The sequence below is a fragment of the Perca flavescens genome, chromosome 3 (genome assembly GCF_004354835.1).
Source record: "Perca flavescens isolate YP-PL-M2 chromosome 3, PFLA_1.0, whole genome shotgun sequence".
Taxonomy (NCBI): Eukaryota; Metazoa; Chordata; class Actinopteri; order Perciformes; family Percidae; genus Perca; species Perca flavescens.
The window spans coordinates 41,343,890-41,415,978 of NC_041333.1; the positions used below are offsets into that span (position 1 = coordinate 41,343,890).

The following is a 72,089-nucleotide window of genomic DNA, read 5'->3' on the forward strand; positions in this document are numbered from 1 at the left end:
GGGTAACTACCCTTTTCAAAAAGGGTAACTACCCTTCTGAAAAAGGGTAACTACCCTTCTGAAAAAGGGTAACTACCCTTCTGAAAAAGGGTAACTAACCATTCGTTACCCTTCTGAAAAAGGGTAACTACCCTTTTGAAAAAGGGTAACTACCCTTCTGAAAAAGGGTAACTACCCTTTTGAAAAAGGGTAACTACCCTTTGAAAAGGGTAACTACCCTTCTGAAAAAGAGTAACTACCCTTCTGAAAAAGGTAACTACCCTTCTAAAAAAGGGTTACCCTTCTGAAAAAGGGTACCCTTCTGAAAAAGGGTAACCCTTTTGAAAAAGGGTAACTAACCCGAAAAGGGTAACTACCCTTCTGAAAAGGGTAACTACCCTTCTGAAAAAGGGTAACTACCCTTCTGAAAAAGGGTAAATTACCCTTCTGAAAAAGGGTAACCACCCTTCTGAAAAAGGGTAACTACCCTTCTGAAATAGAGTAACTACCCTTCTGAAAAAAGGTAACTACCCTTCTGAAAAAGGGTAACTAACCATTCGTTACATTTCTGAAAAAGGGTAACTACCCTTTTCAAAAAGGGTAACTACCCTTCTGAAAAAGGGTAACTACCCTTCTGAAAAAGGGTAACTAACCATTCGTTACCCTTCTGAAAAAGGGTAACTACCCTTTTCGAAAAGGGTAACTACCCTTCTGAAAAAGGGTAACTACCCTTTTGAAAAAAGGGTAACTACCCTTTTGAAAAAGGGTAATTACCCTTCTTAAAAAGGGTAACTAACCATTCGTTACCCTTCTGAAAAAGGGTAACCACCCTTTTCAAAAAGGGTAACTACCCTTCTGAAATAGAGTAACTACCCTTCTGAAAAAAGGTAACTACCCTTCTGAAAAAGGGTAACTAACCAAAAGGGTAACTACCCTTCTGAAAAGGGTAACTACCCTTCTGAAAAAAGGGTAACTACCCTTCTGAAAAAGGGTAACTACCCTTTGAAAAGGGGGTAAGGGTAACTACCCTTCTGAAAAAGGGTAACTACCCTTTCTGAAAAGGGTAACTACCCTTCTGAAAAAAGGGTAACTACCCTTCTGAAAAAGGGTAACTACCCTTCTGAAAAAGGGGAACTACCCTTCTGAAAAGGGTAACTACCCTTCTGAAAAAGGGTAACTAACCTTTGAAAAAAGGGTTACGTTACCCTTCTTGAAAAAGGGTAACTACCCCTTCTGAAAAAGGGGAACTACCCTTCTGTAAAAGGGGAACTACCCTTTTCGAAAAGGGTAACTACCCTTCTGAAAAAGAGTAACTACCCTTCTGAAAAAGGGATACTACCCTTTTGAAAAAGGGTAACTACCCTTCTGAAAAAGGGTAACTAACCATTCGTTACCCTTCTGAAAAAGGGTAACCACCCTTTTCAAAAAGGGTAACTACCCTTCTGAAAAAGGGTAACTACCCTTTGAAAAAGGGTAACTACCCTTCTGAAAAAGGGTAACTACCCTTTTGAAAAAGGGTAACTACCCTTCTGAAAAAGGGGAACTACCCTTTTCGAAAAGGGTAACTACCCTTCTGAAATAGAGTAACTACCCTTCTGAAAAAAGGTAACTATCCTTCTGAAAAAGGGTAACTAACCATTCGTTACCCTTCTGAAAAAGGGTAACTACCCTTCTGAAAAAGGGGAACTACCCTTCTGTAAAAGGGGAACTACCCTTTTCGAAAAGGGGAACTACCCTTCTGAAAAAGAGTAACTACCCTTCTGAAAAAGGGTAACTACCCTTTTGAAAAAGGGTAACTACCATTCTGGAAAAGGGTAACTAACCATTCGTTACCCTTTTGAAAAAGGGATAACTACCCTTTTCGAAAAGGGTATCTACCCTTCTGAAAAAGAGTAACTACCCTTCTGAAAAAGGCTAACTACCCTTCTGAAAAAGGGTAACTACCCTTTTGAAAAAGGGTAATTACCCTTCTGAAAAAGGGTAACTAACCATTCGTTACCCTTCTGAAAAAGGGTAACCACCCTTTCAAAAAAGGGTAACTACCCTTCTGAAAAAGGGTAACTAACCATTCGTTACCCTTCTGAAAAAGGGTAACTACCCTTTTCAAAAAGGGTAACTACCCTTCTGAAAAAGGGTAACTACCCTTTTGAAAAAGGGTAACTACCCTTCTGAAAAAGGGAACTACCCTTTTGAAAAAAGGGAACTACCCTTCTGAAATAGAGTAACTACCCTTCTGAAAAAGGTAACTACCCTTTGAAAAAGGGGAACTAACCATTCGTTACCCTTCTGAAAAGGGTAACTACCCTTCTGAAAAGGGATAACTACCCTTTTCAAAAGGGTAACTACCCTTTGAAAAAGGGTAACTAACGTTTTCAAAAAGGGTTACCCTTCTGAAAAAGGGGAACTACCCTTTTCGAAAAGTACCCTTCTGAAATAGAGTAACTACCCTTCTGAAAAAAGGTAACTACCCTTTTGAAAAAGGGTAACTAACCATTCGTTACCCTTCTGAAAAAGGAGGGTAACTAACCATTCGTTACCCTTCTGAAAAAGGGTAACCACCCTTTTCAAAAAGGGTAACTACCCTTCTGAAAAAGGGTAACTAACCATTCGTTACCCTTCTGAAAAAGGGTAACTACCCTTTTCAAAAAGGGTAACTACCCTTCTGAAAAAGGGTAACTACCCTTTTGAAAAAGGGTAACTACCCTTCTGAAAAAGGGGAACTACCCTTTTTCGAAAAGTACCCTTCTGAAATAGAGTAACTACCCTTCTGAAAAAAGGTAACTACCCTTTTGAAAAAGGGTAACTAACCATTCGTTACCCTTCTGAAAAAGGGTAACTACCCTTCTGAAAAAGTGGAACTACCCTTCTGAAAAAGGGGAACTACCCTTTTCGAAAAGGGTAACTACGCTTTTTAAAAAGGGTAACTACCCTTCTGAAAAAGGGTAACTAACCATTCGTTACCCTTCTGACAAAGGGTAACTACCCTTTTCAAAAAAGGTAAGTACCCTTCTGAAAAAAGGTAACTAACCATTCGTTACATTTCTGAAAAAGGGTAACTACCCTTCTGAAAAAGGGTAACTAAGCATTCGTTAGCCTTCTGAAAAAGGTTAACTAACCTTCTGAAAAAGGGATAAATACCCTTTTCAGAAACCGGATACAAACGTTGCTACCATATCCACAACAAACAGCGTTTGCTCTAATCAGCAGGGGCAGAACCGAACAGAGCCTACTGTTTCACTCCCCACCAGGAAGACAGCGGACACCAGGAGATGGCTAAACAGACTTTGTGGGCCCTATTTTAATGATTTAAGTAAACGGTGTGAAGCGCATGGCGCTGGTGTGTTTAGCCTGTGTCCAAATACTCTTTTGCTAGTTTGATGGCGGAAAATAGGGGCGCATGGTTCAAAAGGGTTGTACTTAGTGTCTTCATTAATTCATGTGTGGTGTGCTTCACACTCGGCTGCGAACCAATCCAGTGAGTGCTGAAGGTCCCACGCGGATGATGCCATCAGGACCACATCATCTGCAAAGAGCAGCGATGAGATCCCCAGCCCACCGAACTACAACCCCTCCCCACCCCGACTACGCCTTGATATCCTGTGCATAAATATTACAAACAGGATTGGTGACAAAGCGCAGCCATGGCAGAGGCCAACCCTCATCTGAAAAGACTCCGACTTACTGCAGAGAATCCGGACACAGCTCTCACTTTGGTCGTACAGAGATTGGATGGCCCTGGGAAGAGACCCCCTCACCCCATACTCCCGCAGCACCTCCCACAGTATCTCCCGGGGGACCCGGTCATACGCCTTCTCCAAATCCACGAAACACACGTAGACCAGATGGGCATACTCCCAGGCTCCCTCCAGGATCCTTGCGAGAGTGAAGAGCTGGTCCGTTGTTCCACGACCAGGATCCACATTGTTCCTCTTCAATCTGAGGTTCGACTATCGGCCGAGCCCTCCTTTCCTGCACCTTGGAGTAGACTTTACCAGGGAGGCTGATAAGTGTGATACCCCTGTAATTGGCACACAAACTCTGGTCGCCCTTTTAGAAAAGGGGAACCACCACCCCGGTCTGCCACTCCTTTGGCACCGTCCCAGACTTCCACGCAATGTTGAAGAGGCGTGTCAACCAAAACAGCCCCTCCACACCCAGAGCCTTGAGCATTTCTGGACGGATCTCATCAATCCCCGGGGCTTTGCCACCGTGGAGTTGTTTGACTACATCAGTGACTTCCGCCTGGGAAATTGACAATGATCCCCCATCATCCTCCAGCTCTGCCTCTAACATAGAGGGCGTATTAGTCGGAGTCAGGAGTTCCTCAAAGTGCTCCTTTCACCGCCCTGTTACCTCCTCAGTTGAGGTCAACAGTGTCCCATCCCTTCTGTACACAGCTTGGATGGTTCCCCGCTTGCCCCTCCTGAGGTGGCAAACTTCCCTGACCACCGGTGTCCACCACGGTGTTCGTGGGTTACTGCCCCTTGAGGCACCTAAGACCCTAAGACCACAGCTCCTCGTCACAGCTTCAGCAATGGAAACTTTGAACATTGTCCACTCGGGTTCAATGCCCCCAGCCTCCACAGGGATGCACGAAAAGCTCCGCCGGAGGTGTGAGTTGAAAGTCTGTCGGACAGGGGCTTCCTCCAGACGTTCCCAATTTACCCGCACTACCCGTTTGAGCTTACCAGGTCTGTCCAGAGTCTTCCCCCACCCCGTGACCCAACTCACCACCAGTTGGTGATCGGTTGACAGCTCCGCCCCTCTCTTCAGACAAGTGTCCAAAACATACAGCCTATATATGTACATCACATTGTACATCACAAAACACAATATTGCTATAAACTTAACTAGGTAGTTTTCGTGCCTAAACCTAAGTAAATTACAACCAATAATGAGGTGTTTAAAGGATGGAAAATACTCCTGTGGGTCGTATTTCCTGCCACTGCTAATGGCGTTAATTTATGAAACACTACTGTGGTTGTTTTAAAGAGTAGGAGCAAACGACGTATGTGGTTGTATATTTTGGATGAGTTGTTAAAACCACAGAAGAAGGGAGATAGGTAGGGTTGTGGTGGCAGCAGGCTGAACAAGGTAGTCCAGATGTAGCGTTATTGTTGACAAGACCCCAAGAAATTTTTTGGGGGGCTTTTCCCTTTATTAGATAGTGGATAGACAGTAAAGTGGGGAGAGAGAGAGAGAGAGAGAGGATGACACGCAGCAAAGGGCCGCAGGTTGGATTCGAACCCGGGCCGCTGCAAAGGACTCAGCCTACATGGAGCGCACACTCTTACTGGGTGAGCTAGAGGCCGCCCCAAGACCCCAACATATTTTAACTCCTTCACTTGGGGCAGGTGTTGGTCGGGTTTAGGAAATCCTAAAGGGTTCTTCCATTACCTCCCCAAACTCCTCCCATACCTCGGTTTTGGCTGCAGCAACTACCAAGGCTCCATCCTCTCTGGCCTTCTGGTACCTGTCTGCTGTTTCCCTTTTCTTCACTTTCCTTCACATCACTTTACTTTGGACCCCCAGGCAAACTCTGACTCCATTAAGATGCCTACTTCTCTTTACTTTACTTTGGACCTCCAGGTACACTTTGACTTTTACTTGACTATATTGTGATTCACCAGGTAAACTGGCTTTTACTTGACTATATTGTGAATCACCAGGTAAACTGACCCTTAAATATGCCCATTTCACCTTACTTTAACTTACTTTGGACCAAGGTAAACCCTGACTCCTAAAGGTGCTCACTTGACATTAATTTAACTTATTTTAAACCCCTGGGTACCCTCGAACTCCTAAAGATGCTCACTTTACTTTACTTTGGACCACCAGGTAAACTGACTCCTAAAGATGGCCAATTTAATTTACTGTACTTTGACCTGGGTAAATGCTGACTCCTCAATTTAATTTACTAAAATTTACATGACTTCATTTGACTTTGGTATAATGTGAAATACCAGGTAAACTAACCCTTAAAGGTGCCCTGCCACACAGAATCGTTTTTCCTTTTATTTTTTGAAATATTTTAGGTCCATATGTGTTTGTGTTATGTGGTGAATGTGAAAATGAACTGCTACCTCCACTGAAAAGAAATAAGCAGAGCAATCAGGCCAATTACAAAAGCTGGTCAGTCTGACAACATTGGCTAGCTGTTAGCCAATCAGATTCAAACAGCTTAGCCTTTTGAATATTAATAATTAATATGAATAGAATAGAACTGGCAGAACTCGTGTTCCTGCAGGCTTTCCATACAAAACTAGAATAGCTTGAAACAAGGTAACCAAGGCATTTTCTCCACAAAAAATGTTACAGAGTCCATGGTAGAACTTAAGACATTACCACAAAGTAATGAAATACGTGTGGCAGGGCACATTTAATGATGCTAACTTTAGTTTTCTTATGTAATTTATACTTTTTTTTAATTTGCAGCCATGTGTAAAAGGTGTTTTTTGGTGCATACATACACATATTAAACATTAATATGTAATAAACAATAAATACAAAAACAAATATTTACAATGTAACTGTTTAACGTTTTTTTATTGCAGCTGAGGAAATACACTACATGGCTTTTAAAATTTGTATCTTACACTTTACCAAAGATGAGACTTTTACATATGATGCGGATTTTTGTCAAATTTAGTCCATACATTAAAGGGTTGAAGAGCGGCTGACAGGTGAGGAAGTATGAAGATAAAAAAATGCGCAACATAATGGGTGCATTGCTCATATTAAACCTGCTCTGTAATATTTCAAAAAAACAACCAAAAGAAAAGTTGAGCAGGGAAGCTAGGTGAGGTGTGCAAGTACTGACAGCTTTCTGTCTGGTATGTTTAGAACCTGAACAACTAACTTTAAGAATCCTTATATAGGTGTAAAAGATTAGTATTGCAAGACCAAATACAACAATGAAAGTGTTAATGAGTCCATAGATGTTATTGACTGTGGTGTCAGAGCAGGCCAGTTTCACAATAGAGTAGTTGTCGCAGACCAATCTGTCAATACGGTTACCACACAGCTGTAAAGAGGAACTCAATGATATCATGACAACAATTGCAAGAAGAGGGAATAACCATGATAGAAGAATAAGCACGGCAACCTTGTTAGATGTCATACGTGTGTTATATTGCAGAGGATAACAGATAGCAAGATATCTGTCATAAGACATGACAGCTAGATTATAAAACTGTACATTTACATATGTATACAAACAGAAATCCTGCAGGAAACAAAGAGAAGCAGAAATAGTGTGAATGTGAGAGAGGATCTGAACCAGAAGAAATGGGAACATCGTTGTACTTCCAAACAGTTCATTCACAAATAGGCTGCACAGAAAAAGGTACATAGGTTCATGTAAGCTTCTGTTCACACAGATAACCACAATCAGCAAAAGATTGGCACAAACAATCACAGTATAAAAACACATAATAATCGTGAAAAGCAAGTATTTAAAGAGCCCGATATCAAAGTATGCACCAAAAGTGAAATATGAAACCTGTGTAGAGTTTACCATGATCATCCGTTTTGTTCACAACACAACCTTTTATAAGTTTGAACGGGACGAACAGTTGACAATGTTACATTTTGTAGGAGATATGTAAAAGTCGATCTAGTTTAAATGTCAAATGTACGTTCATCCTGGACTCACTGCATTAACACACAAGCAGTATTCAGCCTGCAAACAGTAAAGACATCAATTCTTACAAAAGCAAACATATTCTTCAAACTTACCATCTTTCTTATTTAAAGTCAATATGTTTAGGTCAGAAATGACAGAACAGAATTGATGACATTCAGTAAATTCATCTGCTGCTCTGCTTAGTCAGAATGAGTCCGTCTTAACTGAGGTGAATCTCTGCTCCTGCTTCTTTTAACCTTTTCAAGACCATCGATGCCCACAGCAGCAGACTTACGTCATTATTACAGAACACTCTGATTGTTACTGATTTTTGATTATCAAGAAAAGAAAAACTCATAGACGAACGAACATCTCAAAATCTCAAAAAATAAAACCTTAATTAAATGTCGAGATGCCATTAAAACAAAGTAGTGGTACTAGATTCAGCGACCCTTTCTGATTTGGTTAGTTTTGTGAAGAAGTAGACTTTCCTAGGAACTTTGATATTTATTTACATATAGTACCTACACAGGGCCAGGTAATAATAATACCAAGATGTCAGTACACATGGATGCAACGGTCACTCCGGGTCAAGTAAACATAGTATTAAATGATACTTTAATGTTAGTCCCAGTAGGGCTGGCTATCGCCAATGATTTCCCATTATGATTCCGATTAACAAGGTCGTGAATCAATTACATTTCCGATTCAATATCAATTAGGTTTGCTTGGATATAAGAGATTCTTAGAGAATTTTTGCTGTTAATCGTACAAGCAAAAAGCAAAGCATCCATCCATCCATCTTCCTCTTCTTATCCAGGGTCAGATCGTGGGGGCAGTAGCTCCAGCTGGGGACCCCAAACTTCCCTTTCCCGAGCCACATTAACCAGCTCTAACTGGGGGATGGCGAGGCATTCCAGAACCTTCTTTGAAGTTCCTCACAGACGACTGAGCTTCTTACCCTATCTCTAAGTGAGACGCCAGCCACCATATTTAGAAAAAACATTTTGGCCACTTGTTCCCTGAGATCTAGTTCTTTCGGTTATGACCATAGACTGTATAAAATTAATGGACAAAGGATCCGGTTGGGCAAAGTGCTGCAAATGTGGAAGTACCTTAAACCTGCATTCTATCTGAATTCCAGCAGAGGGCGACACGTGTGGTTGTAAAAGGAGGTCGGTTTCTGTAAAAGTCTATGAGAAAGTGACCCACTTCTCACTTGATTTAGTACCTCAATAAACATTTGAGTTTATGGTCTCAATCGCTAGTTTTAAGTCTTCTGCAACACAGAATGATGTTCATTTTTTGAATTATGGTCTTGTTGATTTTAAAACGGGGTGGTTTAGGGCGTGGCTATGATGTGATTGCCAGTGAAAGTGTGTAACGTAATGTAGAATGTAAGGGGTCCTCCCTCACTCGTCCCTCTGGTCTAAAATCGTCACATCAGCAACCAGGATGGCTGCGCCCATAACGGCCATCTCAACGACTCATAGCAGATCACAACAAACCAATGGGTGACGTCACACATGCTCTGTCCCTTAATATTATACGGTCTATGGTTATGACCCAGCCTTCATGACCATAGGTGAGGCAGGATTCATCACACAGCAGGTTGATTATTGGATGAGCTTCAGGTGTGAGATGCTGCCAGGGATCAGGGGACGGGAGCGAGTGAAGCTTGAAAGTCACAGCCCGAAACACACACAGACTAGACAGAACATGACAAACAAAGACAGACAGAAACAGCAGTCAGGGGAACCAGAGGAAACAAGAGGGATGAGAGAGAAACACAGCCAGACCATGACACAAACATGATTGGTGATAAAGCGCAGCCCTGGAGGAGGCCAACCCTCACCTGAAACGAGTCTGACTCACTACTGAAAACCCAAACACAGCTCTCACTTTGGGTTTACAGTCCAAGAGATGGGACAGCTTTACCCCCATTCTCCCACAGAACCTCCTACATTAACTCCCGGGAGATCCAGAGCCATACAAAACACCCCCCAGAAGCCTATTTCCAGACAGTTATAAGAACCACAACCAGGATTCTATTTTCTTTAATCAAGGTGCGGGGCACAAAGTGAACTAAAGTGTGCCATGCCAAAGCATTACTCGAATAAACATCTAGAAAATAGAAGGCATGAGCAGTTTTGATTCATAAATTAGTTTTGTTAACGTTTGATCATTGTTGAATTGTGAGAGCAAAAAGTATTATAGTTAGACACATGCACAGAAATGCTGCAAGGTAGACTGGTTGGGTCGAATGCTGTGTTCACACCAAACGCAGAGCCAATTTTTCGGACACCAGGCACACCGCTTTTCTTATCGAGTCGACTGAACTGGTTCTTTGCTGCCTTTGGAGAGAAACCATTTTTTTCCCGTGAATCACTGACGAGTGAGACGTATCCGTTTTGTTTACCGTTGAGCATCTATGGGACCAAACAAACGGGAACACACGCAGTAAGGAGGCTAAAGTTTCTGGGCAGAGAAATATAGGTGTGTGTTATTAATGTCAGTAACCGCTATTGCTGCAACTTATTACAACATTGAATGTGATTAATTAGTAAGTGCTACTGTTGCATATCTTGCTATTAATATGATTGTGACCACAGAGTCCAATTTATTGCTCTGAAAGTACTGGATCACGGTACTTGTTGATATATGTTGTGTTTGATACTGCAGCTTATTGAAACTGTAATGCTACACTGCTATCTCCCACCGCGGAGAAGTTAGTTACTGTACAAGCGAGACAATAAACCTTCCGTTTGTCACTTAAACCACAGCCGTGATTTGCCTTAGACAGAGTCCAAGCCAACCATGATGAGATCTTCCGGCTTACTTCAGCGTGCTCAGCAAAGAATAGTTCTACTCTCCTCCCCCTCAGAGGAGAGACCACTCCCTTTCTCTTTCTCCTCGGCCTCCTCCCAGTCAGAGAGACTGTCTCTTCTCCGCCACCTCGGTGGAGAAACCACTCTTCTTCACTTTCCCAGAGGAGAGACTTGCTTCCTGAAGCAACTGGATCTCCACCCTATAAAGAGGAAGATTACTTCCAAACCCTGTGCAGTAAAAGTGGATCTAAACTTTCATCCACCACGATGGATAGATTTTGTCACTCAAAGCCACATTTTGCCGGAACTCCGCCCCCACCAAAGGGGGAAGGAGGCCTACCTCATTGACCTGAGCGACCATGGAGCTTCCGATGACTCAGACAGCACATGTCCATCCCAAGAACAAGGTCTGTATCCACCAGAACTGTCAGACTCCTCAAAGGGACCTGACACGGATTCCTCATCAGCAGAACTAGACCAGGGAAGGGAACTAGAGGAGCCCAGAGTGTTCCCTGATACGACCACGCTTAGCGTCTCACAAACCCCTCCCCTGATGTCCTTGGAATATTCTGTCCACAAGGGCAACGCCCAAAGTACAGATACCTCAGGTGTGGCAAAAGGGGGTGTTAGCACCCTAGCCCTGTTGGACTGTGTGTCCAAGATAACTCAGACACATTCTAACACTTCTGCAGTCGTTAGAGCGATGCTCCTCCTCAGTACACCAGTACTAGCTGTAGCCTGCAGTGTTGGCATCCCCAGTTACCTGCAAGAAAAGTCACCAATCACAAAACCTGTTTTGGTCAATATCTCACCCAAGAGTATGACTCTTGTGCATCCTATTCACATCTGTGTCAGTGACATAGAAGACATGGATACCGATCACAACCACCTGAGACCAGGCCCACTCACTGACTACCACCGTGGACACAGTCAGGCTCAGGTCAACACCCTGAAGCCACTTGATTCTGCAGGTTGTCTGCCAGCCCCAGATGGACAAGTCACAGTCATTCATGAGCCTAGGGGACTTCCTCCAATGGCCATAATTTTACCAGAGCCTGAACTCTTCCTTGCCGCCAGCGAACCCACAACCGCCGCACGCTGGCAGCTTTGACACTTCCAACACTCACAGGTCTTTCCTTTGCTCGCTGAACACAAGCGATGCACTGCACAGCACCTGTATGGTTGAAGGTGCATCCCTTTATGGCGTCACGCCCACAGACATGCCCATACCACTTTGACCAAAGAATCCTGCCGTCAGGCCAGACTTGCACCATGACTTGTGCCCACCTGACCCGTCTCCAGCTTTTGCACAGCAACACACTGCCTTCCTTCAGAGTCCCCACAGACTCTCCTCAAGGTGGCTGGAGCAGGCGCCTTCTCTGTACTCCAGGGAAAGGGGGTCACACTCTTGTGGCCCCAACTCCAGGTAAACTGGATCGGACAAGTTACCAGAACTGTGCAAGGTAACCAGGACCTCCTCATCGTCACCTGCACTCTCACCATGTGGGTTGAATGCCTCTCAGTACCCAACTGCACAGCCGTGACAATTGCGGTTCTGCTTCTGAACCACACGTTCAGCCAGACCAACTCAACATGTTGTCCTCCCTCCCAGGAAGAGGAGCTGCCTCTTCACCTGAAAAGGGGCAGGGAGTCTAATCCCGCAAGAGGATGAAGACGCAAACAAGTTGAGCCCTAGGAATAGCTGTGTGTCTCACTTCACTCTGTTGGTATGCACTTCCATCCTAAACCTTTTTCTCAAACAATAATCAGCACTACCTCAAGCTTCGGTAGTAAAATCTTTTTTGGATACCATATTTACTGTTTCTATTCTGCTCCTCAAAAACACCTTGCATGCCTTAGACTGTCAGGTGTCACAGAAGACATAACCCATGTGCGAGTAACCATCGATTTAATGTGAAACAGCGGTAGAGAAGGAAGCTCTTCGGTCAACAAACTCAAGCCTTGAAAGGATTCCAGCCGACTTGGCTTCCTTGGACCTCGTGTGTAGACCCTTAAATCTTCTACTACCACTTTTGTGCAATCTTCACAGGTACATCTGGCGTATAGTCTTGGCAGTTTATTTCCAATTTCTGTAGTTCATAAGAATGAGAGATAGGACTCATTTTAATCTAAGAAGACAGAATGGATACAGACTAGAGTCTGTATTGAATGTTTGTTTTGACAGTAAAACATACATGCACACCAGTCTACATGTACGTGCACACAAATCACATGTACACTGGCTAACTCCAAATTCTTTTTGGGAGTGAACCTGTTAACCCCTAACTACTTTTTACATTTCTTTCCTATTTTCCTTCAGTTTTGTTTCACTATATTTTGTGTTGGTATTTTATTTACAGCAGTAATGATTGTACAAGGGTTAATGTATTGCTTAACGATTACTTGAATGATCCAGTTTTGTTTAAACATTTCAAACAAAGATTATTGTAAAAGCCTAAAAGTCAGGATCGCACGAGACATTTATTTTTTTCTTTCCCGACAACTGACAGATTTGTACCAGAGTTTACACACACTTCAGGGACAAGAGCGTAAAGCAAAACTCTGACGTCAAAAGTTCCTGTACTGTCGTGTAACATCCAAGTCACACCAAAAGGAGTAAACTGTAACATTAAACACACAAAACATTTATTTATGATTGTTATGGAAGAATTCATTTAAAAGGAGAACAAGATTTTAATTTTTTATTTTTATTTCATTACATAGAATAGTAGATGGTCCAGAAAGGGGGAGAGAGAGAGAGAGAGAGAAGGAATGAGATGCAGCAAAGGGCAGTAGGTCTGATTCGACACCAGGACCCTGTAGACCCACACTCCACTTGGTGAACTAGAGATCGCCCCCATAAGAAAAAATATTAAGAACTTTGTGAACAAAATTTGGAGCCATTTTATGCTTTTATTGCATAGGAAAGCTGAAGACAGTAAAGGGGGGAATAGAGGGGGAAATGGCATGCAGCAAAAGGCTGCAGATCAGAACTGAACCCGCAGCTGCTGCTGCAAGGACTGAGCCTCTGTACATGGGATGCACGCTCAACCAGGCAAGCTACTCAGGTGCCCCTAGAATAATAATTGTAATAGTTTTTTAATAGTTTCAATCAATACAGACAATCAGGGTGTGATTTGATGATGACATCGTACTGCTCTCTGAATAAAAGAAGTAGAATAAGTGTCTCCGCTCAGTTGGGAGGGGGTCACAGTGAGACTATAGCAGGTGAGCGAATCAACGCTAGATTTATCCAATCCATGTCTCAACCTGTGTTACACTGAGGTGTATTTTATATTATTGATATCTTTTTATTATTATTTGATGTTTTGTCTATCCACTAAACACTGTTAACAATCGCTTCAACAACCAAAAGAATAATCATGATCAACTCTACACAGGTTTCATATTTCAAACTTGGTGCCTACTTTGACATCGGGGTTTTCAAATATTTATATTTCATGATTGTTATGTCTTTATATATGTTAATAGTTTGTGCTAATGTTTTGCTTATTGTGGTTATATGTATGAACAGAAGCTTACATGAACCTATGTACCTTTTTCTGTGCAGCCTGTTTGTAAATGAACTGCTTGGTAGTACAGGGTTGTTTCCATTCCTTCTGGTTCAGATCCTCTCTGACATTCACACTGTTTCTGCTTCTCTTTGTTTCCTGCAGATTTTTTCTGTGCATTTCTATGGACATGTAGAATTCTTTACCTTAGGAGTCATGTCTTATGACAGATACCTTGCTATCTGTTATCCCCTGCAATATCACACACGTATGACATCTAACAAGGTTGCCGTGCTTATTGCGTCCGTATGGTTATACAGTGTACTTCATATTGTTGTCATGATGTCTCTGAGTGTCCCCTTACAGCTGTGTGGGAACATGATTCAAAAAGTGTACTGTGACAACTACTCAATCGTTAAACTGGCATGCTTCGACACAACCGTCAATAACATACATGGACTTGTATACATGTTTACAGTAATATTTGCTCTTATAATTCTCATTATTTACTCCTACATGAGGATTCTTAAAGTGTGTTATTCTGGTTCCAAACAGACCAGACAGAAAGCTGTCAGTACCTGCACACCTCACCTTCTTTCCCTGCTCAACTTTTCTTTCGGGGCTTTCTTTGAAATAGTACAAGGCAGATTTAATATGAACAGTTTACCCATCATGTTACGCATTTTTCTGTCATTGTACTGGCTTACGTGCCAGCCGCTCTTCAATCCTGTAATGTACGGACTGAATATGTCCAAAATCCGTAACGTATGTAGAAATCTTGCTTTTGGTAAAAGAATGTAGAACAGGCCTATAGAGCTGGACGATGTTACCTAAAATCACGATTAATTGAACATTTGACCCTGATGATGATTAATGAAAGATTTTTGATTTTTCTTTATTTTTTTCACGGACGAGGTTTGTACTGTAAACATGCTCAACTATTAGAGGAATGATTTTATTTCTAATGAAAGAGTGCATATCTTAACTTTGTGATGTCAAAATACTTAAAGGCAACACAGATGACATGTTATTGGCTATTTACTGAATATTTCCAACAATTGCAATCACAGCACACGTTGTTTGAAAAGAAAGTTAAGAAAAAGTCACATTTTAGTTTTAATGTAAGAAGCAAGTTTCCCTAAAAGGTAGATAATAAATCACTTGCATTTTCTTTGCAAACAAAACAAATGATTTGAAATATTGGCATGTTAAAAGTAAAACACAGGGCTCTTGATTGGGGGAGCAGAGTTCATGTCAAGGAAAGGTTGATAAGACTTTCATCCAGGAAACGAATGTTCGAATACTTCCTTGTTGTTTTGGCATCTAAACTCAACTGTTGTCACCGACGGTTGTGCTTTGTTATGGTTTTTCTGCTTAACTCATCTATAACGGCTGCTTTTGGTTATTCAGGACCACCTCCACCCTGGACATCACTGGCTCAGTCTGCTTCCCTCTGGAAGAACAAACTGATTGAAAAGCAGTTTCTTTCCATGGGCCATCAGAACACTCAACAAACATACAAACCATTAACTTACCTTTATTATCCAAAGTGCAATAATATTACAATAATCATACATCATGTGCAATATTTTACCCGTCCCGTCCTGTTAAGCCCGCTACCCGTAGGTAGATTCTCTCCTCTCTCCCTCCCTCTGTCTGTCATAATTGCAGGAGTGGAGTCTGGTATGTGGTAGTCAGGCTTCCAGCTGCTTCTCACCCATCACAATCAACCTCTGCTTCATATACCGGGTCATTCCTTCACTCTGCGTCAGATCATAGACAATACTACAGGTAGTCTCGCTCCAGATAAACCTTTGCCTATCTGTTTAGTCTACTTGTATGTTTTCCTGTCCTGATCCCTTCTCTTGTGCCTCAGCTACTATTGGAACCTGACTCCTGCTACCAGAACAACCACCACTGGACCCCCCGCTAGCCAGCCTACTGTCTCTCTCTGATGGACCCACTCTTTCCCGGAATTCACCTGACCTGTTCTCCACCCTGGAAACCTGGACTTGACACTTGAGTACTTTGAATAAAACCTTTTAAATTCACACTCTTGGCTCTGCATCTCTCTGAATTTGGGTTATGTTTAGCATTCAAACCTAACAGTATCTGACCTCAAAATGAACCCAACAGACCCAGCCCACCCCTGAAATCACGATACACTATTCAAGACTATCTCCGATAACAGTCAGATGTTGCTCAATCAGGTCCAACTCCTCACGAATCAAGTATCTCCCCTAACCATTCAAGTCATGGCATGCAAGCCACCTCTCCCTCTGGTCCGTCTGCTTTGCTTGCTCCGCCAGCGCAAATTATAGAGCCTTTTGTTCCTACTCCTGAGCGTTACGGTGGTAACATGGGAACCTGTGGCGATTTCCTTACACAGTGTTCTTTAGTTTTTTTAGCAACAGCCACTACCCTATGCCACTGATAGATCCTGTATCACTTACTTAATTAACTCTACTATCGTTTCTGCCCTTTCCTGGGGATCTGCAATATGGGAGAGTCAGTTAGCTGTGTGCGATTCCTATTTGGCATTCACCACAGAGATGAGGAAGGTTTTCGATCACCCAGTATTGGGTAAGGAGGCTGCTAAGTGTTTGTTGTCTATTTGGCAGGGATCACACAACATTGCAGAGATGGCGGTGGAGTTCTGGACTCTGCCAGCGGTGAGTGCCTGGAATGATGAGGTGTTGCAAGGAGTGTTTATTAATGCTTTATTTGAGACTTTGAAGGATGAACTTGTGTCACATGATGAAACTTCTACGCTGGTTAAACTGACTTCTCCAGCCATCAGGTTGGATAATCGCATTCAGGAGCGCCGCTGTGAGAAGACGGCCAGCCCCAGGTTACCTGTCTGTCACCTATCAACTCCTCCCCGCCGTTTTGCTCTGGAAGCGGACGAGACTCCCCGAGTCCCTACGAGCAGTTCCGAACCCGAAGCCATGGAGGTGGGCTGTGTACAATTGTCCTCTGAGGAGCGTGCACGCCGCATTAATGCTCGATCTTGCCTTTACTGTGGTGAGGCTGGTAATTTTGTCTCTTCCTGCCCAGATAAAAGGGTCGGCTCATCATTAATGGGAAAAGTTTTGGTGATTTCGGCTCCAGACCTCCCTCCAGTGGCAGTCCCGGAGTTTCCCTGTCAGTGCGCTTATTGACTTTGGTGCTGATGACAATTTTTTGCATCGTGAATCGGCCCAAGAACTGGACATTGAGACTGTTCCCCTTGACTGTCCACTGCAGGCTATGGCCCTTAATTAGATTAGATTAGATTCAACTTCTCCGTGAACCATCACCTTATCGTGGTGGAGAGGTTTGTGTGTCTCTGTGAACCTGAGGGCTGTGTTGTCTGGAGCTTTGTGCTTCTGGTAGGGTCTCCCAAGGCAAAGTGGTCTCAGGTGAGGGGCCAGACAAAGAATGGTTCAAAAACCCTATGGAAAAACAAGGTAGAGATGGAGTGACCCTGCCCGGAGGAAGCCGGGGCCCCCGTCTGGAGCCAGGCCCAGATGGCGGGCTCGTCGGCGAGCGCCTGGTGGCCGGGTTTTCCACGGAGCCCGGCCGGGCACAGCCCGAACAAGCTACGTGGCTCCCATCTCTCCAGCCCATGGGCCCACCACCTGTGGGAGGAACCGCTGGGGTCGGGTGCGCTGCCACATGGGTGGCAGTGAAGGTCAGGGGCCTCGACAGACCAGACCCGGGCAGCAGACGCTGGCTCTGGGGACGTGGAACGTCACCTCTGTGGGGAAGGAGCCGGAACTGGTGCGGGAGGTGGAGCGCTACCGGTTAGATCTGGTGGGGCTTACCTCTACGCACAGTCTCGGTTCTGGAACCGTACTCCTGGATAGGGGTTGGACTCTTTTCTTCTCCGGAGTTGCCCAGGGTGTGAGGTGCCGGGCGGGTGTAGGGATACTCACAAGCCCCCGACTGAGCGCCGCTGTGTTGGAGTTTACCCGGTGGACGAGAGGGTCGCCTCCCCACGCCTGCGGGTTGTGGGGGAAAACTCTGACTGTTGTTTGTGCATATGCACCAAACAGGAGTTCGGAGTATTCGGCCTTCTTGGAGACCTTGACTGGAGTCCTGCATGGGGCTCCAGTGGGGGACTCCATTGTTCTGCTGGGGGACTTCAACGCACTGCGTGGGCAATGATGGAGACACCTGAGAGGCGTGATTGGGAGGAACGGCCTCCCTGATCTCAACCAGAGTGGTTGTTTGTTGTTGGACTTCTGTGCTAGTCATGGATTGTCTATAACAAACACCATGTTCGAACATAGGGATACTCATAAGTGTACCTGGTACCAGAGCACCCTAGGCCGAAGGTCAATGATCGATTTCATAATCGTTTCATCTGATCTGAGGCCGTATGTTTTGGACACTCAGGTGAAGAGAGGGGCAGAGCTGTCAACCGATCACCATCTGGTGGTGAGTTGGGTCAGGGGGTGGGGGAAGACTCTGGACAGACCTGGTAAGCCCAAACGTGTAGTGCGGGTAAATTGGGAACGTCTGGAGAAGGCCCCTGTCCGACAGACTTTCAACTCACACCTCCGGCGGAGCTTTTTGTGCATCCCTGTGGAGGCTGGGGGCATTGAACCCGAGTGGACAATGTTCAAAGTTTCCATTGCTGAAGCTGCGGCGAGGAGCTGTGGTCTTAGGGTCTTAGGTGCCTCAAGGGGCGGTAACCCACGAACACCGTGGTGGACACCGGTGGTCAGGGAAGCCGTCTGACTGAAGAAGGAGTCTTTCCGGGATATGTTATCCCATGAAAGTTTAAGGTTATGCTGTGAAAGAGGCAAAGCAGCGGGTGTGGGAGAAGTTTGGAGAAGACATGGAGAAGGACTTTTGGTCGGCACGAAAGTGCTTCTGGAAAACTGTTCGCCACTTCAGGAGGGGGAAGCGGGGAACCATCCAAGCTGTGTACAGTAAGGATGGGACACTGTTGACCTCAACTGAGGAGGTAATAGGGCGGTGGAAGGAGCACTTTGAGGAACTCCTGAATCCGACTAATACGCCCTCTATGTTAGAAGCAGAGCTGGAGGATAACGGGGGATTGTCGTCGATTTCCCAGGCGGAAGTCACTGATGTAGTCAAACAACTACACAGTGGCAAAGCCCCGGGGATTGATGAGATCCGTCCAGAAATGCTCAAGGCTCTGGGTGTGGAGGGGCTGTCCTGGTTGACACGCCTCTTCAACATTGCGTGGAAGTCTGGGACGGTGCCAAAGGAGTGGCAGACTGGGGTGGTGGTTCCCCTTTTAAAAGGGGGACCAGAGGGTGTGTGCCAATTACAGGGGTATCACACTTCTCAGCCTCCCTGGTAAAGTCTACTCGAAGGTGCTGAAAAGGAGGGTTCGGCCGATATGGTCGTGGAACAACGGACCAGCTCTTCACTCTCGCAAGGATCCTGGAGGGAGCCTGGGAGTATGCCCAACCGGTCTACATGTGTTTTGTGGATTTGGAGAAGGCGTATGACCGGGTCCCCCGGGAGATACTGTGGGAGGTGCTGCGGGAGTATGGGGTGAGGGGGTCTCTACTCAGGGCCATCCAATCTCTGTATGACCAAAGTGAAAGCTGTGTCCGGGTTCTCGGCAGTAAGTCGGACTCGTTTCAGGTGAGGGTTGGCCTCCGCAAGGGCTGCGCTTTGTCACCAATCCTGTTTGTAATATTTATGGACAGGATATCGAGGCGTAGTCGGGGTGGGGAGGGGTTGCAGTTCGGTGGGCTGGGGATCTCATCGCTGCTCTTTGCAGATGATGTGGTCCTGATGGCATCATCGGCCTGCGACCTTCAGCACTCACTGGATCGGTTCGCAACCGAGTGTGAAGCGGTTGGGATGAGGATCAGCACCTCTAAATCTGAGGCCATGGTTCTCAGCAGGAAACCGATGGAATGCCTTCTCCAGGTAGGGAATGAGTCCTTACCCCAAGTGAAGGAGTTCAAGTACCTTGGGGTTTTGTTCGCAAGTGAAGGGACAATGGATCGGGAGATTGGTCGGAGAATCGGCGCAGCGGGTGCGGTATTGCATTCAATCTATCGCACCGTTAGACGAAAAAGAGAGCTGAGCCAGAAGGCAAAGCTCTCGATCTACCGGTCAGTTTTCATTCCTACCCTCACCTATGGTCATGAAGGCTGGGTCATGACGAAAAAAGAACGAGATCCAGGGTACAAGCGGCCAAAATGGGTTTCCTCAGGAGGGTGGCTGGCGTCTCCCTTAGAGATAGGGTGAGAAGCTCAGTCATCCGTGAGGAGCTCGGAGTAGAGCGGCTGCTCCTTTGCGTCGAAAGGAGCCAGTTGAGGTGGTTCGGGCATCTGGTAAGGATGCCCCCTGGGCGCCTCCCTAGGGAGGTGTTCCAGTCACGTCCAGCTGGGAGGAGGCCTCGGGGAAGACCCAGGACTAGGTGGAGGGATTATATCTCCAACCTGGCCTGGGAACGCCTCGGGATCCCCCAGTCGGAGCTGGTTAATGTTGCTCGGGAAAGGGAAGTTTGGGGTCACACCGGATAAGCGGACGAAGATGGATGGATGGATGGATAGATTCAACTTTATTGTCATTGTGCCGAATTCAAGTACAAAGACAGCAAAATGCAGTTTGCATCCAACCAGAAGTGCAAAAAGAGCAGAAAAGTGCAATGTGATATACATGTATAGACAGGTGGTGCATAGGCTGGACAAGAAATATATTGCAGTATTATAAGAGCAGCCCCATGTTGGCTGAGTCCTGCAGCGGCCGGGGTTCGAATGCGACCTGTGGCCCTTTGCTGTGCGTCATCCCCCATCTCTCTCCCCCTTTCATCTCTATCCACTGTCACTATAATAAAGGGAAAAGCCCCAAAAAATAATCTTAAAAAAAAGTGTATATGTAGGATGAATAGTATGAAAAGCAGTAAAATATGGCTATGTGTAGGTGTAATTACAGTATGTACATTTGTAAATAAATAAATAGAACCGCATGGGTGGGATAGGGTAGTGCAAATTGTCCGGGAGAGGGCCTTAGTAGGTTAACCCTTGTGTTGTCTTCCTGTCAACCTTGAAAAAAACACTTTTTTTCAACGTTTTTGCTTTTTCCAAAATTTTAAATTGTTACATTTTTCTTCTACACATGTTCAGTGCTTATGTCTATGTCCCATATTTTCTGACATACATTTTCAGTGCTTATTTCTACGTCCCAAATTTTCTGATATAAAACAAAAATTGAAAACGGGTCAATGTGACCCAAAGTCAACACAAAGATTAATTGTCACCAGAATGCAGAGCAAGAGTTCAGTAGGGTGACAGCCGGAGGAAAGAAGCTTCCTCTGAATCTACTGGTTCGGGTGTGGAGAGACCTGAAACGCCTCCCGGAGGGTAGTGGGGTGAACAGTCTGTGGTTGGGGTGGGAACAGTCTTTGATGATGCTGCGCGCCTTATGCAAGCATCGCTTGCCCTGGATTGCTTCGATGGAGGGGAGCAAGGAACCGGTGATGCGTTGTGCAGTTTTCACCACCCTCTGCAGTGCTTTCCGGTCATGGGCAGAGCAGTTGCCATACCAAACTGTAACACAGTTGGTGAGGCTACTCTTGATGGTGCAGCAGTAGAAGTTCACCAGGATCTGAGGAGACAGGTGGACCTTCTTGAGAGACGCTGATTGATCTTCGTTACACTGAAACAGCAGTCTAACTTTTCATGATGTAAAGTCCATTATTGGTTTATTATTTCAATACGAGACCAAACACGTTTTTCCCAAGTGTGCAACCCTTCTTTGGATCTGAGGCCCAGTCGGAGGTCAACGGGCCGAAACCAAACCGGACTCCACAGGAGCACAAACAATGCAAACAGTAATTGTTGCAACAGCAGAGTGTCCTCCCTTGATGCAGAGTGTGCTAATTGGCCTGTTAGTGGAGCTGCTTCAAGCCTCCAGAGTGTCCAAGTGTCCACAGATGCCTCTGGGGTCTGGCCTTGTGTTGTGGTACAGATGGAAATAACTGCTGCTGTTGTCGATGGCGCTGACACAGAAAGAAGATCTGCCGGGGCTCATTACTGTCAAACAATACAGTAAACATGACGAAATCACACATCAGAGTCCCCACTGCCCACTCTCTGTTCACCATACATCTCACTGTAGAACAAACAATGTCATACATGTTTACGATCGTTTGCCTGTAGAGAAAATAAAGTTTTCACTGACCTTTACCTGGTTGATGTAATATGTTAGTGTTTGAGCATCATTAAGTTCTTGTAGGATTCACATATTTCCATGAAGTTTTATTCTTATCGCAGTGACACAGAAGACACATCGGCCATGAACTCTGCACTCCTCTGCTCATCTAAAGATACAGGACAATGACAACGTGTGTGTTACATCAAGTACAATGGCTTTCCGAGTGCAGTATATCGGATTAAAAATGTATGTCTTGATGACGACAAATTGGCAAATGGAAATAGTTTTCATATCAAGTTGAATGTGAGTTAATATCAGAAGAAAACAGGAAAAAATCGTAGCCCTAGCACAGGTTAAACATGACAGAATAAGCTTCCGTGTTAAATGTTCTTTATTTTTGTAAGATTTTGTGGCCATTTTAGGCCTTTATTTGACAGGACCACTGAAGTCATGAAAGCAGAGATAGATAGGGAATGAAATGCAGCAAAGGGCCGCAGGTCTGAGTCGAACCTGTGGCCGCTTCGTCGAGGAGTAAACCTCTATATTTGGGCGCCAGGTGAGCTACCAAGGCACCCTTTTAAATGTTCTTGAATCAATGCTATTACCCTCTTTCTATTTATCAGTCAAAACAGATGCAAGTCTTTGTTCAGTATGTTACAGAATGTAACAGATTCACAACAGTAACCTTGTTAAGACAAATGCTATAGAATGAAGTTTATTATTATTCTTCTCTCTAAGTTTAACAGCAGACACATTTAACTAGTTTTTATCACATTTTGAAAAGAGCTCCCAGATACAGACTGGTATGTCACAAACTTACAGTTAGATTACATCCCTCCCCTATTCCCCTACTTCCTGCTCTGTGTGTGTGTGTGTGTGTGTGTGTGTGTGTGTGTGTGTGTGTGTGTGTGTGTGTGTGTGTGTGTGTGTGTGTGTGTGTGTGTGTGTTAGCAGCCGTTTACTTTAACTTCCCCTGTGTTGTGATGCAGATGTTTCCTCCAGGTTAAACTTTTGGTAAGTGACACTTTTCAGCTGATTTCTGATTTCTGTTAGTTTCATCAAACTGAGAAAATTGGTTTGTGTTGAAGAGTTTAGCTCTGTTCTAACAGTTAGCTGTTAGCCACCATGTTCAGGATCACCAGCTGCCTTTAGCAATGGGAGCTAACCATGTATGGAACTTATTCAAAATCAATATTTCACTCAAATGTAGCATTGCTAAAAAAGTGAGAAAGGACTGAAGGTGATCTGTTAGTGTGAGGACAAAATCCAAACCTCTTTGATATTATTGAAAGTTTGAAGTCTTGCTAGGAAAGTTAAATCATGTTAACGTTAGGCCTGGCAAACTCAATTCCTTTTAAGGATTTGGTTTATTCTGAGTCACTCACAAGTCACTAAATCGCCGAAAGGAAACTCAGTCCTAGCCCATTGTCTCTAACCACTACCATTTAGTCACAGGAAAGAAAGCATTTAGAGCCAGACTGTTTATTTATTTCTTAACTTAGTGTAGCCTAAGCAATATATTTTTTTTTTAATCGAGCAACCTAATTTTGATATGCTACATCTATACACCAAACCTATAACCAATAAGCATGTTATTTCAGAAGTGAAAGAACGTGGATTTGCTGTTCACCCTGACTCGAGGGGAGACTTCACTCACTCGTCGGCTGATTCGACTGACTCAAGGAGTCATGAGTCCCGTGGTCTGCAAGCCGAGGCGAGCTTGCAATGTTTTGGACTGTCTGCTTGACTTAATTGCATTTTAATATACAACATTTATACACCAAGCCCAGTATGCCTAGCTAGGCTACGTGCAGAACATTGTATGTTATTTCAGAAGTGAAAGAATGAAAGAAAGAGACTTCACTCGCTGTACAGATCCACTCAATACAACATAGCCGGCTGATTTGCGCGACTGACTGAGTCCTTGACTGAGTGCCATGGTCTGCGAGCTTGCAATGTTTCTGGCTCTGAGTCTGCGGGTCGGGAAGTTCCTATAACCTGTACCTATAACTCTGTCGCTTGAGTTGACTTGTGGAGTTGTGTTGCCTACGAAATTGTAAATTATAAAGCTTTTGGCAGCTAAGATGGCTAGAACTAGTAGTAGCTAATGTTGCTAAAGGTTTGTATGTGGGGCTGTTATCATTTTAGATTGAATTGTAGTATGACTCAACTGATCCGAGTTAATGATACTAGAGACTCGCAACTCATGAGTTAATTTAAAGACACGGGTGAAAGATCCGAGTGAGTCACGACTCAAACAGGTTTAGTGAACGTTGTCACCAACCAATTCTCCCTCCATCACCAAACAGGAAGCAGCAAACCGGGTAGAGCCAGTGATGTTCATGGTTTCATGGCGCTGTGTTATTGTGTAAATGTGTTATTTCTTTCAAGCATCACTTAGAAACAAGCACCTACTCGTTGCTACAACGAGCAGGTTCTCTGATAATGAGGTCAGACTGCTGCTGTGGGCGTCTCCTCACTGGAAAAGGTTAAAAGACGTAGAAGCATAGTTTGAGCTCAGTTAGGACGGACTCACAGTCCAACAGAAGCAGATGATTGTTAGGATTCAGGCAATATCATAAACTGATGTGTAATGTCTTACCTTTAGCATTACAACACACACTTGGGGAATGGTAAGTATGAGGAATTAATTTCTCTGCTGTTTGCTGATTGAATACGGTTTGTGATCAATGCTTTATATGTACACAGTCTGAAGAAAGCTTTAAAGGTTTAACTAAACTTTCAGAAATCCTTTGAAGTTTCTGGAAGTGTGTGTGATGTGTTCATGTTTTATTTACAGATTTAAATGTCTTTTAAAATTGAGGGAGGGGAGTAGATGTTTAAGGCCATTTGTGGGTTTTTTGTTATTTATTCTCAATTCATGTTTTTGCCTAGAAGAATGTTAAATTAAACTTTGTCAGCCTTATCATATTTATGATGAAGTTTTCTTGTAAAATGTTATAATGTTTGTTTTTCAGAGTCAGGAGGATCATGGTAAACGCTACGCAGTTTTCATTTTTTACACTAAGTGCCTATTTTGACACTGGGGTTTTCAAATATTTATATTTTATTATTATCATATCTTTATATATTGTAATAATTTGTACCAATCTGTTGCTGATTGTGGTTATCTGTATGAACAGGAGCTTACATGAACCTATGTACCTTTTTCTGTGCAGCCTGTTTGTAAATGAACTGTATGGTAGTACAGGGTTGTTTCCATTCCTTCTGGTTCAGATCCTCTCTGACATTCACACTGTTTCTGCTTCTCTTTGTTTCCTGCAGATTTTCTGTTTGTATACATATGCAAATGTAGAATTTTTTACCTTAGTCGTCATGTCTTATGACAGATATCTTGCTATCTGTTATCCTCTGCAATATAACACATGTATGACATCTAGCAAGGTTGCCATGCTTATTGCTCTAACATGGTTATACCCATTTGTTGGAGTTGCTGTCTTGATATCTTTGAGTGCTCCTTTACAGCTGTGTGGGAACATCATTAACACAGTTTACTGTGATAACTACTCTATTGTCAAACTGGCCTGCTCTGAATCTAGAGTCAATAACATTTATGGACTCATTTACACTTGTCTTGTAGTCTTTGGTCCTCTCAGTTTAATCCTTTACACGTACATCAAAATCCTTAAAGTGTGTTTTTCTGGTTCTAAACAGACCAGACAGAAAGCTGTCAGTACCTGCACACCTCACCTCGCTTCTCTACTCAACTTTTTCTTTGGTTCTTTTTTTCAAATATTACAGAGCAGGTTTGATATGAGTAGTGTACCCATGATGTTGCGAAATCTTTTGTCATTATACTTTCTGACTTGCCAACCAATTTTTAACCCTTTAATGTATGGACTGCAAATGTCTAAAATACGTAGCTTATGTAAAAGTCTTATCTTTGGTAAAACGTAAAGTAATGCTTAAGAGACCCCTGTCGATACATTATTTGGAAAGTGATGTAGAAACTAGAAATAATGGCCATTGTTGAGGTTAAAAAAGTTAAAACAATGCTGATCTTTGATATCAATGTACTTTTATGTTTTGATGCATTCACTATGTACGCTGCAGGAGAGTTAGGCAGGAAAACTGCATCCCAATCAACATCCTGCCCTCTGCAGCTTATTGTGCTAATTAGATCATGTACTGTACATATGTCACTTAGCATACAGGGGGAAGCTCTTTGTTCACACGTCACGAAATAACGCCGTCTTTTGGGCAATGATGGAGCAATGGGGAGAGTTTTTATCCAAGGAACCATCCACAACTTCAAGGGAATATATTGGTGAAACTTAGAAATGTTTGGGACTGTAAAATGGGAATCCACAAGGGAGAAGCATCTTTTCAGTCCGCTGTAGCGTTAAAACTAGTTTTTGTCATGCCATTTTCTTATCTTTTTGTTAGTATTCATTGAACTAAGCCTCTCTTTCCTCAAAATTCAAGAAAATACAACACCATCTGCGAGAAGTTGAGTTGTGAGAACTGGTGAAGAAACAGGCAGGTGTTTTGACGAGTGACCAGCTAATGATACCTCACCTTTCACCATCTCAGCCCCATACCTCTGGAACTCCCTACCGATATACATATGTAACGGAACTGACCTGGACACATTAAAATTACTTATCAAAGCCTAACACTTTAGATAAGCCTTAACCATGTAAAAACATGAAATGTCACCTACTGTTATTTGCTGGTTTTACTGTTTTACTTGCATTTAATGTGCTTCATTGTAAAGTGTCTTTGAGTACTGTTAGAAAAGTTATGCTTACTTCATTTTATCGTTAAACTATTTGCATGAAGTCTGTGTGCAAACTATTTCTGTCTCCCATGAGATAATCATGAGAGCCACTGACCTTGTGAAAAGCACAAAATGCCCCTGAGGGCATGTACAGGAGACACCGGGCCTGACCAGAGATAAAGACAGTATCTCTTTTGTAATATTACTCCCTGATTCTTATATAAAGACACTGTTGTCAACAAATCTTAAGTAATTTTTCTCTACTTACTGTACCGGGCACAGTTGCTTGATCTGGCGGGAGGTTGAGAGCTCCGCGGCAGACAGCAGCTGCTCCTCCTCTGACCAGGAGCAGAGCTTCATCTTGTTGTGCCGCCATTCCCCGGGACAGAAGAGTCACCGGAAGAGTTTGATACTGGACTCTGGACTAAGGTTGGGTATCGTTTGTATTTTTACAATTCCAATGCCGAACCGGTACTTTTAAAACCATTCCGATTCCTAAACCGATTCTTGAAAAACTGAAAAATGACATCAAAGTAAGGCCTTTACATCCATTTTGGTGAGCCCAGAGGGAAAATATGGCATTTTAAAAGTAGCCTATGTTTACGGTAGCTAGCTAATGGGAGATTACAGAGAAAGTGTGATATTTTTACGTCTGTTTTGGTGCGACAGAGGGAAAATATTTCAGTGGACACGTGGAACCGAAATGAGGAACCGAAATTTGCATTCTAATCCGGTCCGATTCCTACCGGTTGCTTAGGAACAGGTTTCATAGTGGAACCGGGTTTTGGAACACAACCCTACTCTGGACAATAAAAGTTAGATTCCATTAGCCCCTACTTAGCAATGCGTTCAGGTCCAGTCAAAACAATGCAGCGCTGGCTTATCGGCGCCAGACGCATGTCTAAATTATAGCAGCTGTCAACGAGAGGGGAGTTGACTGCTTGAAATCAAAGACTTTTATGTGCTAGTGATTAAACTTTGACGCTGGCTAACACCTCTTTGGGGGTGAAGGGGCGCCAAATATGTCGATATGCAGGAAAAGCCCTTTCATTATTATTGTTTTGCTTTTGTATAAAACATTCTTCATTCAGTATGAACAATATTACTTGAATTATTATTTCTATTATTAATACTGAAAAATTATTTAATGATTTCTTGGTTATCATAAATAGTTGCCATACATTTTCTGTTGATTGACTATTTGATTAACAACTACAGCCATGAAATGGGAAAGAAAGAATCAATTCATGTTTGTTTATATTTTTTTTACTGACCTATGTTGTTTAACATGCTTAGTGTTACGAAGGATAGAGCGGACTGAAATGCAAGGCACAAACGGTAATACATTTACTGAACAAACTCAAACTAGTGAGGAACTCAGGAGCAGAAACTAGGAGGGCCAAGAAGCTCGGTAGAAGTAGAAGTAGAAGTTCAGACGTCAGTTAGATGTGTCATGTGGTAATGAGGTCAGACTGCTGATGATCACACCCTCTGACTTGAAAAGATTTAAAAGAAGCAGACACAGAGTTTCATCTCAGTCACAAAGCAGTCACAGCATGACTGCAGCTGGACAGCTGATGAATGGAAATATTCATGTAATGTCATGAACTGTTAAATAAGGCAAATGGTAAGTTTGGAGAATCTGTGTTATTGTAAGAATTGATGTCTTTACTGTCTGCAGGCTGAATATTGCTTGTGTGTTAATGCAGTGAGTCCAGAATGAGCATAAATGTTACATCTAAACTAGTTTGATTTCTGCATATCTCCAACAAAATGTAACATTGTCAAATGTTCATCTTGTGCAAACTTGAAAAGTTGTGTTGTGATCCAAACTCCAGTTATGATAAACTCTACACAGGTTTCATATTTCACTTTTGGTGCATACTTTAATATTGGGCTCTTTAAGTACGTATTTTTCCTGATTATTATGTGTTTTTATGCTTTAATAGTTTGTGCCAATCTATTGCTGATTGTGGTTATCTGTATGAACAGGAGCTTACATGAACCTATGTACCTTTTTCTGTGCAGCCTGTTTGTAAATGAACTGTATGGTAGTACAGGGTTGTTTCCATTCCTTCTGGTTCAGATCCTCTCTGACATTCACACTGTTTCTGCTCCCTTCTGTTTCCTGCAGATTTATTGTTTGTATACTTATGCAGCTATACAATTTATTAACTTATCCATCATGTCTTATGACAGATATCTTGCTATCTGTTATCCTCTGCAATATAACACACGTATGACATATAAAAAGGTTGCCATGCTTATTGCTCTAACATGGTTAGTCCCATTGATTGGAGTTGCTGTCACAATATCTTTGAGTGTTCCTTTACAGCTGTGTGGGAACATCATTAACAAAGTTTACTGTGATAACTACTTGGTTGTCAAACTGGCCTGCTCTGACACCAGAGTCAATAACATTTATGGACTCTGTTACACTGTCATCTCCATCATCATTCCTCTCCTTTTAATCCTTTACACTTACATTAAAATCTTTAAAGTGTGTTTTTCTGGTTCTAAACAGACCAGACAGAAAGCTGTCAGTACCTGCACACCTCACCTCGCTTCTCTATTGAACTTTTCTTTTAGTTGTTTATTTGAAATATTACAGAGCAGGTTTGATATGAGCAGTGTACCCATGTTGTTGCGAATTATTTTGTCATTATATTTTCTGACCTGCCAACCAATCTTTAACCCTTTAATGTTTGGTTTGCAAATGTCTAAAATACGTAGCCTATGTAAAAATCTTATCTTTGGTAAAACGTAAACTAATGCATAAGAGCCCCCTGTCGATACATTATTTGGAAAATAATGTAGAAACTAGAAATAATAGCCATCTGCGAGAAGTTGATTTGTGAGAATCAGTGGAGAAATAGGCAGGTGTTATTGGTGAGTGATCAGCTAATGATACCTCACCTTTCACCATCACAGCCCCCCCTCTGGAATTCCCTTCTTCTTATTATTACACTTATCAAAGACCAAGACTTTAGATAAGCCTTAACCCTGTAATAAAATAAAATGTCACCTGCTGTTATTTGCTGGTTTTACTGTTTTACTTGCTTTTAATATGCTTTATTGTAAAGTGTCTTTGAGTACCCTGAAAAGCGCTATATAAATAAAATGTATTATTATTGTTAATCCAAGGGCAGGGGGAAATGGATACAGCATAGTATGGTGATATTTTTCATTGCAATACCATATTGATACACAGAAGTCAGGTATTGATCATTTTCAGCAGGGGGTGCTGGGGTGCTGGGGTGCATAGTATCTTTAGATGTAGAGTCTAAAGGTACTTTGTTACACTGGCTCTGTATTCTGCAGACCACTCACTCACCCCTCCCCTCCATGAAGTACAGCTGAGCTGACGGTGTACAAACTATATCCCAGTATAGGGCCTTCTGCACAGCGAACTCCAAAAACCAGCCATGAAAAAAGTAGGCCTATCTAAATCTGTGTGAATACATGCATATAAACTAAAATGTTATTTATATAGTGGGACATTCTAAAATGCTTAACGTGAAAAAGCTTAATGTGGTTTAACGTACCTAAACAATTATCAGTGATCACCAAACTTCTCTCTAATATTGCTCCTAAAAAAAACTGAAAAAAAAATAAAATCAAACCCAATTATTATGGACTTTATCTGATATTAAGCATTTCTGCTTCACATTTTCAGCAGGGCAGAGGAGCGGCTGTGGGTTGACTGTCCACGGTTCTCATGGGCTTTATAAGTCCTAACGTGAAAAAACTTAACGTGGTTTAATGTACCTAAACAACGATCAGTGATCACCAAATTTTTGACAGTTTCAGTGGTTATCACTGCATGAAAAGTGGGATTTTCGTCAGTAAGCGGCACTGTAGATTGTCGTGGAACTTCAGGTTTACGACTGTACCCCCCTCCCTCTAATTCTAGGGAAGGCTTTAACATGTAAATGAAAATGCTGTGAGCTATACAAATGCAAATCAGGGTAGCAGCAGGGGGAGTTTTACCCCAGGTGACATTTTTCTAAAAGGTATCAGGCTCGTTGGAGATGAGCTGCGCCTCGCCTGTAAAGTAGACGAGAGCAGGCGGCAGCAGCGGGGGGCGGTGACAAAAGTCCGCTCTCAAGTCGGACAGTTTTCCAGCTGATTCCAGCAGCATTCAGGCTGAACAGGAAGTGACAGAAACACTGGTGGTCCAATTCCGATTTAATAAAATGTTATCAGACCCATATATAAGCTCCTACACAGTCTCCAGTTGATTTTATTATGACAGAGTAGCTGTCAAAACTCTCTACATGTGATCTGTTGCTGATTTTAATTACCAACAGACTGTAAATGATCTGTAATCTGAACAGATTTAGTCTCTATGACTTCTAAACATAACTATCAGGTGTTCTGTTCAGAATAAGCTTTTAAATCAGACAAATCACAGTTAAAATCCCTCCGATTCATAATCAATAAAAAGTTTATATAAAACGTCATCATGTTGAGTCGATTCTGAACCAATCAGCTGTTCGATCAGCTGAGAGGCCGGCGTTTCCCAGCATGCCCTGGGTCCGCCTGCGTCCGCCTGGCTCTTGCAGTTGGTGAAAAGCACCAACAGTTCTGCGTCTCAGAACTGCGGCCGCCTCGGTCTCGTGAGGTCATCGTTGCCCACGTGTGCATGACGTCAGAGCAAGTTGGGATCAAGTCGGACAAGAATCTAACCGACATGCATTGGGCGGCGATCGCCGGTGATCGATTCTGCGCAGATCTGGCTCATCTCCAACGAGCCTATTAGCTTCATTTTAAGAAAATCTTCTTATTTTTTTTTATTTAACCTTTCTTTATTCAGGGAAGGTTCACTGAGAGGCAGCCTCTCTTTTGCAGGAACGCCCTGATCACATTCACACAGTTCCACATTCAGACCTGGAAGCTGCCCAGTACAACCCCAGTCTGATCTGCTGGCCACTGAGCAGCTCCACTGGAGCAGGTTGGGGTTAAGGGCATTATTGTAGACTCTTCAATTTTAGCTTGAATTGATTTATTTAATGAAAGTATGATTAATTACTGTGTATGTCATTAGCAATGACCAATGTTATGTAAAAAAGCCATAACATTACCCAAATACCCAAAATAGTTTATTTCAACCATTAGTTTAAATCAGGCTCTGCCACAAAGGTAAAATGTGCATTCCATGATTCATTCCCAGTCTCCTAGAGCTCAACCACTGTGCATAGTGACATGACTACAGTCTTTGGTCTTGCTCATCCAACATTGTCTGGTGGAATGGAGACAGAGGCTCCACTGTACAGTTTTCTAAGAGAAGTCTTTCTGCTGACACCAAAACACTGGGCTTCACATAAAGCATATCAGCTTTGTCATTGCATGACAAGGTCCCAACCATTTCTCTTTTTAAAATACTGGCAAATTCAGCACAATGTTCACATGTCCATGGCATATGAAGCTGTTGGCTCTGCTGAAATGGCCTCATAATCTAGACTTCAATTGTTAATTAAGCTTCCCCAGAGTTCCATTAAAACTCACTGTAATTCATCTCCACACCAGTGTGTGAGCTGTTCGCGCCCTGCTAGTTAATCTGCCCCTCTTTGTCTCTCTCTATCACTCTGCCACGCCCCCTACCCCCGCCTTCACTGCTTCCATTTGAAAAATAGTGGAGGGAGATGAGTCCGAGAGTTAGAGCAAAAACTTCCAAAGTATGGGAGTATTTCAGGCCAACTGGTAAAAGAGTTGTCTGTACACGCTGTCAAACTTCACTTGGAAACACACAGGAGTTGCTCAAGACGTACGGAGCGTTTTCTCTCCTCCATATCACCTCCGGGGCTCCATAAAGATGCGCCCACAGAAAAGGAAAATACAATGTAAGTATATGATTATTAATGAAACGGTGAGCTAGTCTGTACCGTTTAGTAACTCTTGAGAAGTACAATGACTGCCTCTGGATGTTAAACAGGCTACTTAGAATTGGCAGTAAGGTTTTAAACCCCACCATGCACGAAAGTGTAAACACGAGCAGAACAGCTGTGTGCCTGGCAGCGCCATTCATTACAGAGCTAAGCGGGTGAGTTGCTTTAAAAGTGACATGACGGGACAGCACGCAGGAGCTTCAGGTAGAAACAAGCAGATGTGGCATCGCGGGCAGAAGCTGCGAAGAGCTCAGCTCTGAGTCGGTCGAGAAGAAAAGAGGGTAAGATTAGATCCGTTTTTGGTCAATGTGAATATTTTTCAGGTGCATTCATAGATGTGTTGTGTCCATAAGCATCGTGCAGTACTGATTGTCTTGATTGATTTTACAGCTGCTGGAAGCAAGACAGTGTGCTGGTTGCGGGTGAGGTGGACATTCGTTAGTGCGCTACCATAGACCTGATGATCCGAAATACAGGACAACGCACCACAGACGTCTGCAAAATAGACCGAATTCAGACAGAATGCCGCAAGTTACCTACAGCTCCGAGGCAGCCGCGGGTTAGGCGTCGACTGTGCTGTAGGATTTGGCTTCTTGTGAGCGTGGGATATTTGTTGTGTGTGCTGTGTGTCTCCCATGCTTTGTACATAGTTTTTTTTTCTGATTGCGTTTGTGTTTTGTGTTAATAAAGCTCTATCTTGGAATAAACATGTTCCTGGCAAAGCATTTTCATTTCAGCTACCAGGTTCCTCTCCTGTGGAACCAGCTCCCAATCTGGGTTCGGTGTGCAGAAACTGTCACCGCAGTTAAGAATGAACTTAAAACTCTCCTCTTTGATAAAGCTTATAGTTAGGGAGTGAGGAGTTGCAGCATCCGCCTGCTTCTTTTCAGAGTCGTCAGATTAATGTATCTGCCGGAGCAACATAAAACCTTTCAGACCTGACAACGCCACCTCCTATTGAGGGTTAGGAGGAACCCTTTGAACCCTTACTATATTAATTAGTATGTTGGGTGGCCAACTCAGATTTTCCCCTGACAGGGACAATTTACAGGAGGCAAATATTGTACAAAAATAAGTTTGGTTTTATTACAAAAAGTTTTAAAGATTTCCAATTAAAAAATGGCAATTTGACAGAATAATAAAACAATAAATTAGATGTCAGATACATGTGGTCTTACTCTCCTCAAAGTAGGAAGGTCGGGTCGGCACGCGCACACCACTCCGGGAGACGACTGCGGGAGACAGAAAGAGGAGACTGAAGGCCCAGCACCGACAAGGACATGCACTACACGCTTATTTCTACACGATTCACTACAAAGTATCATGCAAATCACTACAAAATATCATGCAAGTCACTACAAAATCTACAGGGGCTACATACACACCGTAACAGAGTGTCACCCAGTGCAGTCTCACCAGGAGGAGGCAGTGTGTCGACACGGACCCAGCCTTTTACAGGATCAAGCTGTGAGCATACATAAATTGAGGAGAGAAACCTATGTCAAAACTTCCATAAAAAGTATATCTAAAGACCACTTGTAAATGAAATCACAAGAAAATAATCAACCAAGGCAAATAACCAAAAGAAACAAAATGGTAAAATAACCGTAGAAAACCGTGACTGGACTGGTCCCCCTTTGAGAAAACAAACATACATTAGTGGCCAGTCACAAAGTCACAAAGTGTCTTGCAAATAATTTATTAGCACATTAATAGTAAAATATAGGAAAAATATAAGCCTACTTTGCAAGGACACAAACTCCTATAGCACAGTTAATGCAGGAGGAGTATTTTCCGGAGCTCTACAGCCACAGCAGCTCATTTGTCAGTGGTAAACTGAAACATACAAAGAAACTACAAGTTGAAAAACATTCTATAAAAGTAGCGCATGGCTTGCAGTGGCATAAGCAACACAAAAAGGGTAAAATTTAGCTGAAATATTCATTGCTACCACATGGCTAAAACAGCTGATAGGCATTACCGTCAATCTGCCCCAGTTCACTCCGTGAAGGACGGGAACTCGTGCCTGGCTATCAACCTAGTGGGACCAAAATCAGAAATCAACCTTAAGCTGTACTTGCTCCCCAAATTACCGCAGTCAAACATTTTCATACCTGGAGAATCAGGAGAATCCACACAAATGCAGTGCACTCAGTGAGAGGCAAGGGGACTAATGACTACACCTGGTGAGCTTTTTATCACTTCCTGATTTGCAACCGGTCACATTACCACATGCACATATCAGCTGGTTTCCCACATTAATAATATAACAAAAGTAGAGGGAGGCAGGCCAGTACAGCCCGATCCGGCAGGGGAGAGTTCTAGCCCGACAAGGCTCCTCTCCTTAAACTGCCTGTCTCTCTTAGTTACGCTGTTATAGTTCTAGACTGCCGGGGGACTTCTTTCCTTTGACACACTGAGCTGCTCTCTCCTCTCCCTCTCCATTTGTGTGCATCCTGTCCCAGAAATGCTTTTTACTAATCTAACACTGGGGAGTTGACTCCCTGAAGTCCTTATGTTATTTTCACCCAGCATATTTCCTTGGAGTACATTGGCACCAAGATCCTGGTTGCAGCTGTTGCCGTGGTCCTGCTGCACTCCCTGCTGAGCTCAGCGGTGCCCTGCAATGTCATGCTGCTTCCTGCTGAACCCTGCGGCTTCCTGCTGAACCCTGCAGCTTCCAGCTGAACCCTGCTGCTTCCTGCTGAACCCTGCTGCTTCCTGCTGAACCCTGCTGCTTCCTGCTGAACCCTGCAGCTTCCTGCTGAACCCTGCTGCTTCCTGCTGAACCCTGCTGCTTCCAGCTGAACCCTGCTGCTTCCTGCTGAACCCTGCTGCTTCCTTCTGAACCCTGCTGCTTCCTGCTGAACCCTGCAGCTTCCTGCTGAACCCTGCTGCTTCCTGCTGAACCCTGCTGAACCCTGCAGCTTCCTGCTGAACCCTGTTGCTTCCTGCTACGTCCATCCATGCTCTGCTGGGCCACGCTACATCCTGTAACGCCCTGCAGCGCCCTGATATGACATGAACTACTACGACTACTAGGGGTGTGACGAGATTAAAACGTGACGAGATTGCTCGTTGAGGTGAAAAGTTTACATATTGTGTTTGTCTTGTCTGTCACTCTTTCGCCGTTTATTATTTCCGCAGGAAAACCAAAATGTTGCCACACAAATGATTTAAAAGTGGCAGGGGGATCTTCAATAGTAATTCCACGCTCCATCATGCTGACATCACATCGCCTCACGAGACAACTTTTCACCTCGACGAGAAATCTTGTCTCGTTCTCGTGAACCCAATCTCGTGATGTGTCTTGTCTCGTGGAGTAAGCGTCTTGTCACACCCCTAAGGACAACCATTTGAAGTCACTGTTCCATTATTAATTGCCACTGTTCATCACAGCCCCAACCGGCACCGTCAGACACCGCCTACCAAGAGCCTGGGTCTGTCCGAGGTTTCTTCCTAAAAGGGAGTTTTTCCTCGCCTCGAATTGAATTGAATTTCCTTAGGATAACAATGAATATACAACATAGCATATATGAAATATATATATATATATATATATATATATATATATATATTTATTATTATTATTATTATTATTATTATTATTATTATAATGGCCCAGGGTGACCAATAGGCTAACCCATGACAGACCTGCCAACCAATCACGAGAGATTTTTCTTGTTAGAAGTAGTGGTTTCATCCAATCCTGAGTGAGGAAATTCCAGCCAGGCCAGACGTTCTCTGGCCTGGCATTTGTCGCTGCTATTCATATGCTAATTAAAGCCATTAGCACCTCCGTGGGAGCTCTCCATATACGTCATGGTTCATTTTCTGACAATATGTGGCACAGCCAAAACGTGATGTTCACAGGCTGAAAATTGTCGATAACTGCCGAAAATTAGGGGGATTTCAGGGCGTTTACGGGGATGAAAATCCCACTTTTCATGCAGTGTATGAGGAGCAACATGAGAGAGAAATTTGGTAAAAATTGATCGTTGTTTAGGTACATTAAACAACATTTTTCCTTACAATAGCCTCAATGAAGCAGAAACGCGTAATCCTTTGCCTGTCCAGCCTCCAGAGGGAGTCAGCCCTCACCGCCGGCGTTGTCGCCGCCGCCAGAGGGTCTTTGCCATTTTACTCGACCTCCAGAGGGGCTCCGCTTTCGCCGTTCTGCTCGGCCTCCAGATGGAGTCAGCCTTCGCCGTCGGTGTCATCGCCAGCCTCCAGAGAGGTCGCCAGAGACGTTCCGCCTTCACTGCCTTCACCGCTGCCCGCAGCCCCCCCGGTCCTCGAGCCCTGCTGTCCTCAGTTCCCGAGCCCCACCATCGCCTGTTCCAGCGCACCTATTTTTCCTCCTTTATTCTCCCTTTGCCCTCCATGGGTTGACTTTCATGATTTCTTGGTTATCATTGTCATACATTTTCTGTTGACTGACTATTTGATTAAGAACTACAGCCATGTGAAATGGGAAAGAATCAATTCAAGTTTGCTTATATTTTGTTTTGCTGACCAATGTTTTTTAATATGCTGAGAGTAGAAGTTCAGACGTCAGTTAGATGTGTCATGTGGTAATGAGGTCAGACTGCTGATGATCACACCCTCTGACTTGAAAAGATTTAAAAGAAGCAGACACAGAGTTTCATCTCAGTCACAAAGCAGTCACAGCATGACTGCAGCTAGACAGAAGATGAATGTAAGTATTCATGCAATGTCATGAACTGTTAAATAAGGCAAATGGTAAGTTTGGAGAATCTGTGTTATTGTGAGAATTGATGTCTTTACTGTAAATGTGACATATGATTTCTGCATATCTCCAACAAAATGTAACATTGTCAATTGTTCATCTTGTGCAAATTTGAAAGGTTGTGTTGTGATCCAAACTGAGCTGTTATCTCAGCCATTCTTTATCCAATTGCCATCAAAGTTGCTCTGAGTGCTTGTTCATGCCATGGCAATGCCATTCCTGCTAGTGTACTGCTTGGCGCCCTAATCTAATCTGATGGTAATTTAGCCAAATAGCACCCCTCCAGGTCTGTCTGCCTCTGTCCCCTCAGTGCTAACAGACTTCAGTTGGGATGAGAGCTGTTATATTCTTCACTTTTTCGTGTTACTAGATATAACAATGATTACCCGGACTACAATGGAATACTGTACCGGGCCCAGTTGGTTCATCCGGCGGGAGGCTGAGAGCTCCGCGCCAGACAGCAGCTGCTCCTCAGCCGTCCAGGAGCAGAGCTTCACCTCGCTGCGCCACAGACCCCCGTGGCAGCAGAGTCAATGTCTCTATGCAGGAAAAAATCTTTCCATTATTATGGCTTAGCTCCCGTCACAATTGGTACGGCCACTAGAAGGCGCCGCTGCCTATTAAGAAATGTAAAAATATAGGTCATAATTACTGCTTGTACAAACGACATTGTTTTTCGGTGAGGACATGTTTTAATGGTCGTATTTCTTCATGTGTCTTTTTAAGTGTATTTGTCATCTATCGTGAATCACATTTTTTTGCAGCTTTTTGTATAAAATGTTCCATATTCAGTATAAACAATAATACTTTTAATTATTAGTAGTATTATTATTATAATAATATAAAAATTACTTTAATGATTTCTTGGTTATCATAAATTGTTGCCATACATTTTCTGGTGATTGACTATTTGATTAACAACTACAGCCATGTGAAATGGGAAAGAAAGAACTAGTTCGTGTTTGCTTATATTTTGTTTTACTGACCTATTTTGTTTTTTTACATGCTAAGAGTAGATGTTCAGACGTCAGTAAGATGTGTCATGTGATAATGAGGCCAGACTGCTGATGATCACACCCTCTGACTTGAAGAGTTTAAAAGAAGTAGATACAGAGTTTCATCTCAGTTGCAAAGCAGTCACAGAAGAAGAAGAAAAGCTACTGATTGCATTAACCAAATAACTAACTTGACTCCCAACTCCTTTAAAAAGACACTGTTGTGAGCAATCTTCAGTCATTCTTCTGTACACGCTGTGAGTGCTGTAAAACTGACTTGCGCTTACAAATAAAAGCAATCTTCAAGAGAAGTGATTTTGTCCATTCTTTGACATTGGTAAAACGTAAACTCTTAAGAGAGTGTCAATACATTATTTGGAAAATTATGTAGAAACTTGTAATAATGGACATCTGCGAGAAGTTGAGTTGTGAGAACCAGTGGAGAAACAGGCAGGTGTTTTGGCGAGTAACCCATCGCTACTACATACACCACAGATACCTCACCTTTCACCATCGCAGCCCCCCTCCGCTCTGGATATCCCTACCCATACACAGCTGACCTATGTATTATTACTGTTAATGCTAGGGGTGGGGGGGGGGGATGGATACAGCATAGTATGACACTATTATTCGTGGCAATACCATGTTGATACACAGAAGCCAGGTATCGATCATTTTTAAATACAAATTGCACTTGAAAATTTAAAAGAAAAATGAAAAATTGAAGTAAGATGAACAAGCAAAGAACATTTATCTTTTAAAGATAAAACAGATGATGACAAAGTTTTCTTTTGGGAACATTGTGCCTGTCATAATGTGCATGCCAACTACAGTTGTGTCACTACGATTTCATGACATTTAATTTAATAAATCAACACCTTGTGTTGTTACTGCCCTATTCCAGTCACTTTTGGTATATGTTTTAAAGGTATAATATGTAATATTTCTATATATTAATGCAGCAGAGACCTATTGTACTGATAACACAACATGCTCATTAAGTTTTGTTTTAGTATGATTGTTTTAACCACAGTTAACAGCACTGGGTTGACCCATAATTAAGTTTGCCACGTAACGTAAGGATAAAGATGATGGTGCGAGCACATTGCAACGCTTCATGTCTCTCCAGATTTTGCAAATTAGTGGTAATATGCTTGTTTATCTCAAGCGTTTTTGGTAAAAACAGTTTAGCATACATATTGTACACCCGACAGGAACTTTTGGACATTGATTCCTGCAATTCTGATATCGTTATTAGCGTAATTCCAGAGATCGCTAAACCAACGGCACCTCCGAACATCCCCACACCGACCAAATGGACACGCAAACATCGCTGCAGAGAGTCTCGCAGTGGAATTCGAGCAAGGCTAAAGCTAACTCCACATCGATTCGCCCTTTCAAGCCTTTTCCTCGCCAGTGTTCGCTCGCTGGCGAACAAAATGGATGAACGGCGGGTGCGGATCACCACACACAGAGTGATTTTGGACTGCAACATCATGATTTTCACAGAAACCTGGATTAACAGTGAAATACACAACAGCGCTATCGAGCTAGCTGGACGCTGCCTCCTCCATGCGGACAGAACAGCTGAAGACTCTGGTAAGACCAGAGGTGGGGGCTTGTGCATTTATGTCAACAAAACGTGGAGCACAGACACCACCATCACGAGAGTCACTGCACAGCTGACCTAGAGTATCTCATGGTTAAGTGTAGACAGAGAGTTTACATCTACTGTAGTAACAGCGGCCTATATACCACCGGATGCTAATGCTAAGATTGCCATGAAGAACTGCATTCTGCTATCAGTAAACAACAAACCCTGCATCCAGAGACAGCCTACAATGTTGCGGGAAACTTCAACTCAAATTTAAAGACTGTACTGCCTACGGTCCATCAAAATGTATCATGTCCTACAAGAGGAGAACATATTTTAGATCAAGTCTACACAAATATGGCTGATGCATACAAAGCTGCTCCCCTCCCCCATCTAGGACAGTCAAATCACCTCTCAGTGTTTCTACTGCCCAAGTATTCAGCACTCATCAAACGTGTGAAACCAACAGTAAGAACAGTCAAAGTGTGGCCAGGGGGAGCTGATTTGGCACTTCAGCAGCGTTATGACTAGCATACTGACTGGAGATGTTCGCAACTCAGGCCACTCATGACTCCCACACGGACATTGATTCATATGACTCCTCCATTCTGGACTGTATCAATGAGATATTGCATTCAGATCAGGTGATGCTCAAGCCTATAACTCATCCAGGGCTAACCTAAAAAGGGGCATCAAAAAGGCCAAGCTCAACCACAATCTAACGATTGAGGATCACTTCAAGAACAACTCCGACCCCCAATGCATGTGGCAAGGCATCCAGGCCATCACATATTACAGAACTACTAACTCCACACCCTCTGTCACCGACACCTCCTTGTCTGATGAGCTGAACAACTTCTATGGCCGCTTTGATAGGGACAACAAGGAGGTGGCCATCAAGGCTGTGGTCTCTGCAGATCACCAGCCCCTCACACTCTTCACCTATGATGTGTGTGTGGCACTGAGGAGGACTAATGCATGAAAGGCTGATGGTATCCCTGGACGTGTACTTAAGGCCTTTGCTGTGCAGTTGACTGAGGTTTGGACTGACATATTTAATCTGTCACTAGCCCTGGCAGCTGTACCCACATACTTTAAAACCACCTCCATCATACCGGTGCCAAAAAACACCACACCAACAAGCCTTAATGACTTCCGTCCAGTTGCACTCACCCCCATCATTATGAAGTGCTTTGACAGGCTAATCCTGGCCCATCTCAAGACCTGCTTAAACCCTCACTGGACCACTTCTAATTTGCCTACAGTCAGAACAGGAACACAGAGGATGCCATTTCTATGGCACTTCACTCTGCCCTGTCCCACCTTGACAATAGCAACACCTATGCTGTTCATTGACTTTAGTTCAACATTCAACACCCTCATCCACTCCAAACTGATCACCAAACTCAGTGAACTTGGTATCATTACCTCCCTCTGTAACTGGGTTCTGGAATTCCTAACCAACAGACCTCAGTCTGCTAGGTTAGATAATCACACGTCCTCAATCATCACCCTGAACACCGGCGTACCACAGGGATGTGTGCTGAGCCCTCTCCTTTACTCCCTCTTGACCTATGACTGCACACCTGTACATGGTTCTAACATCATTGTCAAGTTTGCAGATGACACTAAAGTGATTTGTCTCATCAGTAACAGTCATGAGACGGCCTACAGGGAGGAGGTCCACTTCCTAACATCGTGGGGCACTGACAACAACCTGCCTCTCAACACCAAGAAGACCAAAGAGCTCACTGTGTCACGGCTTATCCGTAACTCATGTCTTAATATTCCATTTTTGGTGTTCTGTGTGTGTGTGTGTGTTTGGGCAGCCGTGGTTTTCTCCAAGGCACTTGGCTCTTCAGCGCAGTTGAAAGCGATCTCCTAAACAAGCGATCTCTAATCAAGCGATCTCCTAATCAAGTGATCTCCTAATCAAGCGCCATCACAAGTCTACTCCTGAGTTCCAGGCAGCCAGCGCCAGTTTGTGTCACTCACATGGTAACTTACAGTTGGCCAAAACTCTTGGAACTTCTAGTGAAACCTTTTGTTGTTGTGGATACCCCTGTGCTAACACCTTTTTTTTCTGTTGTGAGTCAAATGTAGATTTGTCAGAGAGATGCAGCAGCTACTCCTCCTCCGTCCAGGAGCAGAGCTTCACACTCGCTGGGTCACCAGAAGAGTTTTGTACAGCATGACTCTGGACGGTAAAAGTTAGATCCCATTAGCCCTTGCTTCACAGCGGAGTGTTCAGCTCAAGTCAAAATAATTCCAGCGCTGGCTTATCAGCGCCAGAGAGTTGACTGCTGGAACTCAAAGACTTTTATGCGCTGGTGATTAAACTTTGAAGCTGACTACAACCTCTTTGGTTATATGCAGGAAAAGCCCTTTCATTATTATTGCTTTGCTCCCGTCATAATAGCTACGGCCACTAGAATGCGCTGCTGCCTACCAAGAAATATAAATATAGGTCATAATTACTGCTTGTACAAACAACATCGTTTTTCGGGGAGGACATTTCAATTATTAAATACTATTATAAATATTGAAAAATGACTTTTGATTTCTTGGGTATCATAAATAGTTGCCATACATTTTCTGTTGATTGACTATTTAATTAACATAACATAAAATAAAAACAAAAATAAACATAAAATATGGAAAGAAAGAAAGAAAGAAAGAAAGAAAGAATCAATTCATGTTTGCGTAAATTTTATTTTATTGACCTATGTTGTTCTTTAACATGCTAAGAGTAGAAGTTCAGACGTCAGTTAGATGTGTCATGTGGTAATGAGGTCAGACTGCTGATGATCACACCCTCTGACTTGAAAAGATTTAAAAGACGCAGACACAGAGTTTCATCTCAGTTGCAAAGCAGTCACAGCATGACTGCAGCTAGACAGAAGATGAATGTAAGTATTCATGCAATGTCATAAACTGTTAAATAAGGCAAATGGTAAGTTTGGAGAATCTGTGTTATTGTAAGAATTGATGTCTTTACTGTCTGCAGGCTGAATATTGTTTGTGTGTTAATGCAGTGAGTCCAGAATGAACATAACAAATCTCCAACAAAATGTAACATTGTCAACTGTTCATCCTGTGCAAACTTGAAAGTTTGCCATGTGAACCAAACAGATGATCATGATAAACTCTACACAGGTGTCATATTTCACGTTTGGTGCATACTTTAATATTGGGCTCTTTAAATACTTATTTTTCCTGATTATTATGTGTTTTTATGCTGTAATAATTTCTGCCAATCTTTTGCTGATTGTGGTTATCTGTGTCAACAGAAGCTTACATGAACCTATGTACCTTTTTCTGTGCAGCCTGTTTGTAAATGAACTGTATGGTAGTACAGGGTTGTTTCCATTCCTTCTGGTTCAGATCCTCTCTGACATTCACATTGTTTCTGCTCCCTTTTGTTTCCTGCAGATTTTCTGTGTGTATGCATATGCAACTATACAATTTCATAATTTATCCATCATGTCTTATGACAGATATCTTGCTATCTGTTATCCTCTGCAATATAACACACATATGACATCCATCAAGGTTGCCGTGCTTATTGCTCTAACATGGTTATACCCATTTGTTGTAGTTGCTGTCACAATATCTTTGAGTGCTCCTTTACAGCTGTGTGGGAACATCATTGACACAGTTTACTGTGATAATTACTCTATTGTAAAACTGGCCTGCTCTGAAACTAGAGTCAATAACCTTTATGGACTCATTTACACTTGTCTTGTAGTCTTTGGTCCTCTCAGATTAATCCTTTACACGTACATCAAGATCCTTAAAGTGTGTTTTTCTGGTTCTAAACAGACCAGACAGAAAGCTCTCAGTACCTGCACAACTCACCTCGCTTCTCTACTCAACTTTTCTTTTGGTTCTTTCTTTCAAATATTACAGAGCAGGTTTGATATGAGCAGTGTACCCATGATGTTGCGAAATCTTTTGTCATTATACTTTCTGACTTGCCAACCAATCTTTAACCCTTTAATGTATGGACTGCAAATGTCTAAAATACGTAGCTTGTGTAAAAGTCTTATCTTTGGTAAAATGTAAACTGATGCTTAAGAGACCCCTGTCGATACATTATTTGGAAAATGATGTAGAAACTAGATATAATGGCCATTGTTGAGTTTAAAAAAGTTAAAACAATGCTGATCTTTGATATTAATGTACTTTTATGTTTTGATATATTGTACGCTGCAGCAGAGTTAGGCAGGAAAACTGCATCCCAATCAACATCCTGCCCTCTGCAGCTTATTGTGCTAATTAGATCATTTACATATGTCACTTAGCATACAGGGGGAAGCTCTTTGTTCACACGGCAGGAAGATTGTGTTGATTAGATTAAGACCAAAAGACTAACTTGAATAGAATTGACATCCACATGGTAACCTCCAAACACATGGATTTGGAAATAACACCTTCTTTTGGGCGACGACGGACCAATGGAGGAAGTTTTCATCCAAGGAACCACCCACAACTTCATGGGAATATATTTGTGAAACTTAGAAGGGAGAAGCATCTTTTAGAAAAGTTATGCTTACTTAATTTTAGTGTTAAACTATTTGCTTCATCTGTGTGCAAACTATTTCTGTCTCCCACAAGATAATCATGAGAGCCACTGACCTTGTGAAAATCACAGAATGTCCCCCCGAGGGCAGAGTGCATGTGGAGAAGACGCCGGGCCTGACCAGAGATAAAGAGAATATGTCTTTAATATTACTGTCTGTAATATTACTCGCTGATTCTTATAAAAAGACACTGTTGTGAGCAAATCTTCAGTCATTTTCTGATTTGCTGTGAGTGCTGTAAAACTGACTCCACTAATTATCCTAACAAGTATCTTGAAAAGCGCTATATGAATAAAATGTATTATTACTGTTAATGCTGGGGGATAGATACAGCATAGTATAGCAAAATGTATCGTGACAATACCATATTGATACGCAGAAGCCAGGTATTGATTATTTTTAATAAATGGTGGAAACGACACACAATTCTTTTACATCCGATTGTGGGCCGGACCAGAGAACACTTGACCCCAAAGTCCACTTGGTCCAACGGTGGGCCACTGCTGCAAAATGTTTTTAAAAGAAACTCTGAACTAAGCATGATGTACATTTCCATCGCTTTAATTAATAAATCAACACTTTGTGTTATTATTGTCCTATTCCAGTCACTGTTGATATGTTTTAAAGGTACAATAGGTAGTATTGATATTTATTAAGGCAGCAGAGACCTAATGTATTGATAACAGAACATGCTCATTAAGGTTCTTTTTAGTAGAATTGTTTTAACTATGGTTAACAGCACTGGGCTGACCCATAACTAAGTTTGCCATGTAACGATAGCTGTATGGATAGACGACTGTAAGGTATTTTATTGTGTAACTTCCTCTAATCTGGTGGTAATTTAGACACCTATCACCCCCGGGTCTGTCTGCCTCACTCCTCGGTGCTAAGAGACTTCAGTTTGGATGAGAGCTGTTATTCTTCACTTTTTCGTGTTACTAGATATAAAAATGATTACCTGGCCTACGATGGAATTTTAACGTCTGCAGACCGGCTCGGCTGCGTGTCGGCTCCATGCTCTGCCGTCCGTCAATACCCAACAGGTCCGGATTTGTTGCGTAACAGCTGTGGCCATGACTGACAGCTGAAATCATAAGGACCCACGAGATCTTGCACGTAGAATATAACCACAAAACCAACAACAGTTTATTTCCATCCAGAGGAGTAGAGGGGAAACCAGTTTGTGCTGTGTTTTCAAGGTGTAGTGCAGGGAAATATAATCTGCCGTGAGCACGGTGTATTTTATTTTGAAAAGTAACCAGATGTTTAATTTTGTATCTGTGCTCGACTTCCTGTCCCGCACTATCTGCCGTCTGCTGAATTGCTGCGGAGCTCTCCGGCAAAAATAGAAGCTCTGCCTATCAGCCCCGGAGGGCTGCGGATCGCCGAGCTGTGCCGGAGTCGGAACGCAGCTGGTCTGCAGTCAGTGGAAATACACACATTGACTTTAATGGAAACCTAATGACTCGGACAACGGAAGCTACAGTTACCCACAATCCATCAAGAGTATCTCAACTACGGATCTGATTGTAGCCCAAAATACACAACATTGCCTCACCTATTACAATAGATGTCCTAGGAAAATCACAACCTTAACCCTAACCAGAATAAACTTGACCTCAAAGTACAGTTAGTCGAAGAGTTAGGCTGAGAGCTCCGCGCCAGAGAGCAGCTGCTCCTCCTCCAACCAGGAGCAGAGCTTCACCTCGCTGTGCTGCCGGCCCCCAGGGCAGCAGAGTCACCGAAGAGTTCGGTACAGAATGACTATGGACTAGGGTTGGGTATCGTTTGTATTTTTATAATTCCAATGCCAAACCGGTACTTTTGAAACCATTCTGATTCCTAAACCGATTCTTGAAAAACTGAAAATTGACATCAAAGAAAGGCTTTTACGTTTGTTTTGGTGAGCGCAGAGGGAAAATATGGCATTTTAAAAGTAGCCTACATTCACGGTAGCTAGCTAAACGGTAGACTACAGAGAAAGTGTGATATTTTTACGTCAGTTTCAGCGCAACAAAGGGAATATATTTTATTTTTATTATTTTATTATAGTCGGCACATTAAGTGGAACCAAAATGAGGAACCGAATTGGAACCGGGTTTCAGTACCCACCCCTACTCCGGACAGTTAAAGTTAGATCCCATTATCCCCTGCTTCACAGAGTAGCGTTCAGGTTCAGTCAAAACAATGCAGCGCCGGCTTATCGGACTAGAAGGCGCGCCATGGAACAAAAAAATGTAAATACAGGTCATAATTACATAATATATACTAAACAATATTACTTCACTTATTATTTATATTAATTAATATTGAAAAATGTCTTTAATGATTTCTTGGTTATAAATAGTTGCCATACATTTTCTGTTGATTGACTATTTGAAATGGGAAAGAAAGAATCAATTCATGTTTGCTTATATTTTGTTTTACCGACCTATGTTGTTTAACATGCTTAGTGTTACGAAGGATAGAGCGGACTGAAATGCAAGGCACAAACGGTAATACATTTATTGAACAAACTCAAACTAGTGAGGAACTCAGGAGCAGAAACTAGGAGGGCCAAGAAGCTCGGGGGAACGCGGGGAAACCGGGGCTGGGGACCCGAGAAGGAGACACTGGATCGGGGGAAACAGAGGAGCCGAGGAAGGGCTGGCTGGACGAGGAGACGGAGGCCGGGTGGAGCAGCAGGCCATGGGAGGAGGACTGGATGGTGAGGCCAGCTGACTGGATACGGAAGGCTTGGAGGTGAACACTGTGGAAACAAACACAAAGAGGGGTAAGACGAGGAAACACACAGGGACAGGTAAGTGCAAAAAGATCTTTTTGGTTAGTAGCGAGTGTCACCAATGGAGCTGAGACAACGATTCAGCGGAGATGGTCTGTTGAGCCGGGGTTCTAGTACCGAGCTTGATTGCAGATGTCTGGCAGGTGAGCATGGCGGGAGAGTGGTGATTGTGGATTGGCAGCAGGTTTGTGTTGTCAGCGGGCAGGCAGTAGGCAGGAGGGGAGGAGGGAAAGCAAAAAAGACACAGGGAGAAAAACAGCTAGAAAAAAACAAACAGACTCACAGCCAGCCGACCCTAACCATCACAGTACTCCCTCATCAATAGACATCTCCAGGCGGACCGCCATGCTTGTCCGGGTGGGCCCTGTAGAAGTCCGAGTGTGTCGTTGAGGATCTGGCTGGCAGGAATCCACGATCGTTCCTCCGGACCGTAGCCGGCCCAGTCCACAAGGTACCGGTAGCCCCGGCCCCAATGTCGCACGTCCAGGAGGCGGCTTACCGTATATGCCGGATGGCCGTCGATGATCCAAGGAGGAGGAGGCACTGCCACTGGGGCGGAGAGAGGGTTGGTGGAGACCAGTTTAAGCTGGGAGACGTGTAAGACAGGATGTATTTTGAAGTGAGGCGGAAGCCTGAATTTGACGGTGGTGGGATTCACGACGGCCTCGATGGTGTAAGGTCCCACAAACCTTACACCATCGGCACTGCCACCTCTTCTTCCAGAGCTGGGAATAATGGAGGCTGGAACCCCATGGTGCACATGAAGGGTGACATCCCAGTGGCAGCGCTGACGAGGGAGTTATGGGCGTACTCAACCCACGGAAGGAAGGAACTCCATGACGAAGGGTTACGGTACGCCACACACCTAAGAGCCACCCCCAGGTCCATTGGTCTGAGGGTGGTAACCAGATGACAGGCTGACAGTGGTGCCAAGAGCTTGGCAGAAGGCCTTCCAGACCTGCGACGTGAACTGGGGTCCCCGGTCAGAGGCGATGTCCAGGGGATGCCGTGGAGGCGCGGAAAACATGGTGGACCAACAGGCGGGCAGTTTCCATGGACAAGGGTAGTTTGGTCAGAGGAATGAAATGGACGGATTTGGAGAACCGGTCAACAACTGTGAGAACGACTATGTTGCCATGAGAATTGGGCAAGCCAGTGACAAAGTCCAGTGAAATATGAGACCAGGGCCGACCCGGCGACTGGTAGGGGGGGGAGTAGACATGTCGGGCGGTTGGTGGGATGCCTTGGAGCGGGCGCATACCTCACAGGCCGCACAAAATCCAGTCTTTGTCCATGGTGGACCACCAGAATCGTTGGCGGAGCAGGAACATGGTCCTGGCAGTTCCTGGATGACAGCTGAACCTTGAGGCGGCGCCCACTGTAAAACCTGGGAGCGAGCTCGGAGGGACGGGAGAGGCGGTTAGGTCGGTTAGGAGCGGTACCAGGGTCTGGATCCGTGGACTGAGCACGGTGGATGGCGGACTCAACCTCCCAGACCAGGGAGGCGACGAGGCAGGAATGGGGAAGGATGGGGTCAGGCTGGTCAACCGGGTCCTCAGAGGAGTGGAGACGGGACAGAGCGTCAGGTTTGACGTTGGGATCCTGGACAGTATGACAGGGTGAAGTTAAACCGGTTGAAAAACAGGGTCCACCGTGCCTGGCGGGAGTTGAGTCTCTGGGCAGTCTGTATGTAGGAGAAGTTTTTATGGTCAGTCCAAACCAGAAAGGGGTGCTCGGCGCCCTCCAGCCAGTGCCTCCACTCCTAAAGGGCCAATTTCACGGCCAACAGCTCCCAGTCTCCCACGCTGTAGTTTTGTTCAGTGGGGGTCAAGCGACGGGAGAAGAAGGCACAGGCGTGGAGTTTGTGGTCAGAGGGAGAGTGCTGGGACAGGGTGGCCCCAACGCCCACGTCCAAGGCGTCCACCTCCACCACAAGCTGGAGAGAGGGGTCAGGGTTGGTGAGGATGGGGGCGGAGGTGAACCGGGCCTTGAGGAGGGAGAAGGCTGCAGCGGCTTTGGGAGACCAGATAAAAGGGAACCGAAGGGGAGGTGAGGCGAGTGAGAGGGGTGGCCAGGGAACTGTAGTTACGAATAAAGCGATGGTAGAAGTTGGCAAAGCCCAAAAAACGCTGCAGTTGTTTGACGGAGGTGGGAGTGGGCCAGTCTGCTACAGCTTGGATTTTGGCTGGGTCTGCGCAGAGCCACCCACTCTCAATAATAAAACCCAGAAACTGTATAGATGGGTTAGTGAGTCCAGAATGAGCATGAATGTGACATTTAAACTAATTTGATTTCTGCATATCTCCAACAAAATGTAACATTGTCAATTGTTTATCTTGTGCAAACTTGAAAAGTTGTGTTGTGATCCAAACTCCAGTTATGATAAACTCTACACAGGTTTCATATTTCACTTTTGGTGCATACTTTAATATTGGGCTCTTTAAATACTTATTTTTCCTGATTATTATTAGTTTTTATGCTTTAATTATCTGTGCCAATCTATTGCTGATTGTGGTTATCTGTATGAACAGGAGCTTACATGAACCTATGTACCTTTTTCTGTGCAGCCTGTTTGTGCAAACCTTTTGTTGTTGTGGATACCCCTGTGCTAACACCTTTTTCTCTCTGTTGTGAGTCAAATGTAGATTTGTCAGAGAGATGCAGCAGCTGCTCCTCCTCCGTTCAGGAGCAGAGCTTCACACTTGCTGGGTCACCAGAAGAGTTTTGTACAGCATGACTCTGGACGGTAAAAGTTAGATCCCATTAGCCCTTGCTTCACAGCGGAGTGTTCACCTCAAGTCAAAACAATTCAATTCAACAATCAGCGCCAGAGAGTTGACTGCTGGAACTCAAAGACTTTTATGCGCTGGTGATTAACCTTTGAAGCTGGCTAAAACCACTTTGGGAGGCACCAGAAATGTCTTTATGCAGGAAAAACCCTTTTCATTATTATTGCTTTGCTCCCATCATAATAGGTACGGCCACTAGAATGCGCTGCTGTTTACCAAGAAATGTAAATATAGGTCATAATTACTGCTTGTACAAACAACATCGTTTTTCGGGGATGACGTGCTAATAGTTTTATTTCTTCATATGTCTTTTTAAGTGTATTTGTCATCTATTGTGAATCACATTATATTGCAGCTTTTTGTATAACATGTTCTTTATTCAGTATGAACAATATTACTTCAATTATTATTTATATTATTAATATTGAAAAACTGATTTAATGATTTCTTGGTTATCATAAATAGTTGCCATACATTTTCTGTTGATTGACTATTTAATTAACATAACATAAAATAAAAACAAAAATAAACATAAAATATGGAAAGAAAGAAAGAAAGAAAGAATCAATTCATGTTTGCGTAAATTTTATTTTATTGACCTATGTTGTTCTTTAACATGCTAAGAGTAGAAGTTCAGACGTCAGTTAGATGTGTCATGTGTTAATGAGGTCAGACTGCTGATGATCACACCCTCTGACTTGAAAAGATTTAAAAGAAGCAGACACAGAGTTTCATCTCAGTCACAAAGCAGTCACAGCATGACTGCAGCTGGACAGAAGATGAATGTAAGTATTCATGTAATACTGTCATGAACTGTTAAATAAGGCAAATTGTAAGTTTGGAGAATCTGTGTTATTGTAAGAATTGATGTCTTTACTGTCTGCAGGCTGAATATTGTTTGTGTGTTAATGCAGTGAGTCCAGAATGAACATAACAAATCTCCAACAAAATGTAACGTTGTCAACTGTTCATCCTGTGCAAACTTGAAAGTTTGCCATGTGAACCAAACAGATGATCATGATAAACTCTACACAGGTGTCATATTTCACGTTTGGTGCATACTTTAATATTGGGCTCTTTAAATACTTATTTTTCCTGATTATTATGTGTTTTTATGCTGTAATAATTTCTGCCAATCTATTGCTGATTGTGGTTATCTGTATGAACAGAAGCTTACATGAACCTATGTACCTTTTTCTGTGCAGCCTGTTTGTAAATGAACTGTTTGGTAGTACAGGGTTGTTTCCATTCCTTCTGGTTCAGATCTTTGCTGACATTCACATTGTTTCTGCTCCCTTCTGTTTCCTGCAGATTTTCTGTGTGTATGCATATGCAACTATACAATTTCATAATTTATCCATCATGTCTTACGACAGATATCTTGCTATCTGTTATCCTCTGCAATATAACACACAAATGACATCCATCAAGGTTGCCGTGCTTATTGCTCTAACATGGTTATACCCATTTGTTGGAGTTGCTGTCACAATATCTTTGAGTGCTCCTTTACAGCTGTGTGGGAACATCATTGACACAGTTTACTGTGATAATTACTCTATTGTAAAACTGGCCTGCTCTGAAACTAGAGTCAATAACCTTTATGGACTCATTTACACTTGTCTTGTAGTCTTTGGTCCTCTCAGTTTAATCCTTTACACGTACATCAAGATCCTTAAAGTGTGTTTTTCTGGTTCTAAACAGACCAGACAGAAAGCCTTCAGTACCTGCACACCTCACCTCGCTTCTCTACTCAACTTTTCTTTTGGTTCTTTCTTTCAAATATTACAGAGCAGGTTTGATATGAGCAGTGTACCCATGATGTTGCGAAATCTTTTGTCATTATACTTTCTGACTTGCCAACCAATCTTTAACCCTTTAATGTATGGACTGCAAATGTCTAAAATACGTAGCTTATGTAAAAGTCTTATCTTTGGTAAAATGTAAACTGATGCTTAAGAGACCCCTGTCGATACATTATTTGGAAAATGATGTAGAAACTAGATATAATGGCCATTGTTGAGTTTAAAAAGTTAAAACAATGCTGATCTTTGATATCAATGTACTTTTATGTTTTGATATATTGTACGCTGCAGCAGAGTTAGGCAGGAAAACTGCATCCCAATCAACATCCTGCCCTCTGCAGCTTATTGTGCTAATTAGATCATGTACGTATGTCACTTAGCATACAGGGGGAAGCTCTTTGTTCACACGGCAGGAAGATTGTGTTGATTAGATTAAGACCAAAAGACTAACTTGAATAGAATTGACATCCACATGGTAACCTCCAAACACATGGATTTGGAAATAACACCTTCTTTTGGGCGACGACGGACCAATGGAGGAAGTTTTCATCCAAGGAACCACCCACAACTTCAAGGGAATATATTTGTGAAACTTAGAAGGGAGAAGCATCTTTTAGAAAAGTTATGCTTACTTAATTTTAGTGTTAAACTATTTGCTTCATCTGTGTGCAAACTATTTCTGTCTCCCACAAGATAATCATGAGAGCCACTGACCTTGTGAAAAGCACAGAATGTCCCCCCGAGGGCAGAGTGCATGTGGAGAAGACGCCGGGCCTGACCAGAGATAAAGAGAATATGTCTTTAATATTACTGTCTGTAATATTACTCGCTGATTCTTATAAAAAGACACAGTTGTGAGCAAATCTTCAGTCATTGTTCTGTATTTGCTGTGAGTGCTGTAAAACTGACTCCACTAATTATCCTAACAAGTACCTTGAAAAGCGCTATATGAATAAAATGTATTATTACTGTTAATGCTGGGGGGGGGGAATAGATACAGCATAGTATAGCAAAATGTATCGTGACAATACCATATTGATACGCAGAAGCCAGGTATTGATTATTTTTAATAAATGGTGGAAACGACACACAATTCTTTTACATCCGATTGTGGGCCGGACCAGAGAACACTTGACCCCAAAGTCCACTTGGTCCAACGGTGGGCCACTGCTGCAAAATGTTTTTAAAAGAAACTCTGAACTAAGCATGATGTACATTTCCATCGCTTTAATTAATAAATCAACACTTTGTGTTATTATTGTCCTATTCCAGTCACTGTTGGTATGTTTTAAAGGTACAATAGGTAGTATTGATATTTATTAATGCAGCAGAGACCTAATGTATTGATAACACAACATGCTCATTAAGGTTCTTTTTAGTACAATTGTTTTAACTACGGTTAACAGCACTGGGCTGACCCATAACTAAGTTTGCCATGTAACGATAGCTGTATGGATAGACGACTGTAAGGTATTTTATTGTGTAACTTCCTCTAATCTGATGGTAATTTAGACACCTATCACCCCCGGTCTGTCTGCCTCACTCCTCGGTGCTAAGAGACTTCAGTTTGGATGAGAGCTGTTATATTCTTAATTTTTTCGTGTTACTAGATATAACAATGATTACCTGGCCTACGATGGAATTTTAACGTCTGCGGAACGGCTCCGCTGCGTGTCGGCTCCGCGCTCTGCCGTCCGTCAATACCCAACAGGTCCGGATTTGTTGCGTAACAGCTGTGGCCATGACTGTCAGCTGAAATCACGAGGACCCACGAGATCTCGCGAATTCAGGTAGAAGAGAACCAAAAAACCAACAACAGTTTATTTCCATCCAGAGGAGTAGAGGGGAAAGCGCGGTGTATTTTATTTTGAAAAGTAACCAGATGTTTTATTTTGTATCTGTGCTCGACTTCCTGTCCCGCACTATCTGCCGTCTGCTGAATTGCTGCGGAGCTCTCCGGCAAAAATAGAAGCTCTGCCCATCAGCCCCGGAGGGCTGCGGATCGCCGGAGCTGTGCCGGAGTCGGAACGCAGCTGGTCTGCAGTCAGTGGAAATACACACATTGACTTTAATGGAAACCTAATGACTCGGACAACGGAAGCTACAGTTACCCACAATCCATCAAGAGTATCTCAACTACGGATCTGATTGTAGCCCAAAATACACAACATTGCCTCACCTATTACAATAGATGTCCTAGGAAAATCACAACCTTAACCCTAACCAGAATAAACTTGACCTCAAAGTACAGTTAGTCGAAGAGTTAGGCTGAGAGCTCCGCGCCAGAGAGCAGCTGCTCCTCCTCCAACCAGGAGCAGAGCTTCACCTCGCTGTGCTGCCGGCCCCCAGGGCAGCAGAGTCACCGAAGAGTTCGGTACAGAATGACTATGGACTAGGGTTGGGTATCGTTTGTATTTTATAATATAATTGAAACCATTCTGATTCCTAAACCGATTCTTGAAAAACTGAAAATTGACATCAAAGAAAGGCTTTTACGTTTGTTTTGGTGAGCGCAGAGGGAAAATATGGCATTTTAAAAGTAGCCTACATTCACGGTAGCTAGCTAAACGGTAGACTACAGAGAAGGGAATATAATATTTTTTTATTTTTATTTTATTATTTTATTATAGTCGGCACATTAAGTAGAACCAAAATGAGGAACCGAAATGGAAACGGGTTTCAGTACACACCCCTACTCCGGACAGTTAAAGTTAGATCCCATTATCCCCTGCTTCACAGAGTAGCGTTCAGGTTCAGTCAAAACAATGCAGCGCCGGCTTATCGGACTAGAAGGCGCCGCTGCGGAACAAAAAATGTAAATACAGGTCATAATTACATAATATATACTAAACAATATTACTTCACTTATTATTTATATTAATTAATATTGAAAAATGTCTTTAATGATTTCTTGGTTATAAATAGTTGCCATACATTTTCTGTTGATTGACTATTTGAAATGGGAAAGAAAGAATCAATTCATGTTTGCTTATATTTTGTTTTACCGACCTATGTTGTTTAACATGCTTAGTGTTACGAAGGATAGAGCGGACTGAAATGCAAGGCACAAACGGTAATACATTTATTGAACAAACTCAAACTAGTGAGGAACTCAGGAGCAGAAACTAGGAGGGCCAAGAAGCTCGGGGGAACGCGGGGAAACCGGGGCTGGGGACCCGAGAAGGAGACACTGGATCGGGGGAAACAGAGGAGCCGAGGAAGGGCTGGCTGGACGAGGAGACGGAGGCCGGGTGGAGCAGCAGGCCATGGGAGGAGGACTGGATGGTGAGGCCAGCTGACTGGATACGGAAGGCTTGGAGGTGAACACTGTGGAAACAAACACAAAGAGGGGTAAGACGAGGAAACACACAGGGACAGGTAAGTGCAAAAAGATCTTTTTGGTTAGTAGCGAGTGTCACCAATGGAGCTGAGACAACGATTCAGCGGAGATGGTCTGTTGAGCCGGGGTTCTAGTACCGAGCTTGATTGCAGATGTCTGGCAGGTGAGCATGGCGGGAGAGTGGTGATTGTGGATTGGCAGCAGGTTTGTGTTGTCAGCGGGCAGGCAGTAGGCAGGAGGGGAGGAGGAAAGCAAAAAGACACAGGGAGAAAAACAGCTAGAAAAAAACAAACAGACTCACAGCCAGCCGACCCTAACCATCACAGTACTCCCTCATCAATAGACATCTCCAGGCGGACCGCCATGCTTGTCCGGGTGGGCCCTGTAGAAGTCCGAGTGTGTCGTTGAGGATCTGGCTGGCAGGAATCCACGATCGTTCCTCCGGACCGTAGCCGGCCCAGTCCACAAGGTACCGGTAGCCCCGGCCCCAATGTCGCACGCCCAGGAGGCGGCTTATCAGTATATGCGGATGGCGTCGATGATCCAAGGAGGAGGAGGCACTGCCACTGGGGCGGAGAGAGGGTTGGTGGAGACCAGTTTAAGCTGGGAGACGTGTAAGACAGGATGTATTTTGAAGTGAGGCGGAAGCCTGAATTTGACGGTGGTGGGATTCACGACGGCCTCGATGGTGTAAGGTCCCACAAACCTTACACCATCGGCACTGCCACCTCTTCTTCCAGAGCTGGGAATAATGGAGGCTGGAACCCCATGGTGCACATGAAGGGTGACATCCCAGTGGCAGCGCTGACGAGGGAGTTATGGGCGTACTCAACCCACGGAAGGAAGGAACTCCATGACGAAGGGTTACGGTACGCCACACACCTAAGAGCCACCCCCAGGTCCATTGGTCTGAGGGTGGTAACCAGATGACAGGCTGACAGTGGTGCCAAGAGCTTGGCAGAAGGCCTTCCAGACCTGCGACGTGAACTGGGGTCCCCGGTCAGAGACGATGTCCAGGGGGATGCCGTGGAGGCGGAAAACATGGTGGACCAACAGGCGGGCAGTTTCCATGGACAAGGGTAGTTTGGTCAGAGGAATGAAATGGACGGATTTGGAGAACCGGTCAACAACTGTGAGAACGACTATGTTGCCATGAGAATTGGGCAAGCCAGTGACAAAGTCCAGTGAAATATGAGACCAGGGCCGACCGGCGACTGGTAGGGGGCGGAGTAGACATGTCGGGCGGTTGGTGGGATGCCTTGGAGCGGGCGCATACCTCACAGGCCGCACAAAATCCAGTCTTTGTCCATGGTGGACCACCAGAATCGTTGGCGGAGCAGGAACATGGTCCTGGCAGTTCCTGGATGACAGCTGAACCTTGAGGCGTGCGCCCACTGTAAAACCTGGGAGCGAGCGCTCGGAGGGACGTAGAGGCGGTTAGGTCGGTTAGGAGCGGTACCAGGGTCTGGATCCGTGGACTGAGCACGGTGGATGGCGGACTCAACCTCCCAGACCAGGGAGGCGACGAGGCAGGAATGGGGAAGGATGGGGTCAGGCTGGTCAACCGGGTCCTCAGAGGAGTGGAGACGGGACAGAGCGTCAGGTTTGACGTTGCGGGATCCTGGACAGTATGACAGGGTGAAGTTAAACCGGTTGAAAAACAGGGTCCACCGTGCCTGGCGGGAGTTGAGTCTCTGGGCAGTCTGTATGTAGGAGAAGTTTTTATGGTCAGTCCAAACCAGAAAGGGGTGCTCGGCGCCCCAGCCAGTGCCTCCACTCCTAAAGGGGCCAATTTCACGGCCAACAGCTCCCAGTCTCCCACGCTGTAGTTTTGTTCAGTGGGGGTCAAGCGACGGGAGAAGAAGGCACAGGCGTGGAGTTTGTGGTCAGAGGGAGAGTGCTGGGACAGGGTGGCCCCAACGCCCACGCCCAAGGCGCCCACCTCCACCACAAGCTGGAGAGAGGGGTCAGGGGTTGGTGAGGATGGGGGGCGGAGGTGAACCGGGCCTTGAGGAGGGAGAAGGCTGCAGCGGCTTTGGGAGACCAGATAAAAAGGGAACCGAAGGGGAGGTGAGGCAGTGAGAGGGGTGGCCAGGGAACTGTAGAATTCTGAATAAAGCGATGGTAGAAGTTGGCAAAGCCCAAAAAACGCTGCAGTTGTTTGACGGAGGTGGGAGTGGGCCAGTCTGCTACAGCTTGGATTTTGGCTGGGTCTGCGAGAGCCACCCACTCTCAATAATAAAACCCAGAAACTGTATAGATGGGTTAGTGAGTCCAGAATGAGCATGAATGTGACATTTAAACTAATTTGATTTCTGCATATCTCCAACAAAATGTAACATTGTCAATTGTTTATCTTGTGCAAACTTGAAAAGTTGTGTTGTGATCCAAACTCCAGTTATGATAAACTCTACACAGGTTTCATATTTCACTTTTGGTGCATACTTTAATATTGGGCTCTTTAAATACTTATTTTTCCTGATTATTATTAGTTTTTATGCTTTAATTATCTGTGCCAATCTATTGCTGATTGTGGTTATCTGTATGAACAGGAGCTTACATGAACCTATGTACCTTTTTCTGTGCAGCCTGTTTGTGCAAACCTTTTGTTGTTGTGGATACCCTGTGCTAACACCTTTTTCTCTCTGTTGTGAGTCAAATGTAGATTTGTCAGAGAGATGCAGCAGCTGCTCCTCCTCCGTTCAGGAGCAGAGCTTCACACTTGCTGGGTCACCAGAAGAGTTTTGTACAGCATGACTCTGGACGGTAAAAGTTAGATCCCATTAGCCCTTGCTTCACAGCGGAGTGTTCACCTCAAGTCAAAACAATTCAATTCAACAATCAGCGCCAGAGAGTTGACTGCTGGAACTCAAAGACTTTTATGCGCTGGTGATTAACCTTTGAAGCTGGCTAAAACCACTTTGGGAGGCACCAGAAATGTCTTTATGCAGGAAAACCCTTTTCATTATTATTGCTTTGCTCCCATCATAATAGGTACGGCCACTAGAATGCGCTGCTGTTTACCAAGAAATGTAAATATAGGTCATAATTACTGCTTGTACAAACAACATCGTTTTTCGGGGATGACGTGCTAATAGTTTTATTTCTTCATATGTCTTTTTAAGTGTATTTGTCATCTATTGTGAATCACATTATATTGCAGCTTTTTGTATAACATGTTCTTTATTCAGTATGAACAATATTACTTCAATTATTATTTATATTATTAATATTGAAAAACTGATTTAATGATTTCTTGGTTATCATAAATAGTTGCCATACATTTTCTGTTGATTGACTATTTAATTAACATAACATAAAATAAAAACAAAAATAAACATAAAATATGGAAAGAAAGAAAGAAAGAAAGAATCAATTCATGTTTGCGTAAATTTTATTTTATTGACCTATGTTGTTCTTTAACATGCTAAGAGTAGAAGTTCAGACGTCAGTTAGATGTGTCATGTGTTAATGAGGTCAGACTGCTGATGATCACACCCTCTGACTTGAAAAGATTTAAAAGAAGCAGACACAGAGTTTCATCTCAGTCACAAAGCAGTCACAGCATGACTGCAGCTGGACAGAAGATGAATGGAAGTATTCATGTAATACTGTCATGAACTGTTAAATAAGGCAAATTGTAAGTTTGGAGAATCTGTGTTATTGTAAGAATTGATGTCTTTACTGTCTGCAGGCTGAATATTGTTTGTGTGTTAATGCAGTGAGTCCAGAATGAACATCTAAACAAATCTCCAACAAAATGTAACATTGTCAATTGTTCATCCTTGTGCAAACTTGAAAGTTTTGCCATGTGAACCAAACAGATGATCATGATAAACTCTACACAGGTGTCATATTTCACGTTTGGTGCATACTTTAATATTGGGCTCTTTAAATACTTATTTTTCCTGATTATTATGTGTTTTTATGCTTTAATAATTTGTGCCAATCTATTGCTGATTGTGGTTATCTGTATGAACAGGAGCTTACATGAACCTATGTACCTTTTTCTGTGCAGCCTGTTTGTAAATGAACTGTATGGTAGTACAGGGTTGTTTCCATTCCTTCTGGTTCAGATCCTCTCTGACATTCACACTGTTTCTTCTCCATTCTGTTTTCTGCAGATTTATTGTTTGAATGCATATGCAGCTATACAATTTATTAATTTATCCATCATGTCTTATGACAGATATCTTGCCATCTGTTATCCTCTGCAATATAACACACGTATGACATATAACAAGGCTGCCATACTTATTGCCCTATCATGGTTATACCCATTTGTTGGAGTTGCTGTCACAATATCTTTGAGTGCTCCTTTACAGCTGTGTGGGAACATCCTTAACAAAGTTTACTGTGATAACTACTCTATTGTCAAACTGGCCTGCTCTGACACAAGAGTGAACAACATTTATGGACTCATTTGCACTTGTCTTTTAGTCTTTGGTCCTCTCAGTTTAATCCTTTACACGTACATCAAGATTCTTAAAGTGTGTTTTTCTGGTTCTAAACAGACCAGACAGAAAGCTGTCAGTACCTGCACACCTCACCTCGCTTCTCTACTCAACTTTTTCTTTGGTTCTTTCTTTGAAATAGTACAGAGCAGGTTTGATATGAGCAGTGTACCCATGATGTTGCGCATTTTTTTGTCATTGTACTTTCTGACCTGCCAACCGATCTTTAACCCTTTAATGTATGGACTGCAAATGACTAAAATACGTAGCCTATGTAAAAGTCTTATCTTTGGCTGTTAGAAAAATTATGCTTAGAATGGTTGTTGCTTCAGTTTCTTTGTTAAATCATTTGCATCAAAACTGCATCGAAATATCTGTTTTAGTATTTCTGTCTCTCATGTGTTAATCATGAAAGCTGAGTGGCCTTGTAAAGAGCACAGGCCGATCCCTGAGGGCACAGCCCATAATGTGGAGGAGATGCCGTGCCTGATCAGAGATAAAAAGAAAAGCTACTGATTGCATTAACCGAATAACTAACTTGACTCCCAACTCCTTTTAAAAATACACTGTTGTGAGCAATCTTCAGTCATTCTTCTGTACACGCTGTGAGTGCTGTAAAACTGACTCTACTTGCAAGTAAAAAGGATCTTTGAGAGAACTCCAGTGATTTTGTCCATTCTTTGACATTGGTAAAACATAAACTAATGCTTAGGAGACCAGTGTCAATACATTATTTGGAAAATGATGTAGAAACTAGTAATGATGGACATCTGCGACAAGTTGAGTTGTGAGTACCAGTGGAGAAACAGGCAGGTGTTTTGGCGAGTGACCAGCTAATGATACCTCACCTTTCACCGGCAGCATACAGCATAGTATGATGATATTTTTCGTGGCAGTACCATATTGATACACAGAAGCCAGGTATCAATCATTTTTAAATACAAATTGCACTTGAAAATTAAAATTGAATTGAATAATAAAAGAAAAATGAAAAATTGAAGTGAGATGAACAAGCAAAGAAAATGTATCTTTTAAAGACAAAACAGATGATGACAGTTTTCATTTGGGAATATGGTGCCTGTCATAATGTGCAACTAATAATGCCAACTTAATAAATCAACACCTTGTGTTGTTACTGCCCTATTCCAGTCACTTTTGGTATATGTTTTAAAGGTACAATATGTAATATGTCTATATATTAATGCAGCAGAGACCTATTGTACTGATAACACAACATGCTCATTAACCCTTTAGGCGGCGGGTTTTATTTTTTAAAATACTAGATTTTGACACCTAAATTTCAGAAGGCTCTGGCTTGAAAGTGGTTTGAGATAGAGACAAAGTGTAAATTAAACAATATTGAGAATGATCTAACGTTTATGTAGGGAGTAAATTTTCCCATCTAATTTGCATATTATGACATCATATGGCGGCGGCCATATTGGATTATGTAATTTCCATTAAATATCTGATATTTTGAAAGAGAGTTGAACTTATTTCATCAGATGTACCCCCCTCCATCCATTTGTTATGTTGTCCACATATCACATGAACAGGGAAAAAGTAAATTGTAGGCCAACAGTCATAAAATAGAACTATTACTACACCACAAAACTCATGTAAACAGTAGGCGTTTTTTTGTTGGTTAGTTTTTTATTTTTTAAGGCTTTTGGGCGGGGGAGGGGCTCACGGCAGCACCCGCTGCTCAGTAATTGTAGAGTGATACGTGCTTTCACAAGTCTCCAAACACCACTAAAGTCTCCAATAACACCAGAAAAAGTCGACAGTCGCTTTTGACAAAAAAAGTCAAGTTTGGATGGGATATCGTTGAACATTTTGCATTTAAGCATGACGTATTTCTGAGCTAAGGTCTAAGTAGTGAGTGGTGTGTGTCTCTTCTCTGCTCTGACTGCAGGCTGGGACTACTGTGCGAGGCTACTGAGAGACTGACCGCCTGTGAGGGCTTTGGATGGGGGAGGGGCTCACGGCAGCACCTGCTGCTCGTTGAGCACAGTAATTGTAGAGTGATATGTGCTTTCACGAGTCTCCAAACACCACTAAAGTTTCTAATAACACCAGAAAAAGATGCTAGTCGCTTTTGACAAAAAAGTCAAGTTTGGATGGGATTTCCTCAAACATTTTGCATTGAAGCATGATGTATTTCTGAGCTAAGGTTTAAGTACGGGATGTCTGCCAAATAGTGGAGGGGAGTATGAATGACATATCACTCTATTCAGAGAAAACAGCTGTTTGATTCAGTACCGCGTCCTGTCGCAATTTTGCGACTTTGGCGCTTAAAGGGTTAAGGTTTTTTTTTAGTATGATTGTTTTAACCACAGTTAACAGCACTGGGCTGACCCATAATTAAGTTTGCCACATAACGTAAGGATAAAGATGATGGTGCGAGCACATTGCGACGCTTCATGTCTCTCCAGATTTTACAAATTAGTGGTAATATGCTTGTTTATCTCAAGCGTTTTTGGTAAAAACAGTTACATATTGTACACCTGACAGGAACTTTTGGACATTGATTCCTGCAATTCTGATATCGTTATTAGCATAATTCCAGAGATCGCTAAACCAACGGCACCTCCGAACATCCCCACACCGACCAAATGGACACGCAAACATCGCTGCAGAGAGTCTCGCAGTGGAATTCGAGCAAGGCTAAAGCTAACTCCACATCGATTCGCTCCTTCAAGCCTTTTCCTTGCCAGTGTTCGCTCGCTGGCGAACAAAATGGATGAACGGCGGGTGCGGATCACCACACACAGAGTGATTTTGGACTGCAACATCATGATTTTCATAGAAACCTGGCTTAACAGTGAAATACACAACAGCGCTATCGAGCTAGCTGGACAATGCCTCCTCCATGCGGACAGAACAGCTCAAGACTCCGGTAAGACCAGAGGTGGGGACTTGTGCATTTATGTTAACAAAACGTGGAGCACAGACACCACCATCACCGAGAGTCACTGCACAGCTGACCTAGAGTATCTCATGGTTAAGTGTAGACAGAGAGTTTACATCTACTGTAGTAACAGCGGCCTATATACCACCGAATGCTAATGCTAAGATTGCCATGAAGAACTGCATTCTGCTATCAGTAAATAACAAACCCTGCATCCCGAGGCAGCCTACAATATTGCAGGAAACTTCAACTCAAATTTAAAGACTGTACTGCCTACCAGGGGCGTAGCACAAGACCCTGGGCCCTATGCATAGGCAGTCCTGATGGGCCCCCATGTTCCTCAACTCATCCCCTCCCTCCTCCCAAAAAAAAAATAATCAGGCCTCTGTACACATGATTCTGTAGGCCTAGATGTTTATAGGGTAATAACTATTAACTGTAATGCTTAGAGTAGCCTGATGACACATTTCAAACCTCCTTTCTCAACAGTCTCTAGCCTACTTTACTGTGGTTCCTATTATATTTTGGTTGTTTTCTCTGTACCTTTACTTGCCAGCCTGCGTACTATGGTGTCTCTCTGATCATCTGTTAATTTATCTGGCCATTTTCCTGGATCCTCTGGCAAAAACTGGTCTGCACTGCTCTGCCTACTTTCCAGTTCCTCATCTCTCATTTCCACACTGTGCTCAGAGCTCCCTGCTGTCTTCACTCCCATCATCCTCAATCACATCTTCTCCATCATCTTTCTCTATGAAGGATACATCTGATATTAACCTCTTATCATAATTGTAACATAATATAATAAAACACACTAAGATGTTAGTGTTACTTAACACCTTTCAGTCAAAATGGCTAAACATGGTTTGCTTTAATTTTGATATAAGCTCACCTTGTCTCAAATCCAAAGAGGATTATGAGGGGTCTGTTGCTCCCTGGTGGGACAGTTTCTGAAACTGAGGGCCATGTGTTTCACAACGTTTACATCTACTGAATCTGACATAATTATAATGTTGACATGATATGTATCTACCAATGAGCTACCAAGCTACCTATGACACTGATTAGCCTATTGTTGCTAATGATAGACATTATAGCCTATTCATTTAAAATTAAACATGTTTTAAATGAGTCTATTACAATGGTGTTGTATGCAAACAGCATTGTTAGTGTAGTTTATTTATTTAGCCTTTACCTCAGATTACATGTATAACCAAATTATCATTTGAAAGTGTATGTTCTGATCTTTCTATGGGTTGTCTCAGTCCGCTTTTAGCACTAATGGTCGCGGAGGTATTCAAGCAGTTTAGAACCATGGATTTGGTTTTTTAGTTTGTGCTCACCTTTCTTTGAAAAGAAGTCAGTTACCAATTGTTTCCCCTTATTTCGTTTTCTCTCCTCCTCCTGTCTTTCCTTTCTTTTTGGTAGCCTGATTTGGCTTTCTTTGGGAAAGACATTTCTACAGCAGAAGTTTGCGCTCCACCAGATGAACTGAACTAACGTAAACAAAATGTGTGCAGATGGACTAAACCATTTGGCGCATTAACAAGGGGTGTGGGTGAGACCTTAGTCTTTTTTGTATACAAAATGTAGTCAGTCAATCAACCAAGTTATTCAGCCAATACACTAACTTTACATTTCATCTGACATGCATTATGAAATTTAATTAGGAAATGAAAATATCCAGGTGAAATAAAATCTATTCCAGACTTTTCAAGGGCCCTCTCTCCCCTTGGGCCCTGGTAATCAGTATCGGTTTTACCCCCAGTCCGACGCCCCTGCTGCCTACATTCCATCAAAAAGTATCATGCCCTACAAGAGGAGAATAGATTTTAGACCAAGTCTACACAAAAATGGCTGATGCATACAAAGCTGCTCCCCTCCCCCATCTAGGACAGTGAGATCACCTCTCAGGGGCCATCCACAAGGAAACGTTTTTTTGTGCAAACGCACATGTTTTGCATCGTTTGGGCCAACCATCCAGACGAATCCTGCAAACGCACTGCCTGAAAACGCACTTTTTTGAAACCAGGTCTCAGGGTGAAAAAATCCGAAAACGGCTCTTGTTTGGCTTCGTATGGATGGTGAATACGGATCCGTATCGATGATGTCATCACCACACCCCTCTTTTACACCCTCTCCCACGGCCGCTGACGCCCACAACTGCGGTGAAGCTAAGCGAGCATGTCCCATCTCCATGGTTACACCAGCTCAATACATCTAAATACTGTGTCTCTGCTCCCTGACCCTTCCCTCTGGATTCTACACAAGATATATTGCTAACGTTATGTAGCCAACGTTAAACATCGCTAAAGTAGCTGACCACTCCAGCAGCAAAGTAACGTTAACGTTCGCTGCTATGGCTATCTGTTTATAAAGTGGAAGTAGAAAACTTAACTAGCTAGCTAATCTGTCTGCTTATAAACTCCTTGAACGTTTTTGTGAATGTTTGTAGCAGAAACAGCGCCGCCTATAGGCCTGGACTATGAAGTAGCATATTGAGTCATTTACAAGTGGATTTGTTTGGACGCAACTATTCTTGAAACGAATCCAGGGAAGACGGGGAAAAAAAAGATTGTTTTGGTACGTGTGGACGGGGCCTCAGTGTTTCTACTGCCCAAGTATTCAGCACTTATCAAACGTGTGAAACCAACAGTAAGAACAGTCAAAGTGTGGCCAGGGGGAGCTTATTTGGCACTTCAGCAGCGTTATGACTAGCATACTGACTGGAGAGTGTTCGCAACTCAGGCCACTCATGACTCCCACACGGACATTGATTCATATGACTCCTCCATTCTGGACTGTATCAATGAGATATCGCATTCAGATCAGGTGATGCTCAAGCCTATAACTCCATCCATCCATCCATCTTCGTCCGCTTATCCGGTGTCGGGTCGCGGGGGGAGCAGCTCCAGCAGGGGACCCCAAACTTCCCTTTCCCGAGCAACATTAACCAGCTCCGACTGGGGGATCCCGAGGCGTTCCCAGGCCAGGTTGGAGATATAATCCCTCCACCTAGTCCTGGGTCTTCCCCGAGGCCTCCTCCCAGCTGGACGTGCCTGGAACACCTCCCTAGGGAGGCACCCAGGGGGCATCCTTACCAGATGCCCGAACCACCTCAACTGGCTCCTTTCGACGCAAAGGAGCAGCGGCTCTACTCCGAGCTCCTCACGGATGACTGAGCTTCTCACCCTATCTCTAAGGGAGACGCCAGCCACCCTCCTGAGGAAACCCATTTCGGCCGCTTGTACCCTGGATCTCGTTCTTTCGGTCATGAACCAGCCTTCATGACCATAGGTGAGGGTAGGAATGAAAACTGACCGGTAGATCGAGAGCTTTGCCTTCTGGCTCAGCTCTCTTTTTTCCACAACGGTGCGATAGATTGAATGCAATACCGCACCCGCTGCGCCGATTTTCCGACCAATCTCCCGCTCCATTGTCCCCTCACTTGCGAACAAAACCCCAAGGTACTTGAACTCCTTCACTTGGGGTAAGGACTCATTCCCTACCTGGAGAAGGCATTCCATCGGTTTCCTGCTGAGAACCATGGCCTCAGATTTAGAGGTGCTGATCCTCATCCCAACCGCTTCACACTCGGTTGCGAACCGATCCAGTGAGTGCTGAAGGTCGCAGGCCGATGATGCCATCGGGACCACATCATCTGCAAAGAGCAGCGATGAGATCCCCAGCCCACCAAACTGCAACCCCTCCCCACCCCGACTACGCCTCGATATCCTGTCCATAAATTTTACAAACAGGATTGGTGACAAAGCCTATAACTCATCAAGGGCTAACCTGAAAAGGGGCATCAAAAAGGCCAAGCTCAACCACAAGCTAAAGATTGAGGATCACTTCAAGAACAACTCCGACCCCCAATGCATGTGGCAAGGCATCCAGGCCATCACATATTACAGAACTACTAACTCCACACCCTCTGTCACCGACACCTCCTTGTCTGATGAGCTGAACAACTTCTATGGCCGCTTTGATAGGGACAACAAGGAGGTGGCCATCAAGGCTGTGGTCTCTGCAGATCACCAGCCCCTCACACTCTTCACCTATGATGTGTGTGTGGCACTGAGGAGGACTAATGCATGAAAGGCTGATGGTATCCCTGGACGTGTACTTAAGGCCTTTGCTGTGCAGTTGACCGAGGTTTGGACTGACATATTTAATCTGTCACTAGCCCAGGCAGCTGTACCCACATGCTTTAAAACCACCTCCATCGTGCCGGTGCCAAAACACTCCACTGCAACAAGCCTTAATGACTTCCGTCCAGTTGCACTCACCCCCATCATTATGAAGTGCTTCGACAGGCTGATCCCGGCCCATCTCAAGACCTGCTTAAACCCTCACTGGACCACTTCTAATTTGCCTACCGTCAGAACAGGAGTGCAGAGGATGCCATGCATCAATACCTCCCTCTGTAACTGGATTCTGGAACTCCTAACCAACAGACCTCAGTCTGTTAGGTTAGATAATCACACGTCCTCAATCATCACCCTGAACACCGGCGTACCACAGGGATGTGTGCTGAGCCCTCTCCTTTACTCCCTCTTCTCCTCTGAGAGAAACTATGAGCAGTGGCTCTTGGATACTTACAAATCACTGGACTATACATTTTTTGTTGACATAGTAGGCTATTGCCATATTTCAAAAAATGTCTGTGTGAGCGTGGCCTACCAATAGCTCATGCCTGTCCTAAAGTGACTGTAGCTAAATCTAATTAGCAGCAAGATGCCTCCCTTCTCCATGGAGGACTACTACAAACTCCTTCAGTAGATTGCAGTTCTGGAAACCAAAATTTACCGGTTAGAAGTAAACATGGAAGTGAACGGATCATGTGGACATGACACCACTTTACCATTGAACCTAAACAATGGACAAAAGCATGCTAACACATGGCTAACTAGCACAAGCAAGACTACAAACAGGAGGGCTGTGGAATGGGTAATAAATCAACAAGTGGTAGTCCTCCCTGGAACTCTTTTGGTGCAAAGCCTAAGAGTAAATTATTTTCCTGGGAAATGGGAGGACGACTAACGGGCAGGACACAGCGCCCTGAGATTTGTGATACGACCGGCTGGCCTGCATTTTCATCCAGACAGAGCGCCTCTTCAACCCCTGTACTTAGCAGGACACAGCCGTGGACAGCTGCAAAAGGGAAAATTAGCAACAAAATGCCTCCTCAACAACAGGTGTGTGCAGGTGAAGAACAGATTTGCTCCTCTACTGCAGGACCCTGGACATGAACTAGATTATATCTCATCGTCACACAGCAGGGTAAGGACTGAGAGCAATTCTAAAAGTAAAAAGCTACAGGGAAATCTAAAGACTGGGCCCCAAACTCTGATTGTGGGTGACTCTGTTGTGAAAGATATAAAAAGCAGTAAAAACACCAAAATACAAAGACATGGTGTCTGACTTGGCCCAAAGAATCCCGGATATCGTAGCAGCACACCCAACTGTGAAGAACATTATACTGCATATAGGGTCAAATGATGTTGTAAAGCAAAAGTCTGAAGTGCTGAATCGTGACTTTATGAATCTGCTGAACACAGTCAGCTCCCTAAACGCAAAGGTGTTTATCAGTGGCCCTATACCGCCAGTCAGAAGAGGACCTGAGAGATTCGGCAGACTGTTGCCACTGAACAGATGGCTTTCAACTGCATGTACTGACCATTCTCTGCAGTTCATTGACAATTTTAACATTTTCTGGGACCGCAGACATCTTTTTAAAGCAGATGGACTTTTCCTTAACAAGCCAGGAGTAAAGCTGTTCACCTCTAGCCTACTTTACTTTCTGCGCCACACATCTGCTCCCTCGGCCAAGGACACGAGACAAGATTAATCCAAACAAGAGGAAGACGCAACAAAGTGCAGCAGTGATCGACCACAGTCCCCACCTGAGCAAAGATTTGACCATGGGAGACCACAGATCGGAGACAAGAAATCTCAACCCACCTTTTCACCCATCCAACCCTCCTCAAACCCCCTTACCAACCCTGACGCCTTTGAGGATCCATCGCTCTCCCCATTCACCTTTTCCCCTGTTTCCCCCTGCCACATGTTGGGGTTCAGTGACCGGATGGAGCAGCTGGTAGATGCTGGAATCAAGTTTGCCCCACTGCCTTCACCCATCATTCGCCCCCGGCATCAAACTGACCCTGTTTTGACTCAACTACTGGAAGTAAAATACCAGGCACCTCTGCCCCCTCAAGGACTGCAGCAAACTCCTTCTCCCCAGACTGATAAGTATGCTTGTGTACAAAATGCAACAAGCTTTAACTGATATGTGCTGGGTCCAGGCTGCATGCCTAGTAGCACTCATCACTCTTTCCAGGACAAGCCCTGTGTATTAATTTCTTCTTCAATCTACGTTGTGATAGGTAATGGAAAACGAATGGTAAATCCGCTAATTAAGAAAAAGAAGCACTTAACTGCCAACTTACCAAATTTAGCATCCATTCCTCGTCAGCAACAGCCTGTCCCAAAACATTATTTTAACACACTAACACTAGCCTTAAAAAATGTCAGGGCTTTGGCAGGTAAATCATTTTTAATCAATGATTTTATTATTAAGCACAATCTTGATTTTATGTTTTTAACTGAAACCTGGTTTGACCATAATAACAGTAATGCTGTTCTTATAGAGTCAGCTCCCCCTAACTTCAGTTTTATGAGTGAGCACAGAGTGAATAAGAAAGGAGGTGGAGTCGCCATTTTGTTTAACGAATCATTCCAATGTACTCAAATATCTTAGTTAAACTTTGCTTTTTTTGAATATGTGGCTCTTCAGCTAAGGTCCTCCCCTTGACCTATATTTCTAAATATCTACAGGCCACCTAAATACTGTGCATCATTCTTTGACGGCTTTACTGAACTGCTGTCTATAATCTGTATTAACTTTGATTGTGTAATTATTGCTGGTGATTTCAACATTCATGTTGATAACCCCCAGGATAGAGGGACCAAAGAACTGTGTTGTATTTTTGAGAACTATGGACTGACTCAGCATGTGACAGAGCCCACGCACAATAAGGGGCACACTCTGAAGGGTTTGAACATTTCCAAGGTTGTGGTGACTGATGCTGCTTTCTCTGATCATTCCTGTGTTTTATTTAATGGCACTATCTCTATGCACTGAAAACACCAGTGAAACATTCATTCAGCTTTTCTCCTCCACACCCACCCTCCCAGGGGTCTCAGTCACTGAGCTTGTAGACAATTTCAATTGTAAAATTACAGATGTTATTGATGCCATTGCTCCCACTAAAGTCAAAGCTGTCTCTGGTAAGAAAAGATCTCCATGGAGAAATGTCATACTGGTAAGAACAGAAAAGGAGAGTGTCGAAAAGCAGAACGCAGGTGGCGAAAAACTAATCTCCAGGTCCACTACAACATATATAAAGAGAGACTTTGCATTTATAATTTGGAACTGAGGAATGATGGGCGGCCCTTCTTCTCGGACATTGTTGCCAAAAACAAACAATAATAATTCACGTGCTTTGTTTGCTACTGTCGATAGGTTAACAAACCCTCCAGTACCAATAGCATCTGAACTTTTATCCACCGAAGCCTGCAATGATTTTGCTACTTTCTTCAAACAAAAGTTCTTCCATATCGAGTACGGAGTATGTGCTGTCACAGTGTTCAGGCAAAACAAATTCCAATATGACCCAATTCCATATGATTAACCGTAAAAACCTGGAGGACATTATACAACATCTGAAAACCTCCTGTTGTCTTGATATTCTACCAACGGGCCTTTTCAAAAATGTTTCAAATTATTTGGCTACAGATCTTCTACAGATTGTATAAAGCACGTCTCTTCTTTCAGGTATGTTCCCACAGGCCCTGAAAACTGCAATCATCAAGCCACTCTAGAACAATCTAGACACGTCACTAATGAGCAACTATAGGCCAATATCAAACCTTCCATTTTTAAGTAAAATCATTGAAAAAACGGTTTCTCAACAACTCAACCTTTTCTTGTCACTAAACAACAGTTTTGATGCCTTCCAGTCGGGTTTTCGACCACATCACAGCACTGAGACAGCTCTTGTTAAAGTATTTAATGACATCCACTTAAACACAGATAGTGGCAAAATTTCAGTCTCAGTATTACTTGATCTCAGTGCTGCATTTGATTCGGTCGACCATGACATATTACTAGACCGATTGGAAAACTGGGTTGGCATTTCTGGCTCAGTACTAAAGTGGTTTGAATCCTATTTAAAGAATAGGGACTACTTTGTGTCTATAGGTAATTATACATCTGAGCATACAAATATGACGTGCGGAGTTCCCCAAGGCTCAGTTCTGGGGCCTCTCCTGTTTAACATCTACATGCTTCCACTGGCTCAAATTATGGAAAACAATAAAATAAGTTACCATAGTTATGCGGATGACACACAAATTTATATAACCTTATCGCCAGGGGACTATTAGTCCAATACAAAAACTGATTAAGTGCATTGAACTAATTAACGACTGGATGTGCCAGAATTTTCTTAAATTAAATTTCGAAAAAACTGAGGTGGTTGTTTTTGGAGCAAAAGAGGAATTATTAAAAGTCAGCACTCAGCTTCAAACGACAATGTTAAAAACAACAGACAAAGCCAAAAATCTTGGTGTAGTCATGGACTCAGACCTGAATTTTAACAGGCACATTAAGACAATTACAAAGTCAGCCTATTACCACCTTAGAAATATATCAAGGGTTAAAGGACTTATGTCTCAGCAGGATTTGGAAAAACGTCCATGCTTTTATCTTCAGTAGCCTTGGCTACTGCAACATTTTCAATAACTAAACACTAACACAATGTTAACTTTACTCACCAACAGTAAAATGATGCTAACTAGCAGGCTACTGTTAGCCATTTCAGCATCATATCAGACCGACCACTGTGCAAACATTACTATTATCCTCACCAATGTAGCTTTGTGGACTTTTGACTACTAATAACCAAGTGAAAGATAAATCATTCATGGTAATTATGTTACCTGTCGAGAAGAAATGTGGCTACATCTGCATCGTTCTTCAGATCTTTAAAATCCCGCAGCTCACGTCACCTCTGAAAAGCTTGTGCGCGGGGGAGCGGGAGGGGAGAACGCTATTATATGCGTGTGCGTGCATGAGCAGTTAGGCATCCCCTGTAAATAGACATCCCCTGTGGCCCTGATTGGAGAAAATCAACCGGGAGCTGTGGAATTTTGCCAATCGCACCACAGGCTGTAGGTGGTGCCAGAGGAGCTGGATATGTTTTATATTACATAATTCATGTAGTTCTACTGGAACATAAGGTCAGTTTCAGCAAATATGACAGAAAGTTACTTTTATAAGACTTACCTACATCTTTAATGTTTAATTTCTTATACTGCACT

The 72,089-nt window shown here is 43.3% G+C and overlaps 6 protein-coding genes across 6 annotated transcripts; all 6 read left to right on the plus strand.

Moving 5' to 3' along the window:
* The first annotated feature begins 13,814 nt into the window (after positions 1-13,814).
* Positions 13,815-15,876, plus strand: LOC114553024 (olfactory receptor 142-like). Its single transcript, XM_028574118.1, has 2 exons — positions 13,815-14,708; positions 15,820-15,876. Exons 1-2 carry the CDS (start codon positions 13,815-13,817, stop codon positions 15,874-15,876), a joined length of 951 nt encoding a protein of 316 aa, XP_028429919.1.
* Positions 15,877-25,067: 9,191 nt separating this feature from the next.
* Positions 25,068-25,994, plus strand: LOC114553025 (olfactory receptor 11A1-like). The gene has a single exon (XM_028574119.1). It carries the CDS (start codon positions 25,068-25,070, stop codon positions 25,992-25,994), a length of 927 nt encoding a protein of 308 aa, XP_028429920.1.
* Positions 25,995-28,657: 2,663 nt separating this feature from the next.
* Positions 28,658-29,584, plus strand: LOC114553026 (olfactory receptor 11A1-like). The gene has a single exon (XM_028574120.1). It carries the CDS (start codon positions 28,658-28,660, stop codon positions 29,582-29,584), a length of 927 nt encoding a protein of 308 aa, XP_028429921.1.
* Positions 29,585-43,182: 13,598 nt separating this feature from the next.
* LOC114553027 (olfactory receptor 11A1-like) lies at positions 43,183-44,109 on the plus strand. Its single transcript, XM_028574121.1, has one exon. It carries the CDS (start codon positions 43,183-43,185, stop codon positions 44,107-44,109), a length of 927 nt encoding a protein of 308 aa, XP_028429922.1.
* A 7,106-nt stretch (positions 44,110-51,215) lies between these two features.
* Positions 51,216-52,142, plus strand: LOC114553029 (olfactory receptor 11A1-like). Its single transcript, XM_028574122.1, has one exon. The coding sequence runs from the start codon at positions 51,216-51,218 to the stop codon at positions 52,140-52,142; it is 927 nt and encodes a 308-aa protein (XP_028429923.1).
* Positions 52,143-59,170: 7,028 nt separating this feature from the next.
* On the plus strand, positions 59,171-60,094 carry LOC114553030 (olfactory receptor 2A12-like). The gene has a single exon (XM_028574123.1). The coding sequence runs from the start codon at positions 59,171-59,173 to the stop codon at positions 60,092-60,094; it is 924 nt and encodes a 307-aa protein (XP_028429924.1).
* The last annotated feature ends 11,995 nt before the right edge of the window (positions 60,095-72,089 follow it).

What these genes read in the sequence shown, in the direction of transcription:
- LOC114553024 (XM_028574118.1), top strand. Translation starts at nt 13,815, where the DNA reads ATGATCAACTCTACACAGGTTTCATATTTCAAACTTGGTGCCTACTTT. An exon ending in ATATGTCCAAAATCCGTAAC is followed by an intron (nt 14,709 to 15,819) that starts GTATGTAGAAAT and finishes CTTGTGCCTCAG; the next exon opens with CTACTATTGGAACCTGACTC.
- LOC114553025 (XM_028574119.1), top strand. Translation starts at nt 25,068, where the DNA reads ATGGTAAACGCTACGCAGTTTTCATTTTTTACACTAAGTGCCTATTTT.
- LOC114553026 (XM_028574120.1), top strand. Translation starts at nt 28,658, where the DNA reads ATGATAAACTCTACACAGGTTTCATATTTCACTTTTGGTGCATACTTT.
- LOC114553027 (XM_028574121.1), top strand. Translation starts at nt 43,183, where the DNA reads ATGATAAACTCTACACAGGTGTCATATTTCACGTTTGGTGCATACTTT.
- LOC114553029 (XM_028574122.1), top strand. Translation starts at nt 51,216, where the DNA reads ATGATAAACTCTACACAGGTGTCATATTTCACGTTTGGTGCATACTTT.
- LOC114553030 (XM_028574123.1), top strand. Translation starts at nt 59,171, where the DNA reads ATGATAAACTCTACACAGGTGTCATATTTCACGTTTGGTGCATACTTT.